General features: G+C 44.3%; 1 protein-coding gene across 1 annotated transcript; it reads right to left on the bottom strand.

The window, feature by feature from the left end:
- Positions 1-25,953: 25,953 nt before the first annotated feature.
- LOC146058418 (CD99 antigen-like protein 2) lies at positions 25,954-50,576 on the bottom strand. Its single transcript, XM_083170700.1, has 11 exons — positions 50,567-50,576; positions 50,179-50,190; positions 49,379-49,483; positions 47,329-47,361; positions 45,073-45,132; positions 37,991-38,011; positions 37,524-37,547; positions 37,087-37,125; positions 30,278-30,394; positions 29,120-29,176; positions 25,954-27,466 (listed from the first exon to the last, which is right to left on the bottom strand). The coding sequence occupies exons 1-11, from the start codon at positions 50,574-50,576 to the stop codon at positions 27,441-27,443; spliced, it is 504 nt and encodes a 167-aa protein (XP_083026826.1). The 3' UTR covers positions 25,954-27,440.
- Between the last annotated feature and the right edge of the window lie 21,513 nt (positions 50,577-72,089).

Raw genomic sequence — 72,089 nt, 5'->3', positions numbered from 1 at the left:
CCTCCACCAAAAATGGGCGTGGCCATGTGTCATGTGGGGGCGTGGTCACACAAAGCTAGAGGAGTGACTAAATGACAATAGTAGTATGGCATCAGGAGACAAGGAATGAGAAACAGGGAATGACTGGGGGTGGGTTGGCTCTTGCTTGGGGGAGAGCAGGACAGCTTGTGCTTACAAATGTGGAGCCTGCTCTTCATGCTGTCAGCACCGCTGATGCCTGTCAGTGTGACAGGCTAAATCAGCAGTAGCCTATAGCTGCATCTGTGGTACCCCAGTCCTGAGGTACCCCTGTTTGTGTGCTTAAACTGGGACTGTAGCCAAATGCTTCTTATGGAGCCCCTATGGACTGGGGCTGCAGGGGTTAATTGCCCTTCCTGGTGGTCTTGTAACAGGAGCAGCCAAAACAGAGAGCATCTGTAGAGCACTAGGACCCAGGGGAGTTGACAGAATCCCTGAAAGAGAGGGAAACAGAGCTGTGCTGCTATTGGGCAGAGGTCTGAGAGGTGAAAGTTGAGTTGAGACAGAGAGTGAGGAGAGCAGCAGCATGACATGGCTGCAGCAGAGTGAGAAGCAGTGTGGCAAGTGAGGACAGGACCACATGTGGAGAGGACACAGCTTGGCATGCTGTGGAGGACAGAGGCAGCAGCTGCAGACAGAGTGTGTGCCTATGGGAGAAGGAGCCACAAGTGAGAGAAGTGACTGGCAGGAGCCAGCAACTGCAGCAGTTAGTACAGGTACCCCAATTACACACAGCCCTTGCCAGCCCATCAAGCCCTTCAGAATCTGCCCTGAGAGACTGCCTATGTATCCACCTATTAGCACCCCACAGTACCCCTGAAGCCCAGACAGTGCATATCAGGCAGCACTGGCCCCTTTTTGTCCCTACATGTGAAGCAGCCACAGAAAGCTCAGCCCAGGCCACACAGTGCAAACTTACCAAGTTTAATTCCTCACATTGGGCCTTGAAAGAGACACTTAATCACCTCCCACTACAAAGGCCTGTGAGCACAGAAGGCTGCAGGAAGGGGACACCTTACTGCTAGCAGCACAGACAGAGACATAGACTGTTCATGGAGGTTTTGTATAGTCACAGCACCCTCCATTGGAAGACTATGCTGTGCTTTGCAAATAACCACTACAAGTTCCTATTCTTCTAATATACCTGTTTGGATTACAAATACCGTGCACCATTTTGCTTCAATTCACGGTTTCATCTGGAAGACATTAACTGACACATGGCTGAGGTAGCGTCACCTTGCGGACAATTCCGATATCGCCTTTTAGAGACAGTGTTACTTGCCTTAATATATTGAATTGTAATGTCTATATTTGAATGTTAACCATTATATGTGCTTTGTGCCAGTGTGTGTGATAGTAGGATTTATGTGCCTTTGCAGTTATTGTTATTGAGTCCAAAATAATAACCGTGCATTGTGTTGATGATTTTTGCATATTGCAAATAATTGACCTTAACAATATTTGGTTTGCAGAGGTGACTAGTGGTTTCCTGCATAATAAATATTGTTGTCACCGTCACTTTGTGTGTGATCTCTATGTGTGGGGTGTGCTGCTTGGGGTGTCCATCCTTTCTGCCACAGGCTCCCATAAGGAGAAGTCACTGATCCAACTCATCATCTTGAAGGTACAGGTACTTGTCTACACTTCAGAGTTGATAGCGGTGAAGAATACGGTGTCAAGACCCAAGGAACAAGGTACAGAAAGGGTTACTGGCATACTGTTCCCCCCCGTTTGTCACATCTAAATCGTGGCGTCAACGAACCGGATCGAAAGCATGTCGGAACCAAGCACTCCGCCACCATCCCCTCCAAGACGTCTCCCGACACCATCAGAAGACACAGAAATCCCAAGGGCAATGGCGGCGCCAATCACGATGCCCTACTTCTTCGGAGCCGCGTGGCTACTTACGTACTCCGGAGACATGCGGACCCAGGGTACAAGCACCTTTAAGGCATTTAAAGACCAAATGAACTCAACATTCAAAATATATCAATTGAATGAGGAACAGAAGAAAGAAATACTACTGGCGCAATTAAAAGGCCCCGCCCTGAGGGAAGTGAAAGCATGGGCAGAAAGCAACAAGACAACAGCGAACAAGATACTTTGGAAATTGGCACAAATATTCGACTCTAAGACAATACCCTTATTAAAAAGCAGATTATATGCTAGAAAACAGAGACACGGAGAATCACTGCGCGAGTTCGCGCTGGGCTTGCAGGAAGCCATGAAAGCTGTACAGGCCATGGACCCTCGAGAGCTGCAACAAGCAGATGAGATGTTGATAAACCTCTTTGTGGAAGGAGCACAAGAGGAAACCACCCGTGTCCAACTCCGTATGTGGAAACGGCAAGAAAAAGATTGCACATTCGCCGAATTCAAAGAATCAGCACTAGAAATATTGGGCCAGAACCAAAACACTGATTTTGAAGAAGATGCAATGGCTGAAGAAGATGATACAGAGGGCCACCACGAAGCTAAACAATATGGAGCAGTTGCGAAAAAAGGAACGGTTCTTCAAGAAACACAAACTCCTGCAGGACAAGACACTTTGAGCGCTATCAACAGCAAGTTGGCGGAACTAGCCCTAGACATTGCCCGAATGGGGCAACGATTAGAACAAAATGAAGCCAGATATAGAGAGTGGCGTCCACAACGAGAGAGAGGAGATCGACCCCGGTGGGCCATGCCTGAGAAATCTGAACGACACCCCAACATTCAACTCAATACTCAAAGTGGGCCTGCATGCAGTCAGACCTCAAGAAGACCCATAAGAGGAGGTACGCCCGAAGTCCTTCAAAACACCATGAGAATGTCTGGTGTAATAAATGCGGCAGACAAATCACGAACCAGGCCAAGTAGGATCTCAGGTCGTGTCCTGTGGTTCAGTATACCGCGTGGGTATGGATTCATCAAACACGCAGATACCAGACGAAGTGTATATGTACACTACACCGCCATTCAGAATACCAATCCCGAAAAGAGTTTCAGGAGTCTGAGAAGAGGCGAAGTTGTGGAGTTCGAGCTGGCGAATGGAAAGAAAGGCATCAAGGCCGTGAAAGTGACCGGCCTGAATGGAGCCCCGGTGCAAGGTAACAGACATGACACAGAGCAAGGCCAACATTGGCACTGTCCATGTTACAGAGAGCCTCCACCTTACTACCGGCAAGACTACCAGCACTGCAGAAACAAAGAAGAAACCAGGGAGGTGAACAGCAAGATTTATAATACTAATCCTCCTCGACCTGACCAGATGCCCCGACCACCAGAATCTGATGTCCCAATGCAATGCGAACTGCGGGAAGAGAGGGGGAAACTAGTTGTGCAGAGGGGGACAGTACAGCAAAGCCTGCAAGAAATAGCTAGGCCTCAGGTTTCCAGTGAACCAAAGCGAGATTACATCCCAAGAATTGAAGATACAGGTTACTGGGCAGCAAACCTCAGGCAGACAGATGCCAGTACAACCGACCAGGAAAGGTGCTCTGAAGTTGTAGCCCACATGGCCGTGACTGAGAAAGTGGAGCCATTAGAACCCAACCACCCAGAGCTAGCCATACCACTGCCTGAACCTAAGGCCACTATGGAAAACCCAAAGACAGTTGAGAAGGCCGAGAACCATTCCAATGAAGAGAAGCCTGGTATAGATCAGGAATATACAACGATTACGGGAGAAGAGTTTGAATTTCGGATACGACAGGCTATTCTGAGGTCCATAAGACATGACAAAGAGGTGAAACGTGTTCATTGCAGATCGCATGCCCGGATCTAAAGTGAAAGTCCATGCGAATCCCCAGAGAACCTTTGCCGCGGAGGGATGGGAGTCCTGTGGTGGACGGATGGATGCTCCAGTGAGCACACTCTAGCTACTGTATGTATGTGACAGTAAAAAAGAAATAGGTAGAAATGCATATACTTGTTCATGCTTAATTTTATTGCCGTTAAGTGTTTGAAGTCTGTTGAATCTATGTGATATTCCAAATACTTTTTCTTAGAACATGGAGTCGTTTTAGTATGCATGGGGACATGCATAATTCCAGCAGGGGCATTTGTGGTACCCCAGTCCTGAGGTACCCCTGTTTGTGTGCTTAAACTGGGACTGTAGCCAAATGCTTCTTATGGAGCCCCTATGGACTGGGGCTGCAGGGGTTAATTGCCCTTCCTGGTGGTCTTGTAACAGGAGCAGCCAAAACAGAGAGCATCTGTAGAGCACTAGGACCCAGGGGAGTTGACAGAATCCCTGAAAGAGAGGGAAACAGAGCTGTGCTGCTATTGGGCAGAGGTCTGAGAGGTGAAAGTTGAGTTGAGACAGAGAGTGAGGAGAGCAGCAGCATGACATGGCTGCAGCAGAGTGAGAAGCAGTGTGGCAAGTGAGGACAGGACCACATGTGGAGAGGACACAGCTTGGCATGCTGTGGAGGACAGAGGCAGCAGCTGCAGACAGAGTGTGTGCCTATGGGAGAAGGAGCCACAAGTGAGAGAAGTGACTGGCAGGAGCCAGCAACTGCAGCAGTTAGTACAGGTACCCCAATTACACACAGCCCTTGCCAGCCCATCAAGCCCTTCAGAATCTGCCCTGAGAGACTGCCTATGTATCCACCTATTAGCACCCCACAGTACCCCTGAAGCCCAGACAGTGCATATCAGGCAGCACTGGCCCCTTTTTGTCCCTACATGTGAAGCAGCCACAGAAAGCTCAGCCCAGGCCACACAGTGCAAACTTACCAAGTTTAATTCCTCACATTGGGCCTTGAAAGAGACACTTAATCACCTCCCACTACAAAGGCCTGTGAGCACAGAAGGCTGCAGGAAGGGGACACCTTACTGCTAGCAGCACAGACAGAGACATAGACTGTTCATGGAGGTTTTGTATAGTCACAGCACCCTCCATTGGAAGACTATGCTGTGCTTTGCAAATAACCACTACAAGTTCCTATTCTTCTAATATACCTGTTTGGATTACAAATACCGTGCACCATTTTGCTTCAATTCACGGTTTCATCTGGAAGACATTAACTGACACATGGCTGAGGTAGCGTCACCTTGCGGACAATTCCGATATCGCCTTTTAGAGACAGTGTTACTTGCCTTAATATATTGAATTGTAATGTCTATATTTGAATGTTAACCATTATATGTGCTTTGTGCCAGTGTGTGTGATAGTAGGATTTATGTGCCTTTGCAGTTATTGTTATTGAGTCCAAAATAATAACCGTGCATTGTGTTGATGATTTTTGCATATTGCAAATAATTGACCTTAACAATATTTGGTTTGCAGAGGTGACTAGTGGTTTCCTGCATAATAAATATTGTTGTCACCGTCACTTTGTGTGTGATCTCTATGTGTGGGGTGTGCTGCTTGGGGTGTCCATCCTTTCTGCCACAGGCTCCCATAAGGAGAAGTCACTGATCCAACTCATCATCTTGAAGGTACAGGTACTTGTCTACACTTCAGAGTTGATAGCGGTGAAGAATACGGTGTCGAGACCCAAGGAACAAGGTACAGAAAGGGTTACTGGCATACTGTTCCCCCCCGTTTGTCACACATCCATCACCAATCATAACGCTGGGTGGGCGGGCTGCGGATGCATTATATTTAGACTTAAAATAAAAATAGAATTGACAGTGGGTCAGGGGGTAAGTGGTACTGCGTACCTGCAACATATTTCTTACAGGTACTCCGTACCACGCCGTACCCCCTTACTTGCAGCACTGGACCTAATGACTGTAGACCTAAGTTCATTCTGATAGATGTACCGATTCCATTCACTCGTTGGAATGGGTGGATCACCCCTGACTTTGTTTGTCTGCACAGAGATATATTTCTGGTTGTTAGCTCAGTAACAGCGCGGTCAAATTTTATGGAGAGATATCCAGCTCTATTACCCGGGGAAAGGCATTGGAGCATATATCACAGACATAAACTATCTCTTGTAGTAGAGACTACAGAAAAATGTAACAATTCTGTTGGACTGTCTGTTCCATTAGAGTCTACAGCAGGATGTTGCTATTTTGTATTTTAGTATATTGCAACTAAATTTCTTGTCAGGGATTTACAGATCACCAAAGTTTCTATAACAAGAAATTCTCCCCATCAGGGGTTCATTAATCCTTTGTACTCGTTCTAAACTGTATTTGTCGACATCATGTCAACCGATGATATATCATTGAACCTGATACAAATTAGAAATGTGAATGTTTATAAATATAGTCATGTTATTGTGATTTAAAAGCTCTCTTATAAATCAAATTGTTTGTCTACTGTATATGTACTGCTCAAGGCTGGCTATATACAGTATGTATATATATATATATATATATATATATATATATATATATATATTTATATATACAAATACAGGGACTCAACACTCTCCATAATGAACTAACTCACCTTAGTATACAATTAATCAAATAAATAATGGGGTTTTAGTTCATGAATTGATCAATGCATTTAAGCTTGCAGCCCATCGCCAAGGGACCCCATTTCACTGCAAGTCCTACACTAGCAATTGTTTCTCAAGAGCCTGCCAACTGCTGACACATCATAGCTAAAGTGGACATGTGTTTTTTCTTGGTTTAAAGCTCACCTGCCAAGTGCCTTATGGCTTTTAAAGATGAGGCAGTCACCTAACACAACACCTGACTTAGAATTAAAGGGGCAGCTGTAACAGGTTACAGATAAATTAGCTCATCTGGGGTGAAAGAGAAAGCTATGATCACAGTAACAAAGGTTAATAAAAATTAACCCACATATATACACATACAGAGTACCACAACACTCGCCATCCCTGCGAATGGGGTGCAAGCAGCACTCGCCATTCCCAGGTTGGGGTGAAAGTGGCCTGTGACCACATGCTCTAATAAATACAAATACAGGGACTCAACACTCTCCATGATGAACTAACTCACCTTAGTATACAATTAATCAAATAAATAATGGGGTTTTAATTCATGAATTGATCAATGCATTTAAGCTTGCAGCCCATCGCCAAGGGACCCCATTTCACTGCAAGTCCTACACTAGCAATTGTTTCTCAAGAGCCTGCCAACTGCTGACACATCATAGCTAAAGTGGACATGTGTTTTTTTTGGCAGGCTCTTGAGAAACAATTGCTAGTGTAGGACTTGCAGTGAAATGGGGTCCCTTGGCGATGGGCTGCAAGCTTAAATGCATTGATCAATTCATGAACTAAAACCCCATTATTTATTTGATTAATTGTATACTAAGGTGAGTTAGTTCATTATGGAGAGTGTTCAGTCCCTGTATTTGTATTTATTAGAGCATGTGGTCGCAGGCCACTTTCACCCCAACCTGGGAATGGCGAGTGCTGCTTGCACCCCATTCGCAGGGATGGCGAGTGTTGTGGTACTCTGTATGTGTATATATGTGGGTTAATTTTTATTAACCTTTGTTACTGTGATCATAGCTTTCTCTTTCACCCCAGATGAGCTAATTTATCTGTAACCTGTTACAGCTGCCCCTTTAATTCTAAGTCAGGTGTTGTGTTAGGTGACTGCCTCATCTTTAAAAGCCATAAGGCACTTGGCAGGTGAGCTTTAAACCAAGAAAAAACACATGTCCACTTTAGCTATGATGTGTCAGCAGTTGGCAGGCTCTTGAGAAACAATTGCTAGTGTAGGACTTGCAGTGAAATGGGGTCCCTTGGCGATGGGCTGCAAGCTTAAATGCATTGATCAATTCATGAACTAAAACCCCATTATTTATTTGATTAATTGTATACTAAGGTGAGTTAGTTCATTATGGAGAGTGTTGAGTCCCTGTATTTGTATTTATTAGAGCATGTAGTCACAGGCCACTTTCACCCCAACCTGGGAATGGCGAGTGCTGCTTGCACCCCATTCGCAGGGATGGCGAGTGTTGTGGTACTCTGTATGTGTATATATATATTTATATATATATATATATATTGTGACAGATTGTCATTATGAGCTACTTTCACCAAGTTTATATTGCGGACTTTATATCGCTTTGAGGTCGATCAAGTCTACATCACAAAACGCTACAGATATTTGCTGTGTAGTGATAGGCTTAAGATATTCCTCTATAGCAGAGGTGGGCAACAGGCGGCCCGCGGGCCGGATGCGGCCCGCGAGATGCTTTGGACTGGCCCGCCGCACTTACATATATTAGTATGACAAGCGGCCCGACTACTGCCGCTTGTCATTGTGAGATGTGACCTCGAGTGCAATATCATTTAGTTTTTATAATTACTGTTTTAGTGGTGCCGCCGCCGTTAATGTCCGTCTGTGCATGCCGCGCACAGCATTACTGGGAGCGTGGGAGGGGACGCGATGACGCGGCAGCCGGCTCCTCGCCATTGGTTGGGCGCTGCAGCGTCACCGCGTCCCCTCCCACGCTCCCAGAAATCCAGGCACAGACGGAGACGGGCATTAAGGGCGACGGCAGCAATAACAGTGCCCCCGCATTCCTGCGTGCCCTCCCAGGCTAAAAGAAATTGTGTGCGCATCAGGCACAGACTGGCTGCTGGCATAAACTGTAGCAGCAGTAATCAAGTGTCTCCGCATTCCCTGCCAGGCTACTTTCTGTTCAGGGTGGCAGCAGTAGGGTTTTGGCGGGCTCTCCTGGCTTCCCCCTCTCAAAGAACACCACATCGCCCAGAGAATAAAGTAAGGAACAGGCAATTTTATGTGGATTAATGTTATATATATATATATATATATATATATATTATATATATATATATATATATATATATATTTCCATTATAGAGAGCACTCACCAGGCTGTTGTCATGTTCAATGAAGTTTTAATCACACATGATATCCAAGCCGACGTTTCGGTCCACGCAGGGACCTTCCTCAAGACCACCAAGTGAGATGTGAAGCTTCACATCTCACTTGGTGGTCTTGAGGAAGGTCCCTGCGTGGACCGAAACGTCGGCTTGGATATCATGTGTGATTAAAACTTCATTGAACATGACAACAGCCTGGTGAGTGCTCTCTATAATGGAAATATATTTGGAAGTGGTCTGAGTGACATATCTTTCTGAGACTGACACCCCAGCACAATACTGGACTTTAAATGTGCTGTGCCACTTATGCCTGGACTATGTATGGAGGTTGACGAATTGTCATTTCCTTAAGTGTGCACCCATCTCTACATTGCAAATTGGAGTTGAAATCAAGAACTTTGGTCTGTACCTCATACACTGAGGTTTTGAATGTATGATAGAAGATAAACCAAGGGGAGCTTGTTTCTTTAACTGGTTTTAAATGACCTATGCCTTATATGCCACCAATATATATTTTTTGGCCCAATACTATTTGGATAATTCTTTTTTCGTGATTTGTGATTACAGTGTCTTGTGTGAAAATCTTGCTTCTTTGTGACTAACATATTGTATAATGGCAACAGGTTTTTGCCTATTTGATGAAAAAGCTTTGGCTGATGCACATTCTATACAGGTTAGTCTGACAGACGAAGAGGTCGAGAGAGTGCTGTTTAATCAGGATGAATTTGAGCATTTACCATCTAAAACTCCAGCTGATTTATTCTACAAAATCAGCCGTTTAAAAAAGAGGGAAGTTGATCTAGTCCTACACGGACAGTTTTTATCGGAGTATTTTCGTAAAAAGCGGATTCCGCGAGGCTTTAGAGTAGCCAATACCCCCACCATCGGGCGCAGTAACCCTGCCTTCTGTGTCCGCTGGTGTGGGGTATTGAATAAGTGCTCACTGGACCTCATTGCTCTAGTCATTGAAGAAGTAAATAATGAATTGTTGAAGGTGAGGGCTGATTTACATAATTGTGAAGCTTCACATCTCACTTGGTGGTCTTGAGGAAGGTCCCTGCGTGGACCGAAACGTCGGCTTGGATATCATGTGTGATTAAAACTTCATTGAACATGACAACAGCCTGGTGAGTGCTCTCTATAATGGAAATATATTTGGAAGTGGTCTGAGTGACATATCTTTCTGAGACTGACACCCCAGCACAATACTGGACTTTAAATGTGCTGTGCCACTTATGCCTGGACTATATATATATATATATATATATATATATATATATATATATATATATATATATATACATACACACACACACAGTCACACATACCCACACAGTGTATAGGGGTGTGTGTGTGTGTGTGTGTGTATGTATATATATATATATATATTATATATACAAGATATTATGTGTGCGGCCCTCAAATATTTTCTGGTTTTGGTAAGTGGCCCCCCAGCCAAAATAGTTGCCCACCCCTGCTTTATAGTGATATCAGCACTGTGACTTTATAGGGAAAACCAGCTCTATTTCACATCAATATCACACTGTCGACATCTCAGTGTCAGCGGTATTAATAAGCTGTAGAGACTTGCTACAGTATATCGTGATAGACGTAAATTATCCCTCTATTATAATATCAGCACTATGGCTTTAAGGGAGAATCAAGTCTATCCTTGAGGCATGAGTCTCAATAGGCACACAAGGCATGAGTCTCAATAGGCACACAATATGTAGGCAGTATAAGATATGAAGACACCTAACATTTAGAGTGCTTTATGAGAATGCTGGCATGCTAATAGATAGTGGGTGGTGTGTCTCCCATTTAACAAATGAATGGAGGTGGCAACCTCATCCATTACCCCAATGTCAGACACAACCTGTAAGAAGAAAATACATAATCAAAATACAATCCTAACCAAGGTGCATTTCAGTAAGCAGCACCGCTAGCCGGCGCACGCTTCGCACAAGCTTTTTCAAGGCCACAACAAGGTGCACATAATTGATATTCTTTTTCTTCTTCTGTTTATTATGTGCCAATTTCTTGTCTAGTGGTAGCACACCTCCCACCATATAAACTGACAGTAAAATAAAATATCAAAGATTGACGGGGGGGGGGGGGATCCTTTTCTTTTCCTCAAATATGTTGAGGGTTCTGTGCAAGTAACCACTCTTTTGCCTCTGTATACTTTGCATGTTTATAAGTTCAAAAAAAGGTCTAGATACTCAAAGGGTCTCAGCCCATTTTAAAATGTACAAAATTTGGATCAGTTCAGTAAAACTCCTTCTGAGGGTTAAAAAGTATCCACCTATCTTTGCAGAGTAAAGATCAAGATGATGGGTTAGAAAAGCCAAGATGAGGTGGATTCACAAACCAAAGAATTTGGTACCTTGTGGACTTAATGGAGAGTATGAAAAAAAAAGGTTCCTTTATATCTCATTTATATAAGTGCTATATGTGCCTTTAACACATTTTTATTGTTATTATACAGGTTTTTTTTGTTTTGTTTTTTACGTGTGATGGATGTTCTATATGGATTCAAAGATATAGAGTAAGTGATGGATATAAAAATTGAGAGGCTGGAATGCATAATATAATAGGGGAATGCAGCCCGGGTATTGAAAACCTCCCGTTTGAAAAATGTAGGAATGCATGTGGTCAACTAATTCTAGTTGACTACTTGTGCGGAAAAGGTACTCAAATGGAGGGAAAGGGAAGCACCATCTGCAGGGAAGAACCAATTAAGCTATGGCTTTAAATATGTACTCAGGTGACAACCCCAAAAACCTTTTGGTTTTGTATTCTTGCAGGATCCTGTGTTCAGTATGTAGTGTGTGCAATCTCCAAGACCAATGTGCAGAGGACAGATATGTAGTTCTATAGTTGTTTTATGCCCCACAATTCAGAGTCTGGCACTGTTTTATTTTGCAAAGCATCTTTTTGATATATGTGTTAAATCAAAGATAATACGAACTCTGAGGCCGAGCCATAATCCATTGTCCTACCTCTATCATCTTTTATTGTAGGCATAAATAAACCAAGAAGTTGGTTAGAACTTATTTGGGTTATATTGGGGTACTAATTCCAAATACAAAAACAGTTTTACTCTATCAGCTATAGTTTTTGAGCATGCCCAGGCTGCGGCACATTGCTATGTGGCTGACCTTTAGTCTTAGTTAGGGATGGGACATCGAAACAAAACATCTGTTAAATTATGTTTTTTCAACATTGTAACAAAACATTGTTTAGACCTAAACATTGGTACTGTCAAACTGATGTTATCAAATGTTTCTATATTTTATTACTAAACTGGCTATTTAAGTATGAAAGACACTAATAAACTGCTGAAATGCTAAATCGTCCTTTTTATTAAGTTTATCTTGTTGGAGGCTTATAGTTTACACACGTACACATAAAGGGGGGTATTCAATGTGAGGGTCACGGCAGTCGAGCTTGCTCCACCGCCGTGACCCAGTCCCGTTCTCGGCCAGCTCGACCGAGAACATGCAGGAGGGATTCAAGATCCCGCCTGCCAGGGAGTGAGAAGGTGGCGTGGCCGGGAAGAGGCGAGCTACAGCCGGCAGCTCGTCACTTCCCGGCCGTTCTTGGCAGAACGAGCCTGACCGCTTGTGATGTCGGGCTCGTTCTGACAAGATACCCTGCACAATGTTGTCGGGGAAGACAGCATTGAATAGGGCCCAACAGGAGATACTTGCCGGTGATTGAATATCCCCCTTAATATACGATACATGTTTTGTTGTAAATCAAATTTGTTACTGAAGGAAAAAAAATGTGAATATGTAACTAGCAAAACTTTAGTGCAACAACTAACTGCCGCTCACACTTTGCTATTTTTAAATATTTGAAACTTGATTTATAACAGTAGCAACTGACAGGATTAATGGCTAAATCTCTTAACAATAAATACTATTTCCTCCTTTAATTTCTGAGCAACAAAACGTTAAACATTAAATGCTGCTAGAGCAAGAATGTTCGTATGATTTGTGAAATATAAGAGCCTGCGATTTGAAGGTTTTGGCATGTTTTGGGCTATGTAGTCACTAGATTTAAAGCAGCAATTACATTTAAGGGAAACTGTGGTTCATTTCTTTATGGCACTAACAGTTAACATTTTCAAATATCATTATGTGTTTTAGAGTATGGGATTGCTTTATTAAGGCCACCAATCACAAGTGCCTTTTCCCCTCATTAATGGCAGTGGTTGATCTTGATAAGTATGGTATTGGACTGCAAACAAGAAAATATGACAACAGTTTTGGAAATAAGACCAAGTGCTAAACTGAAAAAAAAAATTGTGTGGGTATACTCATTTCTTATTTTAGCAGTAATTTTATATGAATGCTTGCTTTCATAAGAGTACATTTTACCATTCCATATCTAATGCTGGATCACATTGTTGTCATGAACAAGAATGAAATAATTCCATAAATGGCTGTACAACATCAGGAGTTGCCAATTAAGTTATTTTTGCATTACGATATAAATACACCACGTGTTTTTCTAAATAGGTCCGATGGGAATTACATCAATATTTGCTGAAAAACAAAATCTGTTGGGATTATTGTAGTAAATGAGAATACTGTATAGCATTTCTACCAAGCATATTCTGTTTTAGATTTGAGATGAGCAGGTATTAGATTTACTCAGTTCTTCTCACCAAATTATCGCAAGTTCGGATTTTTGCAATTGACTATCGTCTGTCACGTGTTCTGCGTAGCCAATAAGATCCCGCTTTGAGATCCGAGTAAATCTGAGTAAATACAAACCTGCACATCCCTATTTCAGATATATAAATAATACATTTTCACATCTTTGGTCAGAATAATTAGTGTACAGCTCAAGAAAAGAACACTACAAAAAACAATTTCTAGAATATAGGCTTCTGAGGTAAACCTTTCCCACCGATTCACCTTTCAGTACTTACAGTATACCACTCCTAGGACAAGAGTATTTTACTCCGTACCTGAGCTATTTTATCTTTGTTTGACCAAACTACTTGGTAAAAATAAGTTATATGTATTAAAACAATAGATTAATATTTTCTGCACAAAGAAAACCAGCCCCGGAAATTTCTGGATGCAGCACTAGTACAGGCAAGGTTTCTCGAGGGGGTGACATACTCCTTCCCCATAGGACCTGCTTCTGATTTGGTTGCAGCCTTCCCTGCTGCGTTTGCTGCAGTCTCATCTATGAATTTATGCGGTACTTGTGTAGTTTCACGGCGCCGCCGCGCGCACAGTCTGTCTCTGAAACTTGGCAGCCTGCCAGAGGCTCGCGTGCCGCTCTAGCTATAATGTAATGTAATGTAACGTAGCGCTGTGCGTGCCACAGGACACAAACGGAGCTTCATTGTCCCCAATGTAGACGCTAACATTTTAGGCGCTTTTAGATGCTTTTAGCATCTGAATTCACACTCCCAGCACTTTGCACGCACAGTCTGCTGCTTAGCCCCGCGCGGACAGCGTAACGTAGTCAGTCAGAGCGCTACGCAGCTAGCGTAGTCAGTCAGTAGTAGCACTGTGTGAGAGACGGAGGTGCATAATGGCAGTGGCGAACCTGACTATGGCGATGGAGCGTCTGACGCTGTTCAGTCTGCCGCAGACGGAAGAGGAGGCGGTGGCTTTCCTGCAGGCCCGCCAGTTCCTGCCGCAGACCCAGACCTGCCCCAATGGCCAACCCATGAGGCTCAGCGTGAAAGAGCGCATGTGGCGCTGCCACATTCGCAGCTGCCGCAAGAAGGTGAGCGTGAGGTCCGCGCAGTGGTTTCAGGGGTCTCACCTCAGCTTCGTGACCCTGATCCGCTTCCTGTATTGCTGGGCAGAAGAGCTGACCAGCATTAAGTTCTGTGATCGGCAGCTGAATATCTCCCAGAAAACTGCTGTGCAGTATAATAATCTGATGAGGGAGGCCTGCACGGTGGACCTGCTGGCGCAGCCTCAGCGGCGGATCGGAGGCCCGGGTCACATCATCACATCGTCGAGGGCCTCTATGTCAAGAGGAAGAACAATGTGGGACGGCTCCTGCCCCAGCAGTGGGTGTTCGGGGGCATCTCCAGGGAGACCGGGCAGTGCTTCATGACTGCGGTGGAGCGGTGGGATGCGGCCACTCTGATGGCTGCCATTGAGGCCCATGTTGAGCCGGGCACCACCGTCTACACAGACTGTTGGAGGGCCTACAACACCCAGCAGCTCGAGCAGGCCGGTTACCTGCATGGCAAGGTCAATCATTAGTACAATTTTGTTGACCCGGACACTGGGGTGCACACCCAAACCATAGAGCGCCTGTGGGGCAGCTGCAAGTGGCGCAATAAGCGCCAAAGGGGGACCGCGCGCCATCACCTGGACTCCTACCTCCAGGAGTTTATGTGGAGGCAGAGTTTAGGCGCCCAGGACCCCTTCTAACGCATCCTGCATGCTCTGACCCTGCTCCCCCTGATCGAGAAGGACGATGAGAGCGCCGAGCCGGCCGACTCCTCTGCAAGTGCTGGCGGTGACAACGCACAAGCTCCTTCCTGTTCTACCAAACAATCATGACTTTTTAATTAATATTGGACTGTTCTTTACGCTGATTTCCTACATGTTCTTTGAATCATTTATATCCTCAAGTTCTCATCAAGTTAAATTTCAACTAAAAAAAGTTAACAGTTGCCAAAAATGTCATCATTACTGTCTCCGGTGTGTGAGTGTGCAGGTGTGAATGTGTTCCTGAAACAGCACCACTATTCACACCAACCCGAAGCGTGGCAAGCGCAGCGAGCCCCGCGTGGGGCGCCGGTACGCGTCCTACGCCACACTTTCTATTATCAACTCCACGCCGACGTGGATAGTGGGGGTATGAAAAGGTTGCTCCACGCTTCGGGTTGGCGTGGATAGTGGGATTTACAAGGTCGACAGCTGTTGCATCGACTAGTGCCACTGTGGACAGGTTTAAATAGTGTACCCCTAGACCCAACTAAATTTAGATGCTTTTGCGTCTAAATTTAGATGTACCCCTATTCCCAACTAAATTCAGAGGCTTTAGCGTCTAAGTCCAGAAACCCCCCGGCTTGTTAGCGGCTAGCAGGTAGTCCGGTTTTAAGATGCTAAAGCGTCTAAGTTTTAGCGTCTGCATGGGGGACACGACCCCCTAGCAGGTAGTCGGGTTTCAGACGCTTTATCGTCTGAATCCTGACTCCCCCTTCTTAGCGGCTTGCAGGTAGTCCGGTTTTCAGACGCTTTTGCGTCTAAATTTAGCGTCTGCATGGGGGACTCCCCCTTTGGTAGCAGTGTGCCAAGGGGTGCCCGGGGTGTCCACTTTTACATGCCCCCGTTGTCAGAGGTGCGCAGGGCTGCCTATTTCACTGTGGAACTAAAAGTCCCACAGTGACCTGGCAGCGCGCTGCTGCTGCCCGGCCGCTACGCTGTTAACGTCAATAAGCTGTCAATACGTAGCTTACAGCTAGAGCGGCACAAGCACAGTCAGGCAGAGCTACAGCGGCACGCGCACAGTTAAACAGAGCCTCTGGCAGGCTGCCAAGTTTCAGATACAGACTGTGCGCGCGGCGGCGGCGCCGTGAAACTACACAAGTACCATTTATGCTAATAACACTACAAAGCCCTTCCCCAGTAAACATCTGTGCTACCGAATGTGTAAGGACTGAAACAAACTTTTAGGGTGACATTTAATAGGATGTGAAAATGTGATTTTTGCGATTTTTTTCGCTTAAAACGTCAGAAATCGCACTTTTCCCCAAATTCGCATATTTTTTTGTCGCGCCGGAACACGCATCCAGATGTTTTCCCATTGAAAATATACAATTTGCATATTTAATGAGATGCGAAATCAGGAAAATGTGTCTAAAAGTCGCCACATATGTAGACCCGGTTCTGACAGGCGAAATGGCCAAAATCCTGCACAGATCATTGCGATCTGTGCATGGTCCTGTGTAAAAAAAAATTGTGTTTTTTTTTTTTAATGGCGTGGGGTCACCCCTCCTGAGCATAACCAGCTCCGGAGAACTTGGAGAACCACAATTCCCAGCATATGGGGGAGGGCTGCTGGCACTTATGTAGTTCTCCTGCATAAAGCAATGTTAGGAATGTGTGCATTAACCCTATCAGGCTGGCGTCCACTGGCCACGGACACCGGTGACAGCCACAGTCGTCAGCCCTGAACAGGTGAAGCCTGGGGGAACCCCTTTATTGGGGGGTCCTCACTCCTCCAGGTACCCCATCCAAGGCTGACCAGCCACGGTGCTCATGTTTTGGCCGGGGGACCTTATAAAAAAAAGTGTCCCCCGGCTGTGGCATGACGAGCTGTTGGAGCCCGGTGCTGGTTTCAAAATACGGGGGACCCCCAGATTTTTTGTCCCCCATATTTTTGGAACCAGGTCCGGCTCAATGAGCCCGGAGCTGGTTATGCTCAGGAGTGGGGACCTCAAGCCATTTTTTTTAAAAACACAAATTCGCACATTACCTCAAATTCGCACATTTTCATGGCCGCATCTATGTTCTTTTTTCACTCATAAAAACATTCAGCGGAGCATAATAGATATAAAAAAAAGTAATAACCAAAAACACGGGATGTATCAATCATTGCATTTACCATGCAATGCATCCTGCTGCTCACCACCTGCATATCAGCATGTATTAATGAATGCATGCATGCATGAGAAAAATCACTAAGAGCAGCTGTTGCTGATTTATGTTGGAGGGCGAGATGGATTGATTAATGATTGATCTCCAGCACAAAGACATAATCCAGGGCCATACTGGGAGGGAAAACAGTCTGGGAAATTTGCAGTTGGATTTTGTGGACTTCAAAACACCAAGCTATGAAACCAGGGGTTTCTGGGGATCAGCTGGGTAGAATTGGGCCTGTGTTCCTGTGGTGGCCCAATCCATCCATTACATCCCTACAATTGGAGTGGTACAAGTGGCAGGCTGGCAGGGCTATTGCATCGGAAGGTGCAGCCTAGGGGCACAGCCACGGTCAGATTATTGCCAGCCAACAGTTTAAAATTGCAGTTTGCAAACAGCTGCAGGGCACTAGGACCCAGCAGCACTCGATAGAGGTACAACCCTCAGCCTGCACCTACTGCTCATGCACAGCCCACTACCACATATACTGTATATTCAACAGGTTGGTATCAGCTTAATACCACTGGTCTATCACCATGGGTTGCTAGCAGAGGACTTGAGCTTGGAGACACTGGGCTCAATCCAGAACATTTGGAAAATGGAATAGATTGTAAGCGTGCGAGCAGGGCCTACCTACCGCTATGTCAGTTTATTAATACTCAGTTTGTATTATCATGGTTTCCAATTGTAAGGCACAAAGGAATATGCCGTGCTATATAAGAAACTGTAAAAAAAGAATAATAGAGTTTTGCACTATCCTGATTGTCACAGGACACAGCAGATGGGTTGTCTTAAAGGCAAGATGTTAACTGCTAAATGTCTTAAAAGATACGCTTCCCCATAAAGAAGGTGCTTATTGGAACCACAACATAGAATTCCTGTCCATCTTGATGTCATGGAGGATGCACATACTCTGGGCTTGTTGGTCTCTGTTTTAAAGGGTGTGGTATATTTTACCGACAGTCATTACTCAGACGTCGGAATCCCGATTGCACAGCGGGGGGAGCACAATGAAGCCCCTTGCGGGCTCGGTCACAGTGCGGGCACGCACGCCACGGGCACGGTGGCAGGCTGAGCTTGCCACCTATTTTATTCTACCTCTATGGGGGCCATGGACCCCCACGAGGGAGCAGTCGGGATTCCGACGTCGGAGTAATGACTGTCAGAAGGGGCATTACACAACAGGCTACAGTCTTGCCCCGATTGTTCACAAAATACAAATACATACATCAAAGGAGCAAACATCCTCAATCCTTTTATGCAAATACCTCCCAAACCAGTTTATCTTAAACGTATTCTGATTTACATAGTGTCATATAGGAATTTTAGTGACACAGCTTTTTTACTTGTGTTTTTGTTTCAAAACCGTAATAAGGGCTTAGCTGCTCTCAAGCCAGCCTCTGCACCTGGGAATTTAGTGCAGGACTTGCAAAATTAAGAACCCTTGACACTAGAATAAATGGGTACTTGTGTAGTTTCATGGCGCCGTGCTACTTCCGGGTTCTACGCTCGCCACAAACTATGTTAAAAAAAAGTAACTTATGCCAACATAAATAGTTCATACCCCCACTATCCATGTTGGCATGGAGTTAATTTTAAATAGCGTGGCGAGCGAGCCCGCAGCAGGGCGAGCGAAGCGAGCCCCGCAATGGGACTCAGACGCACGGCGCCATACTGGCGCCGTGAAACTACATAAGTACCAATAAATGTCATCCTTAACTTCTTTGTAAATCTACACCCAGGGCCAGATGTATGAAGCTTCAAAAAGTGATACAATGGAGAGTGATAAACAGCCAGCCAATCAGCTCTTACCTGCCATGTTACAGGCTGTGTTTGAAAAATAACAGGTATGAGCTGATTGGCTGGTTGTTTATCACTCTCCACTTTATCACTTTTTGAATCTTGATACATCTGGCCATTAGGGAGATGCCTGGAAAGGATACACTACAAGTCAATTCAGGGGACGTGGCTGAATGGTCTCCTGCCCCAACATCAGGAAACACTCATGATTCGTGGCCCACTGTGAGGGTACTGAGGTAAATAATGCAAGCCAATCATTTAGCTCCACCCCTTAACTGTGGTTTATGCGGTTGCCAGTGAAGGGCAGATTTATTAAGCTCAGTGAAGTGATAAAGTGTCTGGTTTTTATCATCGGCGAATCAGATCCTAACTGTGAAGTTACAGGGTTGGTTTGAAAAATGACAGGTAGGAGCTGTTTGGCCGGTGATAAAAACCAGACAATTTATCACTTCACCGAGCTTAATAAATCTACCCCTTAGTAACATACAGTACAATCCTGCAGCAACACAAGGAAGTGAAGGTGCAGTCTACTCATCCAGGGCTGTGGGGGACTATTTTAGGTGAATAAAAGAAACAAAAACAACTAATTAAACTATAAATACTTTCATTGTTCAAGATTTTACATATTGAAAGAAAAAAAAAAGACCATATTAAGTTCATTTTCTTATATGCATCATTGTTCTCACCAAAAAGACATTTAATATGAGGACATTCAGCTTTTCTATACAATGTAGTGTACAATTCTATGATATTGTCGTTCTTTACGTATTTTTTTTCTACGTTCTGCAGGGTGGCAGTCTTACCGTTCTACACTGATCTGAGATTCTGATATTCCATGTGCATGAGGAATGTTTGTGGGAGGTTTTCATGCCTAGTGCGACATTCATCACATTCCCTGACCTCCTATGTAATGAATTACTAGGTGCAGGCTGTACAGCACTTAGCCATTCTTCTTTCCACAGAACTGGAAATCCTGACGTTCATAACACACCCAGGGACCATACAAAATGAATCCTTATGTATGCTGCATGCAACTTATTTTAGTTCCAGGTTTTGTTATATGCATTGGGTTGACATCTGAAAATCAACAGGGATTAAGCCGACACATGAAATAGGTTGATGTGGCTAGGGTCAACAGGAATAGGTCGACACAAGAAGGTAGACAAAGGAAAGGTCAACAGTCGAAACTGCCTCTTAGTTACAGGCAGACGTCTGGCTGTGACTAGGGCAGATTTATTAAGCTTGGAGAAGAGATAAACTGGAGATAAAGCGGAGAAAAGGTAAAAGGAGATAAAGCACCAGCCAATCAGCTGTGTTTGAAAGACAGTTGGGAGCTGATTGGCTGGTGCTTTATCTCCTTTTACCTTTTCTCCGCTTTATCTCCAATTTATCTCTTCTCCAAGCTTAATAAATCTGCCCCCAATACCCCATACACACTGGGCGACTGCACCACCGTGCTGAGAGATAGCGTGTGGTACAGATCGCTCAGCCACAGCTCTGTCGTGGCCAGTGCTCTCTGGTGAGAAACCACTGCTCATTACTTGATTTATATTGCAGGCTTGAAGGATAGAGCTTGGCGATAGCAATGCGCAGGCCATCGCTATGGGGCATACACACTGAGCAAAAACAAACCCAAGTCTCCCTGTGTTTATGCTCCATAAGTATTAGTATGCTGTCCAGATCACACAGCAGCTCTTACCACGCACATGGATGCCAGCCGAGCATCAAGTGGCACGCTGTGTAACGCCTCCCCATGGTGACAGAGGACAAACAGGGTCTGGAAAATGAGGGCTAAGCATTTCATGGAATTAGCTGCTTAGTGTGCTGCTCCTTCTGCTCTAGTACTCGATTTCCTTATGACCCGGAGGTTGGAGTTCGCCTGCCCCTAGAATTGGCCCTATACTGTATATCTGCCATTGATTTTGGTTGGGATATTTGTATATTGGGGTCAGGTTAAGAGCTGAAAGCAAAGCAATAGAAGAACTTTGCACCGTGACTAAACATTGCTGCCCTGCAGGAGGTGCAGATGACAGCATATTAAAATGTAGAACATTAAATGCTATCACAATATCGTACTATGCTGTAACGACATCTGACAGGAATACTTGAAGGAAAACATGGTAAGAAACATGATCATATAACAGATTCCATCCCAAGTCTCAGAATCTGCAGCTGTACTGCTCAGCTGCAGAACAGGACTGGCGAAAACCCAGAATATGGGCTTTATCCAGGCCCAACAGTAGGACTGCAGGTGGGGCAAGTGTAACATGTGCAGAGAGATTTGGGTGGGGTGTGTTCAAACTAAAATCTAAACTACAGTGTAAAAATAAAGCAGCCAGTATTTACCCTGCACAGAAACAAAATAACTCACCCAAATCTAACTTTCTGGGTTACATCTGCCCCACCTGCAGTGCAACATGGTTTGTCTATTGTGGGAACATATTTGTCCTGCAATCAGATCTGAAATAGGCCCTATGAGGCTGATTCAGACCTGTTCATACAGGTCTGAATTCAGCCCCATCTCCTATGGTGGGGGGACTGTGCATGCCCATAAGCAATACTGCACATGTGCAAACCCCTCAGCAAGCACCTTCGGCAAAATTTTCATTCACCGGTGAGGCCGAATAACAAGCAGGGGGCATTCAGGGGTGGACATACGGCGTTTCAGGAACATGCCTACAAAAACGGTGGGCGCTCCCATAGAAACAGTGGGTGGAACATAGCGAAGACCGGCGTGCATCTGCCTGCTCGGGGCAGATGGATGAAGTCACATGACATCGGCACTCACCCCCAATTTGCAAAACACCATCCAGAGTGTGGGTAAGAGACGCAGATCTTGGAAGGAGCGTAGAGGTTGGATTGGAAGATATTTTGAGATAAGAGAAAATATGTATGTTGGTATAGATTGGTTTATGGCTTTGTGTGTAAGTAAAATAATTTTGTATTTCTACCGAATACAGTAGAATACAGGTAACCACTGAAGTGACAGAGTAGCTTTGCAGACGATGAACGTCTGGCTAGGGAGATTAGCCTCGCAGCTGCATTCATGATTGACTGTAGTGGTGAGAGTCTGTAGTGGGGAAGGCCATCCGTGGGCAGTACGGATGGTGTAATTGTTAGCATTACTGTCTCACAGCCCTGAGGTCATGGGTTCAATTCCCACCATGGCTCTAACTGCGCAGAATTTGTATATTATCCCTGTACTTGCGTGGGTTTCCTCCCACAACCCAAAAATATACTGGTAGGTTAATTGGGTCCAAACATATACACACACACAGACATTCTAGGGTTAATTTTATGTGGTAGGTAATATAGATTGTAAGCTCCACTGGGGGCAGGGACTGATGTGAATGTTCAAATATTATCTGTACAGCGCTGCAGTATATGTATGCGCTATATAAGAAACGGTTAATAAGTAAATAAGGAGACTATTGCAATAATCAATGCGCGAGATGATGAGAGCATGGATTAGAGTTATGCCAGTGTTTTGTGTAAGGTAAGGGCAAATTTTGAATATGTTTTTTAGGTGCATGTGGCATGATTTTGAGACAGATTGAATGTGGGGTACAAAGGAAAGTTCAGAGTCAAGGATAAAACCTAGGCAGTGAGCTTTAGCGGTAGGAGTGATTGTCATATTCTCAACAGCAATAGAGATATTTGGTTGGTAATTACGATTTATTGGTGGAAATATAATTCTATTTTTTAATTATTCAGTTTGAGGTGGCGAGATGACATCCAGGATGATACAGCAGAAAGGCATTCAGAGACACGGCTCAATACAGATGAGGACAAGTCCGGGGAGGATAGGTAGAGCTGAGTATCATCTGCATACAGATGATACTTAAATCCAAAAGAGCTGATTAGTTTGCCAAGAGACTAGGTATAGATTGAGAAAAGCAGAGGACCTAAAATTGAACCCTGAGGTACTCCAACTGAAAGAGGTAACGAAGAGGAGGTAGAATCAGAGAAACAAACACTAAAGGAGCGGTTAGATAGGTAGGATGAGAGCCAAGGCTGTGTCTTTAAGACCTAGGGATTGTCGTGTGTGTATGAGTGGTCAACAGTGTCAAAAGCAGCAGAGAGATCTAGAAGTATTAGTAGTGGATAGTGGCCTTTAGACTTAGCAGTGACCAGATCATTCACAGAGTGTTGGGAACGAAAGCCTGAAGGGCGGAAGGGACCCCAACAATTCTCTTTATACACTTTACTTTTTTTTCCTCCTCTACCCCAGGGAATCTCTGCACCCACTGACGCCAGTAGCAGAGGTAGATAATGAGCATGCCAAGTGGTGAGCAGCAGCAAACTGCCAGTGGACAGGGGACTCAGACTCCTTTCATTCCTCCAGATATACAATCATTCCTCCAGATATACAATCATCCTGAGTGTGAGGCTGAACACCCTGTACTGGCATCAACCAACAGGGGTCCCTGACACATTTCGCCTCAGGACAGCAGTATTATCCTCCCGCTCACCCTCATACGGAGACCCACGGACCAGCTCACTGGCAGCTAACTTCCCCGAATTCTGACACATAAGCAGTGGTCCTGGAATCAGAGAGGGTACCCTTCTCACCATTTGGCCACCTCTTTTTCTTGCTCCCTTACATACGGGTATTACCTTAACAAAACCAATGAACAATTGTCCTTGTCATATTAGCTAGGTATATTTTACTGTAAGAATTAAAGGTATAGCTGCAGAACGGTAATTATGCCATCATAATACATAAACACACAAAAGAACAGTATTTTTATTCTTTATAATAATAAATGTTAAACAGATATTTTTAAAGAGCAATTATCCTAATGGACGAACAAGTAACCTAGTGTTTTCTACATCTATTATTAAGAGTAACCAGTTAATCTCTTGTGTGCCTAAGAATTGTGCTTACAAAGCAATTTGTATATTATTTTGCTGACTGCTCGTAAACAATGTAACAAAGTTGCAGTTCATTGTGTTACAATTCACAGATGATATTAGCCTATGATTAGAATAGTGTTTGATCAGAAGCAACATGGTTATACTGAATGATCACCGTAATTAATCGGTCGTTAGATTTATATTTATTGCTTGCTTATTTTTGATTAATTGTGGTTAACAGAAAAAATTATTTTAGCATATATTGCTATTGAAAGAAATAACTATTAACACCCATTAAAAAAGGTATAAAATACAAGTCACCAAAAACAGATCAGTGTTGTGTGCACCTTTACAATGTTATATCAATAATTGTGCAATAATCAAAACTCTAAAACTGGATGAGTGTGTAGTACAATTTTTCAGTGCTACACATAATTTGTGTTTCGTGTGTTATAGTATGTCCATTTTGTTCTTGCTACCAATTAATATTAAAAGTTTTAAAAATACTTTTCAAGCAGTGCCCCCAGAAAAAGTGTACTTTTCCTTCCATTTGTTCAAGTACTGTTTTTACTCTCAGGTGAGCACCTCCACCAGCTATCATACAGCTATAAAATCACCCTATTGTTATTATGGATTCTCATTTTCATATATTGTCGTCTTTAGTACCCCCCCAATCCCCCTTTCCTTTCTAAATAAGTCTTTCAAGTAGTTTGGAGGTGCATGGACGTTGAGAGATGGGACGGTAGTTTTAGAGAGCTTGGTTCTGAGTAATAACTGCATGTTTGAACAATGAAGGAAAGGCACCAGTGGAGAAAAAGAGGTTGAAGATTTTAGTTAAGATTGGGATGAGCACAGGAGACAGATTTACTTATTTTTGAGGGTATGGGGTCAAGAGGAGAGATAGAGTGGGAGGAAGAGAAAAGTGCAGATACTTCATCTTTATTCGTGGGAAGTAAATGAGTCAGAGGGCTCAGGTATGGAATTGAGCAGATCACCAACTGAGTTGGAGGATACCAATTCATTTCTGATCTTGTCAATCGTATCCCTTAAGTAGGAAGCAAGATCTTGTGCATGGATAGTGGCTGGTGTCTTGGGTGAGGGAGGGTTGAGAAGGGATTTAAATGTATTAAAAAGACGTTTTGGATTATAAGCTTGAGCTGAAATGAAAGTTTGGAAATATTCTTATATGTAATGTCCTGGAAACTACCAAACATATCGACCAGTCCTATAGTTAAGAAATCCATTGGACTGAGATTTACACTCAACTTGCGTGAGAGGTTTTGTGTCTTGTTAATTTAGAGCGCTAGAGCGCCACGGTTAGAGTCTTAGCCTACGTGGAGTGTTGAGGGTAACTGGAGCCACTTCGTCCAGGGCGGTTTAGTTGTGATACCGCCATCTCAGGAGTAGTGAATGCAGAAATAGGAGCACGCTGTTGTTGCAGAGAGGAGGAGAGTACTTGAAAATTAATATTAATATTTCTGCAGGCTTGAGGTGGATTAAGGAATTTCAGTGTTTTTGAGTTTGAAAAAGAGAGAACGCTGGAGATAAGATTGTGATCTGAGAGAGGGAAAGCAATATTAATGAATTCAGACACTGAGCACAATTTCGTGAATACAAGATCAAGGCAGTGGCCCTCCTGATGAGTAGGAGTCAGTCCATTGAGAGAGGCCGAGAGGAGGTTAGAGAAGTTTGCTATTGATAGCCCAAAATCAGCTGCTCATACCTACAATGTACTTTAGTACATCCAACCCCCTATGACACAATATAGCATATGTATGGTAAATAAAACAGAGGGTAACTGGATAGTTTCAGAAACTTGCAAACACTATCAGTACTACCATCACTACTGAACAAAACAGGACAAAAGCAAATATAAAAAAAAGGTTTATTTACTAGAGTACATTGTAACAGTCAATTGGCAAGCTGTAACAGCAAGAAAAAAAGCACAAGGAGGCGACCCCTATATATAGCCAGGACATACATTTTGATCCTTCTTTCTTCCATGTTCCAAATGACACCTCTCATCGGTTGCATTCCCAGGGTCTAATTCGGAGATGTACACAAACCTGATTGTTTGTGGGTGGGGCGCCTCTGCATGACCCATTTTGTACATGTTTAGAACTGGTCCATTGCCATCACATGCTGTGCCCCCTAAACTGCAACCTGATTGGCATGGTGAGGACACTTGGGGTCGGGGAAAGGACGGTTAGCGTTATGGAGCAATTTGGGGAGTGGCATTTCTAGCTTTGGCTATAGAGCTGCAAGGGCCAATCTGAGTAACCTCAGGGTCAAGCAGATGGCTGACTCTCACAGAATCAATAGGCACTTGGCCCTGCAATGCTGGCAGGAAGTGCCTTGCCATCACACGCTTCCTGCTGCATATTTAAACATCGCTGCTTTGTCCAAAGACGCAGCCACAATGTGAACTGCGTTCTTCCGTGAAGCAAGCCCAGAGCGAATTAGGTGTAGATTGGGGGCAGGGACACACACCCAGGACGGGTCATTACAACTACCATGGTTCCTTTATGGCAAATCACAATTCAAAACACCTAATGGGGTAAAATCCGTAACCCCTATGACACTAGAAACAGTATCTACCCTTTAACGCTCTAATCTTGCTAAACCTAACCTGTAATGGTCCATTAGCTAAGCTTTTTATAAAGACAGGGCTGGTATAACAGAATGATATTTATGAAGTGGTGCTCAACCCCAAAATAGGTATTTCCCAAAAGAATAAAATATATTGCATATCTAAAAATATGGATCCATCCATGGCATTTCCCAGGCCTCATTTATAGAGAACGGAATGGGACAGGTATATTTCTAGTGATCCAACATTAAAATGTACTCTTACAGCTGAACCGCCACTTAAGTGGCAAACCGCTGCAGTGCATAATTTAAAATGAACACAATTGGGGTGAGCAAGAGGATTAACCATCAGCTGCCAAATCCTAATTCAGCTTCTGATTGTTTCTGCTATCAGGGTGTAAAAAGTTGTCATACCCCCCATAAAGGAACCAAGCAGCCCATAGACTGATTCCCTAGGAAGGGTAATTTTTAAAAGGATATAGGTTTATGCAATTAAAAAAAAAAAAAGGACACTTAAAATTCATAGACAACTTCCGCTTTCACTAATCAAATCTACATCAATCAGGAGCGCAGAGAACCATCTTAGAGAAGTCCACATAAAAAATTGTAGTTGTGCTTTTTGTTGTCCACTGAATGGGTGGCATTTCAGAGTTACTTTGTAAAGCATCAATAGAAATACCATAAGAAAAAAAAAAAAAAAACTTTCTCCAGGAATTATTTTTCGGCTGGCAGCCTTGTGGGGCAGGTTAACAATCCTTCATTCCAGCATTTATTTTTGAAGTAGAGTACTTTGTACTGAAAACACAAAAACACATTGTAAAAATACTGTATACGAAGCATATTTGTAAATCGCCCCACGAACCCCTTACATGGACTTGCCCAGAACATATCCCATTCAGGATGATTAACTCAACCGTAACTGGCCTTCCCACCACCCTCTTGTAAATACGGGATTGTGTGCACAAAAACATTATAAATAACAGATTTCTCTGAAGCTTCCCTACAGTAAATTATGCTATATATCCAAATAATAATTCAATGTGTATTTGCAAGGTAGTGGCTCATCAAATGACTGAATTGATATAATGGCTCAATATTTGAAAGTAGTTAAATCTACAGTCACACTTTTTCTGGGGTCATAATTAACTTTAGAACCTGACTAAAACCAGGATTGTGTAAAATTGCACAGGGCTTGTCTACAGAGACCAATTTAAAGCATCATAATTCAGATTTCAAATTCTGCACTACCCCTTCTACCGATATATTGCTAAAGTGCTGTATCCCAATCCCCTTAGGGCAGTGATGGCTAACCTTGACATTCAATGTCCAGTTAGCAAAATTTTACCTAGATTTAAACCCTATTCTGATGGATACTATAAAGTGGTGATGGCTAACCCTGACACTCCATTTGTTTTTGAACTACACATCCCAGCATGCCCTGTATCAGTTTTAGCATGGCCAAATAGTAAAACTGTAGCCGGGCATGCTGGGATGTGTAGTTCAACAACAGCTGGAGTGTCAAAGTTAGCCATCACTGCACTAGGGTACTAATGCTCTTTTACGTTCTTAAATCACTTTAATTTTATTACATAACTATAATCATACATGTAAATATAATGACATTTCCTTGATCTCCGTTTACTTATTCAAACACAAAAAAAACTTCAATTTAATAATTTTTTGGTATACAAACTTCATTAGACAACAATGGTGAAAGATGGGAAGCTTTGTTGCAGGGTCAATATTAATATTATAAACTGAATTATCCTTTTTTTACCTTAAAACAGTGTACAATACATGCCTCTTTCCTGATAAGTAAGCCTAGGGATACGATAGTTATTCTTGAACTTCAGGAAGGAATTCAGCTCTGTGAATGGTCTAATGGGGCCTACACAGGGATTTCCGGGCATTTTGCAAGCGATCTCACTAGATTGCATAGAAAATGCCCCTACATCGCTCTGTGTGTAGGGGCATAGCAATAGGTATGTGCGGCCCAGTGCAACGCTATTGGCCAGCAATTCATATCCAGCATGCTGGATTAATATATAAAATTGCAGGTGTAGTGTTCTCATGGAGAACACTGGCCCTGACAAATCGCTCAGCGCACACACACACACACATTACTGTGCAGCGCTGTGTGCTGAGCGATCTAGCACTGCCCAGAACGCTCAGCAGCACATCTACCTGTGTGAAGGCCCCATAAGACCAACAGGAAGCTTGAATGAGTCAGAAATGAATTATTCACTATTCAGTAAGACTTAATTATACCCTCTCACTATGGTTCAGCTGTGACCACATCTTCCAAAACAGGGAACCTCTCCCCCTGGAAAGTTATAAAGTTAACCTTCTGCGACAGTTTTGTTACTTTACACATAAAAAGAAAACAAACCCTCCATAAAAATCAGCAGACAGTACACAAATACTTGTGATCAGACATTATAATCTCACCTTGTGGTTCTGCCTGATCTCCTTTGTGAGCATCTGGATTCACATTTTCTGGATCATCTAAAAATCAAAACATAGGAGGAACGGTTACTGCGGTGCCAAGGTTCAATGGGGTGGTATCCATATTAGCAGAGGCAAAATACAGCTGCTAATGAGCATGCCTAGGCTATTCTACTAGCCCTGACAGACAGCACTTTCCGGCATTTTACCAGCTCTTAAGGTCCAATATCACTGTAATTGAGCGAATTCTAGGTTACTTCGGAATTTCACCTAAAAAATGTATAGATCTAAAGTTACCGGTTTTCCTCCTCAATAGATATAATACTTCAAAATGTGGTTGATACGATTTAATGCTACAGATGTGGTTACATGTACCGGGAATGGAAGCAGCATTTTATTTTCCTATTGATCAGTTATTTATATAGCGCACACATATTCCCTAGCGCTTTACAGTCAATGCCTTAGTGGAATTTACTATCTAGATTCCCTACCACATACACACATTCATTCTAGGGTTGAGTTATTTGGCTCCCAAGAAATTACCAGTATATTTTTGTATTGAGGGAGGAAACAGGAGTACCCGGAGGAAACCCACGCAAGCACAGGGAGAATATACAAACTCCACACAGTTAGGGCCATGGTGGGAATTGAACCCATGACCTCAGTGCTATGAGGCAGTAATGCTAACTATTACACCATCTGGTCATCCTGGTGCAACAGAATACAGCTAGCACATTGCCCGAAATAGGAACAGGGGCTACTATAACCTAAAACAATCATTCCTTAAAGCATTACACAAACATACAAAAACCATATTAAAGCGTCATACAAAGAAAACCATTCTACACTTGCCTATAACTTAAATATTTTGGTGCCTCACCAGAGGGGCAAATTTGGTGCCAGTTGCAAGAGCGCTAGGTTGGAACAGTCACTTCAGGCCAGTGATATTAGAATTCCCAGCATCACTCACTGTGCTAGGATGTGAAAGATCGGGCTGACAAACTTGATGTGCTTTGGGAGCCGCAAACAATGAAGAGCAAGGGTGTTCCATAGGGCCCCCCCCCCCCCTCTCGGTGCTACATACTCTTTTGGACATAAAAAAAGGTATGCAACATTTTCTACAGTACAACCAGTTATACACAAGCAATATATGAGACTTACCAGCTCCTGCTCCTTTGAAACACAGCTTTTTCTTCTGGTAAGCAATGAAACTGCCCACAGCACCAACAGCAGCCACAGCCACTGAACTCAGAATACCGGCTAGAATACCCTGTTTTTCTACAAGGAAGGAACAGAAGATTTTGGTCACTAGAAATTTAAAGATGCTAATAAACAGGTTAAATGTGGTTCAGTCTATAACAGTGCATAGGACAGATAAAGCTCACTTTACTTAGACAAAGCAAAATATGGGGTAAGTGTACAAATGGTCATTATGAGGGAAACTGAATCAGCATTATTACCTGTGTATGTATAAAGGAGAAGCGCGCAAGGTGACAGAGGCACCGATAGCAGGGGGGCAATGTATGGACAGTCAGTAGCGCTTACCTTTCCAACACCTGCAGTTATCAACATGGACAGCTGCAGGTGTCGCTGCCCATACACTGCAGCAGAGACTGTCCCTGGCTGTAGCATCTGCCAGCTCTAGGCTACACTTGAGATTTTGCGAGACCCGCCAGATCTCACACATGCCCAGTGAGCCAGCTGGGGGTGAGACACCGCGCATCGGTAGTAGGCTGTGGGGTGCCTCACAGCAATCACAGGATGGGGGAGGTTTCACTCCCTTCCTTCAGCATCAGATACATGAAAACATCTGGGCTTTGCATTGTCTGGCTTCGCCTCAGTAAAAAGGCAAAGCATATTGGCCCTTATTCTGATCGGTGCGTACTTTCCCGAGTTCTTACGTAGCGGTCCGCACGCCACGCTGTGCGGACAACGTCCGTAGAAACGCCCCCCGAGCCGCCGGACGGACTCACACTAAGAAGAGGGCGTGTGTACGGACGACATACAAACCTTGCGTGTGCGGTGGACACGAACAGATTCTGCACGGTCTTACAGCGTAAGCACGGTCTTACCGCGTCAGAACGTACGGGAACCTGGCCGTACGCACCGATGCGGTGTAATTACGCTCAAATCACCACTATTCTCATAAGACCCAAATCTGTACCATGACCCGCTTATGCAATTAGGCAACCTCATTAAAAAGGGATTGTTTTTAATGGTCATCTATTATTTATCTAATTGATAATTAAACACTTGACTACCACTTTAGATTAACCCTTTCATCATGCTAAGTGCACAACGTTTTTTCTTGCCCCTTTACGCCCATGTGTTATCTATGCATATGTATATACCTTTTGCACCTTACATAACTAAACACCATTATTTAAAGTTATATACTTATAGTTATATTTATACTGTAAAATAAAACACACAGACCACTTCGAACTTTCAACACAAATATTTATTATGACATAACAAAATCGTAAAAATTAAAAAAAATTTACAGCAGGTCACATACAGCCTCCACCTCTGCGGCCATGACAAGAAGGTGCTGCCGCAGCCTGAGTAGGGCCCCTCTTAAGCCCTCGCCTTCTTGCCTCTGGGGATCTGTGGGCACAACATTAATTATGCTATTCAGGTTGACCTTGTACAGTCAATCCTAAGTACCTACAGCATGATAAATCATACATACAAACAATTACATAGCCAATACTGTTTGTAATGGTAAAAATAAAAATGGGCACACACACACACACACACACACACACACACACACACACACACACACTGGCTTACACTACTGAATATGTGACTGATAAAAATCTGCCTTAACACTCACCAATCTACTAGAAAGCTACATCCAATACAACATGCCACATTTTGCCATACATATATACCTGCATGTCACTGCTTAATAGCTAAACTGCATGATAGATAGATACATGGATGGATAGATGGATACCACATTTAAAGGCTAGCCTAGTCCCTCTACCCCTTACTTCCTGAATCATTGTCACATTGCCAGATAGGTGAAACTGCTGCACTAATCCGCTTCCTTACACCAAACAATTTCTAAAGTCAATCCATCCTACAAAATAGCTTTGCAAAATACTTGGCAACAACACTGGCCAACTGGCTAGAGGGGGGCCCAGGGGAACTGCCGCCCTTTCCGCTGGTAGGGGCGTGGCCTATGCGCCGCACGGAACGCTGCCGTACGGAACGCAGGGTGTCGCTGATGTACGCCAATTACAGAAATAGGATACAAAGGTGTGCTAGAAAACTGCAATGTTGTTGCAAACATGGCTGGCTCACAATCTGACCAGGAGTGCCAGGATCTTTTGGAACGCATGGACTCCATCACCTCCTATGTGCCCCTCAGCACAGACCAGCCAGGAGCAGATGAGCAGGCTGCTGGGCCATCCACATCAGCCCAAGCAGCAGCTGGGCCATCTTCTGCCTCAGCAGAATCATTGGGAACACAACAGGTGGCTTCCCAACAGAGTAGCCTGGCCAGCACTTCAAGTACAGCGACAGGTGGCCGTGGGCGTGGCCAAAATAGGCCAACGGAGGAACCAAGCAACATGGCATTCGAAGCGCAGGAGCTTGACATCCTGGTACCCCGCGCACGGGATTGGATCGAGTGTCCACAGGACAGGTTGACACACACAAGGAGATGGAAGATTTGGGAGGACATAACTGCGGAGATAAATGCGGTGGCTCCACAAGTTCGTGAGGCGGAGCACGTTAAGAAGAGGCAAGTTCATGTGTAGAAGACCAGTAATGTTTAAAATAGATGTTAGATGGAGTTGGGAAATGGCCGGTCACGTTGCTTGGAGCCACAGACATGTTTGCCATGTCATGTAATCGATAGTTATTGTAGGGTGAGTGTGAATGTATCCTCTAAGGGTGGTTTTTATATTTTCAATGATTGTAAGTTGTGTGTGATGAAGCACATGTTGTAATCTGTTGCAGATTGCAATGGTTGCTACAGCAAACATAAGGAGTGACATGTAGTAATATGTAAACTTTGATTGCAGGTGGCACGACTTCAAAACCAACCTCAAGAAGAAATTGACCAAGCGGTGGGAACACAGCCACACCTCTGGGGCTGGCCCCATGCCAGGAAAACTGAAGCTCACCCCCCTGGAGTAGATGGCAGAGTGCTGCATTGCAGTAGAGGAGGTCCAGGGGGTAAGCACCATGGATAGCGAGTCCCCAGCGGAAGTCTTTGCTTCTTTTGTTGAAGGTAATTATTTGCCATGGCATAAGTAGTTGGTCCTAATTTGCTTGGAATGTGTTGTAATTGTAATTTTCTCTTTCACCAGCATCCCCACCGCTTGGTCAAGAACCTCTTGAGGAGGTGGAGGAGTCTGTGCCACCTGCCACCAGTGCCAGGCACGTGCAGCAGCAGCAGCCACCGGCCAACCCCGAATACGACAGGTGGGGGCAGGTGCTTGGCCACATTCACCAGCAGGGAGACTTGGCATCAGAGCGGATGCGTAGGACCGAGGAGGTCATGCAGGACTTGGTCAGCACCCAGCAGACAATAGCTGGGAGCCTGCAGGCTATGGCTGAGGCCCATCAGGCCATGGCTGCAAGTGCTGGCAGATCAAGCCCTGCGGCAAAATGACCTCCTCCTCCACCATAATGAGCTTATGGTGGAGCTAGTTTCCAGCAATAGGGTCCTAATGTCATCCGTTTCTGGTGCATTCCTGCTGGCAGAGGAGGAACACCATCCCCCCCCCCCACCAGCTCCACCTGGGCCACCATCCGAACGTGGCCATGGCCGAAGAGCTGCTGCACGTGGCAAGGAGCCTACCAGGGCCAAACGTGCCCGCAAATGAACTTGTGTCCGCATTAATCTCCACCCTTATGTCTTCCCAAATCTTTCATTGAGCTGTGTGTGTCAGCTTCCTGTGTCCAATCCCGTGCAGAGGGTACCCACATTTGCCCTCGTTTCGAATGCTGTCTTAGGTTCCCCCGTTGGCCTCTTTCGGCTACCATTACTGTCTGCTGTACTTGAAGTGTTGGTGCTATACTTTTGTTGTGAAGCCACCTGATGTTTTCCTAATGATTCTGCTGTGGTTCTGTATGTCACAATCATTTATTTATTATATATTATTTTTGTACATTCCTGGCATGGTACCTTTTATTTTGTAACGGTTTCCATTTTATTTTTGAATTTATTGTAATAAATGTATATTTGTATCCCCAAATGTGTGGTTTAATTGTTACATGTAGAAGTGACAAGTCTATTAATATTATTGATAGTAAGTTCTGTCCATTGTTTGCAGTGTAATTGTGTGTGAAAACTGCAGCATATATGTGTGTGTTTAGTAATGGTCCATTTAAGCTGCAATGGTTCCAATTGAATCAATGAGAAGCGTGTAATTAATGAGTAATGAGTAAAGGAGTGGATTGTATTGTGTTCAGCTGACATTGGTTGTACTGATTAGGCGTTCCGATTGCCTAGCGCATGAACGAGTGGTGTCCGCAAAGCAATACTTGCTTATGGACACCGCATATTTCTTGCCTTTTTGTTCGCGTGCATTCGGTGTGCTGTCCGAATGCACGCCTACCAAAATAAGTGCACTCCCTCGTGTCCGCCCAGTTTAGCCCACTTTGAAAGTACGCCCCCGTGTATTTCCGAATGACGCCCATAATACGCCCATATTTCCCGAGTGATTGCGGTGCACATTTTTGTACGGGATTATTGAGAACAAGTACGTAGACCATGCGTGGCACATGCGCATAGCGTTCCCCACGCATGCGCAGACGGCTAAAAAACGCCATCCGAAAGTATTCAGAAATATACGCACCAACCAGAATAAGGCCCATTGTGCTGGTATGGATATTATGCTACGGATACAAAGGTTATTAGATTGTAACATCTCCTAGGGGCATTACCAGGAACACCAAAGTTCATGTAGTTCAGCAATTTTTGGCAACTGCACAATTTTCAAAAAACTATGGTGCAGACATTACATAGTGTACACTAAGGTGCTCTTGTGATTGGGACAGGGGGTATCACAAATGTTGTTGCTAGAAATGAATGTAAAAATTGCAGTTTATGAGAATGGGTGTGTTGGACGCAAGCTGTCTGAACACAGATAAACCGCCACAGAAGATCATGTGCAGAAACATCACTTGCCATTGGACTGGTGAAAATTACGATAGTGCAAGTATAAAAACACAGACAACTGTATTACAGAGTACATGTAGGCTAAAGGTGGACATCTGAGTCCTTGCTCAATTGGCCGCACAATTGTACACAATGTATGGAGTTTAAAAAGAAATATTTATACTGAACCACCTAAGTGGAGGAGTATAATTCAGGCGCTTATGGGTGAGGTGTTCTAGCTTAGCTGCTCACACCGTGGGGAGGTCAACCCCCAAATAAATGGAAAAAAACACAAAGAAAGGGGGTGGTGGAGCGCTGTGTAGTACAATTAGACAGGTTATGACCATTTAGGGTAATAAAATAGTTTAGTTTATTCTATACGATAAAAGGTAAATAATTAAAAGCAATTGCACATCTGATAGTATCAATATCAACGGTGTACAGCCTGATTGGGTCTCGTAATAAACAGACCATAAATTTTCTTATATATACACACACAATTTCTCACTTGTTCCTATGGAAACTCTCACGGGTGGGTATTCCACAGTCTCCCAGATGTTATTGGGGAATACTGGAATGGCGGGTGTCCATAAACCTGACCGGATAACCTGGACCTGATCCTGAGGCAGGAATAGATGGTTTGAGTCCTTGGTATTGGAGTCCGGTGAGTAGCAGGTGGTGGTATCCCTGTGATTGTCCAGTTGTGAGTTTTCCCAGATGAATAAACTTGGGGAGTAGAGAGTTGGTTCAAGTTGAGGTAGTATAGTTTTTGTAGTCCACTTGAATGGATGTCTGGTAGAGTCCCAATTGCAGACTGAAACACCTTGCCTGACGCGTTTCGTTGTCCACAGACAACTTTTTCAAAGGTAAAGTTGTCTGTGGACAACGAAACGCGTCAGGCAAGGTGTTTCAGTCTGCAATTGGGACTCTACCAGACATCCATTCAAGTGGACTACAAAAACTATACTACCTCAACTTGAACCAACTCTCTACTCCCCAAGTTTATTCATCTGGGAAAACTCACAACTGGACAATCACAGGGATACCACCACCTGCTACTCACCGGACTCCAATACCAAGGACTCAAACCATCTATTCCTGCCTCAGGATCAGGTCCAGGTTATCCGGTCAGGTTTATGGACACCCGCCATTCCAGTATTCCCCAATAACATCTGGGAGACTGTGGAATACCCACCCGTGAGAGTTTCCATAGGAACAAGTGAGAAATTGTGTGTGTATATATAAGAAAATTTATTGTCTGTTTATTACGAGACCCAATCAGGCTGTACACCGTTGATATTGATACTATCAGATGTGCAATTGCTTTTAATTATTTACCTTTTATCGTATAGAATAAACTAAACTATTTTATTACCCTAAATGGTCATAACCTGTCTAATTGTACTACACAGCGCTCCACCACCCCCTTTCTTAATGTATGGAGTTTGTTGCAGTATTGGCGTAAATTCAGACAGGTGATGGTGCTGTGCAGGCTTCTGCTTGTGACTCAAGCCCCTAACGGTTTTTCGTACATAAGTGCTCAGCTACAGTTTCAATTACACACTCAAAAAACATGGATCAGTTGGGCCGGATTGCTTTTTCTTTTTTTTCCAACAAACCTGAATCAAAGAACTTTGTGTCTGGATCAAACCCGGTAGCCACAAATACAAATAAATACATTTATATTTTTCTGTGCAGGGTAAATACTGGCTGCTTTTACATGTAGCCAACAATTGTTCAAATGTATTTTTAAACCACAAATGAGAAATGACTACATGACTGAGGACACTTCTATATACTAGTGTACATCTCTCACTTCACAACTCAGTAAATACACCTTAGGATTTACCTTGAGGTGGCTCTTCTCCTCCGCCTCCTCCACCATCTGCTAAAAAAAAGGAAAAGATTTGTTTAATAACTAACATACCGCCCTAGCTCTGTTTAATACATAAAAGAAAACCAAATTGCAGATGTACAAAAAAAAAAAAAAAAAAAAAGAAGGACATGCATATTACATGCAAGAATGGCCAGGAAACATGCAGCATTTTAGGAGCCAGAGGTCATTTAGTAGAGTTAACTGGATTGGATAGCCATGATGGGTTTACAGGTTTGGTTACCACACTAATGTATATTCCTAACAAAAGGGGTGAACGGGAAGGGGGAGGAGAGAGCGAGACACACCTCAGATTGTGTTTTATAGAGAAGACTGGAGAAAAACTTGCAGCGAAATAAAAAAAAAAAAAAACCCCGAAACAGTCAAATAGGCTGGGAAGGCATGGAACATACCCGCTGATGGCTGCTCCGCACGACCTATCAGTTACATGTGAAAATACATGAATGAGTACAGAAACCAAGAGGATTAAAAGGGAAAAAATATATATAATTCTCCTCTTCTGTTTAATATTCTAATTGTTCAAACATCCTGTGCCCATTTGAAAGACCTATTGACAGTAAAGTTTGACTAAATGTGCACCAATAAACCTTATGAGGGAGGCTCGTTTGTATTGTTTACATACAAAAACAAAATTTAGGAATGACCTCTTAGTAATTAATAGTTAGTTAAGTGCATGTGTATGCAAAGCAAAAAGCATTTTAGGGTGCAACTTTAGTGTTAATTAAGGATATCGGTAATCATTACAAATATTAGCTGTATATAAAGGGTAAACATTACAAATATTAGCTGTATATAAAGGGTAAACATTACAAATATTAGCTGTATATAAATGAAAAACCAAAACAGAGCAACAACTTACCACCTGGATTATTATCGGGTCCTGAAACAATAAAAAAAAGAATTAAAAAAATTACAAGAGAGATATATATAGCTAACAATACAAAATAAATATGGATACGATAAAAGCCTTAACCCTTTGAATGCCAAGTGAATTTGTCCAAATTGGTGTGAAAATTTCCAAGAAAACAATTGTATTTATCATAAGGACCGGTAAGGTTTACCTTATATAGGAAATAACGATTTTTTTACACATTTACACAACAAATGTGAGCGACGCTGGCATATTTTTAGCTGAAAACAGATAGGATAGTGAAGCGCGTGGAAGTAAGAACGAATAGATGGACTTTCCCATGTGCTATATTGGATTAATGGTAGGATCCACATATTGTTATATTAATAGTGAGGCGCTTCACTATCCTATCTGTATATTGTGTACCTTGTTGTACCAGGCTGGTAATACCCGGTTTTAGTGTCAAGCTGACCCTTTGTTTGCACTGGAACGGTATATACCATGTATGTTTAGCTGATACACACCTCACAGATGTTGGCATTTTTAGCAGATATTTTGCACTCAAAGGGTTAAAATCATCTACATTTTTGGTCTACAGCTAATTTGAAATAATTTTTTGTTAACAATTTTTGGGTACAAATTAGTGTCCACGTACATTATATCTAGCTTCCTTGTGCATTGGACAGCTCTTCCAGTACCGCCATGGGTTTTTGCATGCAACATTTTCCATTACAGTGCGTCTTGTTCACAAAATGTGGTGTTACACCATGGCTGTATCTGCATACAAAATGCTACATTACATTGTTTTCCAGTAAAACACTGTAACATACTGTTTCATATGCAGATAAAGCCACAGTCACATACAGAATATAGGAAAGCCATATAACATTTTAATGAGTAGAAGCTGCCCCCTATTCCCTCCCTGGGGGGCAACAGTGTCACGCAGAGACCAGGAGTTGTGTAACGCAACTTCTAGCGCACAAAGGATAGAAGCTTGGCCACATCTGTACTAATGTTGTCCAGATGACAGAATGTTTTTCACATGCCACTAGATAAATGTACCTTTATGTCCATAGATTCAAACCAATGGAACAAACTGCTATTCAGGCTAAGAGCCAGCTGTACCAAATTTCAAAAGGTGATCAAGTAGAGTGATATACAACCAGCTCATGGGTGTCATTTTTCAGCCTGTAACATGCCAGTTAGGAGCTACAGATCCAGCCAGCCAGATGTTGGTTAAGTGAAGAATGATAGTGTTTGTGTGTGGTATGTGTCTGAGCTGTGCTAGTACTGCAGGCGCTATGTGCATAAGCATTGCTACTCCACTGAGCTATATGTGCGTATGAAGCGCTATGTCCGCACGTGTGGTCACTCACAGGCACTATGTACATGAGTGTTACCACTTCGTTGGATGCCATGTCCGTAAGACGTTACTCCCGAAGGCATTTTTTGCATAAACAATACTACTTTAGTTGTACATTGTGTGCGTAAGCAGCACTACTCCTGAGTGCATTATGAACACAAGCTGTGCCACTACTCGTGCGGGCATTTTGCCCACAAACCACGCTAATCCTGTGGGAATAGTACTAGTACTACTGTGGAAGCTATGTGCAGACATTGGCCCTTATTCAGATCTGAGCTCAGTACAAATTTGTTCTCAAAATGGGCAAAACCATGTGCACTGCAGGTGGGGCAGATGTAACATGTGCAGAGTTAGATTTGTGCAAGTTATTTTGTTTCTGTGCAGGGTAAATACTTGCTGCAATATTTTTACACTGCAAATAAGATTTCAGTTTCAACGCACCCCACAAAATGTTACATCTGCCCCACCTGCAGTGCGCATGGTTTTGCCCATTTTGAAAACAAATTTGTATTGCGATCAGATCAGAATAAGGGCCATTAGGTGTGTAAGTAGCGCTACCGCTGTGAGTATAATCTGTACAAATAGAGATAATATGGTGGGCATTATGTTTATATGTGGTGAGAGATTAGAATCTCTCATATGGATATACTGTAGATATATAAAAAAGACCAGAAATAAAACCCAATGTTTTCAGATGCCCCATTAAGGCTACTTCGAAAAGATCTGAAATTTCACTAAACTACTGAACTTCTAACACTCAAAAAAAAAAAATAATAAAATATATATATATATATATATATATATATATATATATATATATATATATATATATATATATATATATATATATATATATATATATATATATATATATATATATATACATACACACACACACTCGAATACACCGATTTACTACCTTTAGGGGGAAAAAAATTGTTAGAGTTAAATATGAGCATGATTTTATTAAAGCCCTTTTAGCTATGAGTCATGTAGTCTACGAGAAGGGGAATATTATACATATTAAACTGGCAGACCTCTACTTATGACTAACTTGCCAAGAAAGCTATATTGGGTAAATGACCAATCTTAGGGAAGCCAGGATAGATCAAGTCAAAACAGAAATGTGGAAATGATTTTCGGACAAGACGGGTTATTTACATACAAAAATATATATATACACTTGCTCTCAATTCTCTTCTGCCTATCAGGAGAATAGTTCTTTCTTAAGGGGTATTTGTGTTGTTTATAATGTATGTGATTTGTTATGTACAATAGGGGGGGGGTTGAAATAAAACTACTGTAAATTAAAAAGGAGTAAATGAATTTAATAGAAACCTTCTAAACTTAGATCATGTAAATTATTTAACAGGACTGGCTGGTAAAAAGTGAATCAGCTTACTGTAACAGGATACTGTAGCTAAGCAAAGTGTAAACAGGAAGTAAATAAAAGACAACTAAAAACAAACATGTACGTAAAGAATCGTATGTATCTACAGCAAGTCTATTCACTAGTCTGAGTATATGGGAGATGTCAGGAAACCCTAAATTCACAAGTATGTGACAAGAGGCAGGAGTGTTATATAAAGCAACAGTTATCCAGTATCTGCACAGCAATTCTGTTGCATCGAAGCACAACAGTAAATAAGCCTGGGCAACAGAATTTGGAAGATGCAGTGCTCTTGTAGCTCAGCGTCAGAGGTAAATTTTTCACAGAACAATTTCTCAAGAGATTTTCACAAGTAAATATTTTGTTTACAGAAAAGTATAAACCAATAGTCGCTATTCCAAAATAGTTAGTGATAAGCAGATACACAAACACTACAAACTCAGGAAACTGGATTGCACAATGCAAGAGTGGGTCATTCATTAAATGAGACTGGAGTTTATGGGTTGGAGTGAGCTTATTTACTGGTAAGGTGGGTACTATTTTTGGTGCCGCCTAATGAACTTTGGAAGTTGATGGGACTATTAATTTACTTTCATGTTCAGCTTAAGGCCCCCATACACGATTTCATCAGATTTTGATGTTTCAGGCCGATATATATTGTCTGAAAAGTGCCACATCGTTTGTGTCCGATGTGAGGTCCCGTGAGTCTTGGATAGGAGCCACATGTATCGCAGGAGGTCCAGTCCCACTTGCCCTCTAACCCAGCCCATCAGATGTATCTTGGTACAATTGTATACCATAAGATATATCTCATGAGATTTAACTTGGCGTGATCAATTGCATGAGATATCTTATGCAAAAAATTAAGGCCCCCATACACTACGCGATTTGGGCACGATTTCACCCGATTCTGGAGGATCGGGTGGAGAAATCGGGTGAAATTGCCCAGATCGCGTAGGGTATTTCATCCGATCTGAGATGATGCAGTCCCGGCAGCGGGAAGATAGAGAAAAAAATCCTATTCAAAAGACTGGGCGGCTGCTGATTGCCTGAGCTCTCAACCAATCAGCGGCCACGCAGTCTTTTGAATAGGATGTTTTCTATTCTCCAGCTCGCCGCGGGGAACTGACCGGGGTAGCGGCGAGCGGGAGAATAGAAAACATCCTATTCAAAAGACTGGGTGCTGAGAGCTCAGGCAATCAGCGGCCACACGGTCTTTTGAAGAGGATTTTATTTTCTATTCGCCCGCCTCGGGGAGCGGCCTATGCTCTGCGGTCCCCGCACCCTGCCTGCCACTACCTCTCAAGCCACTAGCCCACTACCCCTCCTGCAGCTCCTCCGGACCAGATCCTGCCCCCACTACCCCGCCTGCAGCTCCCCCGGGTTTACAAGTGATAAATCAATCAGATTTATCACATGTAAAAAAGGACACGTTAATTGCCAAATCTTATCAGTAACTGCCGGGGGAGCTCAGGGGAAATCGGGGCCGACATTAGGCCGACTTGTCCTGAGGACAAGTCAGCCTAATGTATGGGGGCCTTTAAACCAAAGTACCAAATAGTCTGGAATCACTCCCAAAAGGTCCAGGGGGGAGTTCAAGGGAAATTGCATCCAATTTCAGCATCAGATATATCGTTGTAGTGTATGGGGGCCTTTAGTTTGAGGGCTACCAATTTATTGTTAAGACTAGATAGAGCAGACAAAACCATTTATAATAGGGAACAGCTATAACATTTTTTAGCTGGCTGGGATCTGTTCAATACAAATGCTATTCATTTAATCGGCAAGGTGGGTAAATCGGTTTAGTTGGGAAGAATGGCGGCTTATTCATTAGAACAGGGTTATTTGATTTAGGAGCCAATTCAATTATTTCCGAGATCGGTTAATGCGAGCTACTGCACGTCAACCTGTATTAGACACATTTTTTGCTATTGAAAGCTTAATGAGAGTTACACAGATTAGTTTGCCGACTGTCAGTAGGTAAAAAGATAGGAAAAATCTTGGTACTTGTGTATTTTGACGGCGCCCACGAAATCGGCCGAAAATCGGCCGCAAATCGCATGGAAAAATCGGATGCGATTTTGCGGCCGATTTTTCACTTTTTTTCGGCCAATTTGCATGCTGTTCCATTATTGCACACCTTGCACACCCCCGAATACCATGGTAGTGCATCGCATGCAATGTAGTGGCATGTGATGCATGCCATGCGATGCATGTAAAGCGATTCGATTTCTAATTGTACAATCACCCTGATGGGTGCTTACAATGTTAAATGCACCGCCATCCCCACTATCAACGCCAACCCGAAGCGTGGCGAGCGTAGCGAGCCCGCGAGGGGCGGCGGTACGCGTCCTCCGACCTTTTCATACCCCCACTATCCACGTCGGCGTGGAGTCGATTTTAGATAGTGTGGCGAGCGCAGCGAGCCCCGCGAGGGGACGCGGAATACATGTAAAGTAATCCGCGGGGCTCGCTGCGCTCGCTACGCTTCGGGCTCGGTGGCTCGCTGCGCTCGCCACACTATCTAAAATCAACTCCACGCCGACGTGGATAGTGGGGGTATGAAAAGGTCGGAGGACGCGTACCGCCGCCCCTCGCGGGCTCGCCACGCTTCGGGTTGGCGTTGATAGTGGGGGTGGCGTTAACAATGGGGGTGCATTTAACATTGCGAATCACATCGCATCGCATGCCACTTGCTGGCATGCGTTGCTATGCGATATTTAATTGTACAATCAGGGGCATTTTCCCGAAAATCACATCGCATACCATCGCATAGTACCTGGGGGTGTGCAAGGATGGAATAACATGCAAATCATCAGGAAATGGCCAAAAATCGGCAAAAAATCGGCCGAAAATCGGGCGCAAATCGGCCGCAAAATCGCATCGCAGATCAAATCGGCCCAAAATCGGCAGAAAAGCGGCCGCAAATCGGCCGATAAATCGGATGCGATATCGGATGCGATTTGGATGAAATCGGGCGCCGTTATAATACACAAGTACCAAAATCTTTATTGCAAAGGTAACGCGGGAACACAGTAGACAACATTTTAAAGAATTAAACTATAACAAAGTTTTGTTATGACAAATTCTTAAAAGTGTAGTGTGTTATCAGTGGGTCACTAGCGACATCCTTAATTTGAACATGCAACTCAATCTGAGGACATCAACAACAGCGTACTACTGAATGTGGCACGGATCATATCTTTTCCAAGGTTCCACAGTGTGTAAGCACTACACGGTTGTCCAGAAGTTCCATGGGGTTAAAGGAAAATTGTGAGTGACATCATTATTTGCATGACGTCTACTGTGTACTTGTCAATAAGATGTCACTCAGAACTTTGATCCACTAGTCCTTTTTTTTAGTCAGTTTTAACCCTCCTTCAATTAAAATAGGGTTATGATATTACCACTTAACATACATAACATACATCCGCACCCCAGCTCCGCCCCTTTCGCATTCATAATTATTGCATATGCACTAGCATTTGCGATAATTATGGCAAGGACATCTCTTGTGTTAAGAGCTGTCCTTTGCGGTGAGAATCAGCGGGTACCATGCGGACCCGGTGGCTCTCCCTTCCCCGGCGATGCCCCCTGCCACCATAACCCGGCGGGGGATGCTTACAGCATCCCAAAATGCTGTAAAACCCTGATAACTGGGTTTTTTACTGCCATTTTAGTTTAGAGAATCTCGCCCATTAGTAAATTATATGAATCCAGCGGGATACAGTCGTATTGTTGACCCGACTTAGGTCGACAATCATTAGGTCGACAGGCAACAAAGTCGACAGTTCTAGGTCGACAGTTGTCTAGATCAACAAATGGGATTTTTCACTTTTTTGGAGCAGACAGGCGGTATTTCATGCCCTACCATCCACTAGGGCGTGATGGGAGAATAAAATAGTGCATAGCGAGAGATGCGAGGGGCTGCGGTTGACTTCCAACTGTGTCAGTTTGACAATACGATCCACACCCGAATCCAGCATGGTCTAAAAGTGATGCCCTTTACCAAAATAGCCACAACAAATAATAATGGTGTGGTGCAATCCATATTTGCTGAGTGGAGGTTCATACATTGCCAAACCTCTTCCCAATTTGGCCCCATCCTTAACATGAAGCCACTTCGAAGTTTTCAGGACTACGACTTCCCAAAATGTTACTGCAAGTACTGTATATTATTTAGCTGCAATGTGCATGCATGCTTCCATTAAATGCAAACTGATGTCATGTAATTGGATGGAAAATAGATACTATATCAAGTTATTACCAGCCTCAAAAATTGTTACATTTTAAAAAATAGAATTTTCTCCTCATGTGACAGCTACCATTAATTCTTACCCTTAGGATCTTCCTTGGGCAGGCCACCAACAGCATCATTGAGATCATCATTCCCAAAGCCTAAATATTAAACAAAACAAAAACAGTGAAAATTAATAAAGCACTAAAATGATCTATTTAAATAAGTTGAGAATAATGTGCAGCTGCTTTTAATGTATTCAAATAACTACGATTTGAGAGGTAGCACAGAGGCCAACAGCAAAGCTCAAAGTTACCTTATGCACTACAAATGTCATGTGACAAAACCACTCATATAGGGGTAGCAGCAAAGTAGTTCCATTGTGATATTAAATGCATGAAATCCTATTTGCCATTACTATCCATAGTGATCAATAACTACCACAGCTATTGTTTGTGTTTATAGCATGAACCCTCATTCCATACATTTTATGTCACTAGAGTTTAAATTAGAACAAGTGTAGTGGCCTTACGCTAGGCACACACTAGGGGCGGGATGCACTAACATCCGTAGCCCCCTACCGCCCCCCTCTGCAGGCTCCTGCAGTGATGCTAACCACATACAGATGAAGCGCTCTCTTCCAGCAGGGGTCTGGCTGTCGGAGCGTCAGCCGCTGGAATGGGGATGTGCTCATGTGTCCCCTTTCGATTGAGGTCCCCACCGCCTCCTCACAACCCCCCTAACCCTGCCAGTCTTCCTGAAGCAGAGACCGGCAGGGTTACGTCCCCCGCCACCCATAAACTGGGACGTGCATGCGTGAGATACGCTTGTGCGTCCCAGTCAGATGGAGCACCATCTCGCCAGCGGAAGTATTCTGGTGAACCCCAGTGCTGGATGAGAGGCACTCCATCTGTATATTCTAACATATGCGATTAGTATAGCAAAGGGCAGCCGGCAGGGGGTGAGCGGGTTCCCTGCCGGCTCTCCCTCCTCCTCCTCCTTGGCTGCTGCTACAGGGTTCTGCTTCCTCCTCCAAGCACCCAGAAGGGGATGTATGGGGCTAGGGAGGAGGTGGTCACTGGTCTGGGCAGCACAACAGGAGGCCCTCCCTTACCCCATGATTAGACTTTAATTTAGGAGTACCCCCTCGCAATTTAAAATATTCACAGTACTTATAAGTGGAGTGGAAGTGAGAGGTATGCATGTATTTATGGGTGTCCTTATATTAAGGAGTAACAGAGGAGTAGTGTGTGGACAGGAATCGGATCTGTGTGTCTGGCCACTGGCTGAGCATGGTCTCTGGGGTTCCCACTAACTACTGTAGGATTAATGCTGCTGCTTCTTCCACCCATGTTAGTTTGGGGCAGATGCACGCCGATGTCGGAAGGCAATGCGGGTAGCTCCCATTGGATTGCTGGTCAGGCAAAAAGTAGGAGGAGACGCTGCAGACAGAATTGGAAGTGATACAGTGCTAGATGCACTAAGCTTCAAAAGTGGTAAAATGATGTGATAAACAGCCAGCCAATCAGCTCCTTCCTGCCTCCTCACAGAGACGGTTTGAAAAAGGTCAAACAGGAGCCGATTGGCTGGCTGTTTATCGCTCTCTATTTTATCACTTTTGAAGTTTAGTGCATTTGGCCCACGATGTGGTTCATCTCCATGGCAATGGGAGACTTCTTCCATCATTGGGAGACTACTTTTTCTGCCATTGCCAATATTATTTTCAAGTACTCCCAACTGCTCTGCAGCATACCTCCTGGGGTACAAATACCACAGTTTGGGAGCCACTGCACTAGGATGTATGATATCAGCACTGTTTTTGATACTGGAATGACAAATAGTGCGTCTAGTGTGTATACCAGGTTGTGAGCTCCCGCGGGTTACATGAGATCTACTAGTTGGCCGTGCTGCATGGTTGATCAGAATATATATGTGACCCTGTACAGTGTAATAAAGGATACAACTATGTATTGTTCCATTGTTCATTACATAGTATAGTGTATACCAGCAATCTCTGCTGGCCCAGAGAAAAGGGAAAGGTGTACCAGAAACCTGGAACACAGATGTAACAAATCCTGTGTGGCGTGTTCTTGCTAAATACAAGTAGTTACTCAGAGCTCTTAAAGCACCTCAATGCGTTTTTACTGTAACCAGTGCAAGTTTTGCCTCTGCCAGTGGCAGTTTAGTCATCACACTACATAACGCTTCGGCGCCATGTGACTAGCTGCCAAGTGGTGACAAGCGGTGGTCTTTAGTGGGTTGGGAGATGTGCTATGGCATTGCTATGTGCTTTTAGCAGTCTGATAAATGCAACAGTCACTAAAACATGGAGATTATAATGCAATTAAAGAACTTACCTCCACCATCTCCTCCTCCTGGTTTAGGTCTCACTTAACAAAAAACAAATAAAAAAAATAAATAAAGTTTTGACAAGTCATAAAAAAGTCTACTAACACACACACACACACACACACACACACACACACACACACACGGGATAACAAATATCAAAGCAAACCGTTCATAACATTAGTCTGTAGCGTGCTTCACCAGATGCAGCATAATGATAAGCAGAAATATGCAGAGTCATATCTGAAGCAGTGTTCTTACAAGGCAACTAGCTGGGTCATTATATGGCAGTTGTAGAAACACAAACCAAGCCATACCCATCACCCGCAGGAGAGAGCACCAGTAAAGGAATGTAATAGTCGTTCGGTCTTCAATTAAAAGGTCAACATGCATTGGGTTGACCACTGAAGGTCAACATGCATCAAGGACGACACACCTGAAGGTCGACAGGCATGAGCCCACAGGCGGTATTTCAAGCACAACGATCCACTAAGGCGTGGTGGGAGAATAAAATAGTGTGCCGAGTGCAGCGAGCCATGCGAGGGGACGCAGTGCACTTTTTGGTGGCCATGTCAACATTTGGGATAAAAAAAAAAAAAAAGGAAGGTGGGGGGGGGGGGAGAGAAACCACACGTCGACCTTTTCACAGTCGACTTAGCCAATGACAACATAATGCATGTGTCAACCTATTGACTGTCAACCATCAGTGGTCAACTCAATGCATGTCGACCCAATGACCCATAACCAGATTATACACCAGTGGTGTGAGTATATATAAAATATAAATATATTTTTATTTAGTTTCTTATATAGCGCAGCAAATTCTGTTGCGCTGTACAAAAGGAAACAGTGATGAAACAAACTGGATATACACACACACACACACACACACACTAAACATCGGCACCCACCATCCCTACTTCAGGGGTGCCCTATGGCTTGTAACTACATAGTTTGCAATTTCTATTTAAACAAATAAACCGTGGAGATTTAGTTCATGTCCTGATCCATGCATTTAAGCCTGCAGCCCCCTCCACGGGACCTCCCTATTCTGCAGGTCCCAACACGATTGCTAAAAATTATTAGCATTAACATAGCTATCACATTGATGTTTGATGTCAGGTATGCAATCTGGTCTAATGCTCACATCAGATATGCTTTTAAAGGTGATCTAAAACACTTGTTGCAATGCATCTAGGGAAATAGTTGGCATACAGTAAGCTGTTAAAAAACAGGGTGCATGAGAGAATGTGGCCACAAAGAATTAAAAAAATAATCTAACAAACAATTGTGTGAGCTTTAAGGGTGCGTACACACGGGGCGATATATCGCTTAACGTCTCCTTTTCATCAGCGACCAGAGATTGCCTCACTTTCTGCACAGGTTACATCTACCCCCCCCCCCCCCCCCCCGCAGTGCACAATGTTTTGTCCATTTGAGAAGGAACTTGCCTATGCAAGTGAACCAGAATAAGGGCCTTTGTTTCCACCTACAAAAGGTAGCAACTAGCAGAATTCTTAACAGCGCTGCAAAATGTTAAATTGGATTCTGTAGTCTCATTTAAAAAAAAGATGACTAGTTGCACAGGGCTATTGGGTGGCGCTGCTGAGGCCAAGGGCAGCATTACTACAGCTGGAGGCAAAAAAGATGGTGTGAAGCAAGAACAGAATAGAGGACCCGTAAGATTCCATCTACAGGAGCGTGCCAAAACATTTGAGTCATGAGAAGGCGTAAGTACTGTACAACACACTCTGCAAACCAGGTACTACCATAATAAAATGAAGAGGCAATGTTAAAGCAACCAATCACATTTGATCTATCATTTCTCTATTGCCTCCTAGAAAAGTATAAATATTATCTGAATGGTTGCTATGGGAAACATCACATGTTTATTTTTTAGAAGTTTTAGTACATTTACGCTTTACAATCCCTCAAACACCCATCCCAAACTCTTCCTTAATACTTCTATCTCTTACCTGGGAAATGCACAGCACTACCTAAATTCTCCAATACCGATCATTACACACGTCATGCACAATATACTCATACACAACTCACCGGGATTCTGTGTAGGGGCAACGTCTGGTTTTCTAGAAGTTTCTACTGGAAATGGAAACAAACGATTAAAATTTACAATACAAAAATGGTGTAGTAATGCATATGCTATTTTAATACCTCAAACCATTCTGATTCAGTGTATAGTGCAGCTTCTAGGGGGGGTCTATACAGACTGGCAGAAACATTTTGAACCATTTCCACAGAAGGTGGTAAGCTGCTGTTGATTGACAGTCATGGACAGTTTATGGGCAGTAAAGAGGCAGTGTGTCACGACTGTTAAGGGCGTGTCTCAGTCCTGTAAGCACAAAACATGGTTCCAGTATTTTAATTCCCATCGCAGTTCTGTGCGACCATAGGGTTAATCAGGGGTCATTCATCAAAGGCTCTGTGACCACCATTGTGTATTTGACGGTACGCTGACGTGGATAGTGGGGGTATGAAAAGGTTGGAGGATGCGTACCGCCGCCCCTGGCGGGCTCGCTGCGCTTGCCATGCTTCGGGTTGGCGTTGATAGTGGGGGGGGGGGGGGGGCGTTGACAATGGGGGTGCATTTAACATTGTAAGCACCCATCAGGGTGCTTGTAAAATTAAAAATCGCATCACATGCCATTTGCTGGCATGCAATGCTATGCGATGCGATATTTCATTGTACAAGCACTCCTGTTAATTTAACGGGAATATCGCATCGCACAGCACTAACTACGGTATGCAATGGGCGCCATGCTAGGAAACAAGTACCAAACCGAATTTCTTAAGAGTCATCATTTGCAAGTGGAAATATTTTGTTAGGTTCAACTTACCTGTAGGATCACCTATAAAAGAGAACAGAAAAATACCATGGTTAGCTTAGAATACATTTACTTACATAAAACACAGCACAGATATAACTTAAGCTGTGTACAGACAGGGCAATATTGCTGACAATATGGTCGCTGAGCGCGACCATATTCCCAGTGATTTGTTTGTGCTTCAGCGATAAATCGACGGGTGCACGCTCCCGTATTCAGCCTCCTAATGGTCGCATGAGCTTGCTCCTGCGAACAGCTGTTTCCCTCTGCAGCTCCCCCGGCAGAGGTTCCATTTCAATCAGCGACGGATGAAAAGGAGCCACTGAGCAATATATTGCACCATGTGAACACAGCTTTAGAGGACTTCTGTTGGTGGCAAATCTTCATAGAAGATTCTCACATGGGCACATTTGAGGATTTACCTAAAGAATCCGTAAAGGCATGCCATCAACTGGCCGTGTGGGAAAATTGATCTGATTAACTGAGGACAATCCATCAGGCTGCAACACTGTTCATAATCTCCATTACAAAAACAGATACAAGGAACCCATGAAGAAGTCTTTTCAAGATGAAACACGTAAGGCAGGCATGTCCAAACTGTGGCCATTCAGCTGTTGTGAAACTAAAAGTCCCAGCATGCCTTGCCATAGTTTTAACATTCACTAATATCAAAACTGTGGCAAGGCATGATGGGACTTAGTTTCACAACAGCTGAATGGCCACAGTTTGGACATGCCTGAAGTAAGGTATCAAATCAAGCATCTACAGGGTGGATCACCTATTGTAGCAAAAAAACATACATACATCTCTACTTACCAAGCGCATCACCCAGATCAAAATCATCTTGACCTTTAGAAGGAAAAAGAAAAAGGAATAATCAAAATATATTATGAACTGATGGCTGTATGGCTTTTTGCAGAGGACCCAGTGCATGGTTTTGCTCTGCTGATGCTCAGAAATAAAGTGTACAAAAGTATTGGTTACATCTTCATTTGCAACTGAAGGGCATGAAAGGGTAAAGGTCAGAATGGACATGCCAACAGAGCTGCAGGCTATAGAGTTAATGTGTTCTTAGAAGAAACATTGTACCTACTACAGGGCTGGTTCAAGGGCACATTGAGGACTAGTATCAATTAAATCAATAAAGGGAGAACGCTCACAAGGATGTTAGCAGCTCATATACAGTACTTTTTTTCATGCAAGTAAAGCGGGAGCAGGGTTGAATTAACAAGCAGTTACAAAAAAGCAAAAAGCAACTAGTCAACTTCTATTTATCAAATTATAAATGCTACCTCAAAGCTGATTGGTTGCTTTTGTGAACTTAACTGCTCCACTTGATCTATAAACCTCCAATGTATGTTTAAAAATATACACAAATCACATAATGCATTTTAAATACAATGTGGCCCCATAAGGTACACATGTACACCTGCTCACTAATGAACCTATAGGCTTCTATTGCAATGCCCCTTCTGAGAGGGATCCAAACAGATCCCTCCCAGCACCCTCTGCAACACTTATGCAGATGGTACTGGAACTTGTGCATGGTACTTTATCACCGGTCAATCAGCTCCTGACTGTTAAGTTACAGGCTGCGTTTAAAAAGGGACAGGCTGCGTTTAAAAAGGGACAATTAGGAGCTGATTGGCTGGCGATAAGATACCAGGCAGCTTATCACTTCTCCCTTATCACTGCTTCATGCATCTACCCCTCAATACTGCATTTGAAAAGTAATTGTTAAGCTGGCCATACATCAGAAAGATATTGTACCCAATCATACAATCTCAATTGATTGTAAGATGGATTGTATGCAGATTGTGTGCACATCTTGTGTACAAAATCATGCAGCAGATGGATTGTATGACTGATTGTATGATGGATTGTGGGTAGATTGTGTGTCCAAAAACCACCAAGGACTGCCGGGGATTTCAAGGGAAATTGTACACAATCATGAGTGCAATCGATCTTAAGATCGATCTTTCTGATGTATGGCCAGCTTTAGAGTAGGAAGAGGAGAATGACCAGTCTGGTTGGAGCCTAGAGGGCAATAGTAATTTAAATAACCATGTACCCTCCTGACTCACACCCACCTCACTAAGGGCCAGATGCACCAAGTGGAGAGTGATAAACTACCAGACAATCAGCTCCTGTCATGTTACAGGCTAGGGGCAGGATGTATTAAAATACATTGCCACCCTTCACCGCCTGCCCGCCGCGATGCCAGCGCATATGTACTAACATATGCGGCTGGCATTGTGGTGCGGTGGCGGATACCTCCCGCGATGCCTGTACTGTGGTGTGCGGGTGGGTGTCTTAGTCACCTCCCAGCTGCCTACTTCTCTCCTGCAGCCGGGACAGCTCAGCGTGGCTGTCCCCGCGCCTCCTCCCCCCTCTGCAGCCGGAAGGACATCCGGCTGTGTTGCTAGGGGGAGAAGGGGTTTACCTTCCAGGGTCCAGGAGGACTTTTCAGGGTCCAGGAGGACCTTTCAGGAAGGTAAGCCCAAGGGAGGGGGAGAGGGGGGTCGGCGAGGCAGCAAAATGTCAGCGTTTGCCCTGCTTGCAATACCAATGCATAGCCCTGTGAGATCCTTATCTTAAGCAAAAATAGACTGCAGGCATGGCAATTTTGACTAGGTCGCTTAGAATGTATTTTGCCATAAAAATCTGCTACATCCTCTTTAAGGGGAAAATCGCATAGTCAATCATCCATAGCCAGAACTGCACCGTGTGTAAGCACCTATAGATACAGAGGGAGGACGCTGCTAAACAGCGGCCACATGCTTGTGATTTTCATAATAATACAGTAATGGAGTACTTCTTTTGGTATAAAACATTTAGTATTTTTGGTAAGGAAAATACACTTGGATTTTCACCATTTATGAAAGGGCTTAAATAGAATAGGATTGTGAGAAGTGCACCAGTGGGAATCCGCAGCAGCACAAACAAGACGCTGAAGTGACACCACATGCAGCAATGTATTCATGACTCATTTTAGGTGGGGCATCAGGACATTCGCTCATCCCTTCCGTAGTAGCTGCTTTAGGGAGTAGAGCAATCTGAGTTTCTGTGAAAGTACATCAGATAGGATTCACATTTATTTCATGTTGGCAGATTTAATTATAATCAAAGTTTTGTTTTCAAGCTAAAATACATGGCAGCGAAGGCCTTATTCTGAAAACAATACAGTATTAATGGGAGCTCTCATCAGAGCACACAATTCTCCTGGAGGATAACCTGCATGCAGCCGGTAGTCATATAGGTACATAGCACGGCACCATGCTGGCGCCGTGAAACTACACAAGTACCGTCATATAGACATCAGGTCTGTATTCATGCCCCTTCCAATCAGAGGGATGTTCAGACCCACTCACTGAGGGACGAATTCGGTCCACTGGCCAATGTTTGAGGTTTACGCATGTGCGAATATGCACATGTGCAAGTCCCCAGAGCAAATGCCTTCAGCGGGTTTCACACTTGTTGAGGAGTTTGCTCCAGGATAGGCTGGTAGGAGGCTAGCAAGGGGCGAAAGCAGGGGAAAAAAAAACATTAGATGGTGAGAAATCATCGAATGGTGCCCTCTCCCACATGCGAGCGGATGTATATACAAACGCATCCACTCGCATGATAGAGGTGGATTCGGCCGCCAGACATTGGGCGTTTACCTGTTCATTAGGCTGCGAATATATTCAGCCTATCAAACAGGTCTGAATCAGGCCCTCAGTACAAAAACAAGCAGCTGGGTGCTCTGCCCACCTAATCTTACTCCTCCAGCATCCAGAACAGCTAGGTCCAGCAAGGACACACGCTGGGATACGGTCACTAGGTCGACAAGCATTAGGTCAATAAACATTAGGTCAACATGCATGGAGGTTGACATGACTGAAAGTCGACAGGGACATTAGGGCAACAGTCAAAAAGGTCAACATGGGGATTTTTACTCTTTTTGAGCCGACAGGCAGTATTTCATGCCCTTGGCTAATTAACACCCCCCCATGTCCACCTTTTGAATGTCGACCCAACCCATTTCAACCTTCAGTCATGTCGACCTAATGTCTGTCTATACAATGATCCATTCCCAATACGCTACCAATAATGTTTAGAACTATTTCTGCACAGTGGAAAGCGGTTTCACTTTTCACCATAAACAGGGAAGGCTCAGATTTGCAGTGTGGGAGATCAGATGTACAGTACAAGGAAGGCCTGCTTATGTATACATATTAGCATGTATGAATAGACCAGGGATATTTGTTTGTTCGTTATACAGTGTTCCCTGAGGACACAGCAACCTTGGAGACTGAACCATAACCACATGGGAACAGAGCAGGTGCTGGTGCTATGACAGCAGACAGCCAAGAGACAGTTTGAAATAAAACAATGCAACAGATGTATGAGGTAATACGCATCAGTTACACTCTTCCCTCTTCCAATTCATATCAACTAATTCACTTTTTCTAATTATTTTTCAAAAATTTAGATTTATGAAGCAAAGGAGACATCCTTATATACAGTACTATCCATTGGCACTAGTTCCTGCAGGCCTCGACAAAACCCGGGGGCCCGGTAGCCATGGCACCCAGATTCCTGGTGACCAGATGTGCCAGGAAGCAGATCACGCCAGGCAGATTGTTGGCTTGTGTTAACGCAACAGCCGGGCAGAGCAATGGGCAACCCACACAGCTATGGCTGTATTAGAGCAGGTCCACGGTGCAGCTATTTCAAAACTGAAACGGCTTGTGAGCTAATCAGAGATCGAGGTGCAGCAGCCAAAAAGGAGTTTTGAAATAGTCACTCCGCGTACCTGATTTGAAACTGCAGGGTGAGCGCTCCACCACAGTTGCCGTTACTGTGCATGGTAACAGTGGGGAGGGAGAGAGAGGGGTAATTGCCACCGACACAAACATGCAACCTTTGGCATTGAGCATGTAGGTAAGTGACACTTGTAGCATAACATTTAATGGGCATTACGGCATGTGGCATAATTATATAATGGGTTTGTGACATGTGTAATAGGCATTCCAGTGTTAATTTTCTAAACAAACCTTCAACGCACACACGGCCCATATTTTTGGATTCTCTGGCTCCTACACTTTCATCCTGGCTCATTGATTTAAAAAACAAATTTGTTGAGCCCCGAGTTATGGTACCCTCAATGATAACTACGAAAATATATTTGCACCATGCAGACGCAAAATGCCATTTTCTTGGGGGTCCATTAAATTACAAAGTGGCTTACCCATCTAGTACAATAGACTAAGGGGTAAATGTATAAAGCTTGGAAAAGTGGTATCTATCCCCATAAGTTACATTATATTCAAAGTGATAATGCTCCAGCTCCTAACTGTCAATTTACATATTGGATCAGATTGGCTGGAGCATTAACACCTTGCACATAACATTCTCTATAGGTATAGATACCACTTCTCCAACCTCCATACATTTACCCCTAAATGACTTGTGTTGTTCCAAACTTGAGAATTTTTGTTTACAGCCCTATGTGGATGTTTAAAAATAAATCAATTATAAATAGCCCAGTCTGGGGCAAGACTGGGACACGAGTTATAGTGTGTACACACGGTTCGATATGGCTTCCGATGTTGACGATATCGTCAACATCGGAAGCCATATCGCATACATATCGCATACTGATTGTATGCATTGTAAGGGCTTCCTAGCCCGATGCGCGCTCCCGTTTAAGGAGAGATCGGAGGGGAGATAGAGTGGGCAGCACACTCTATCTAGCACAAATCGCAAGCATATCGCATGCATCGTATGTGCCTTGCGATATGCTTAAGATGCGATGTGCTATACGATTTCCAGGGCCCTGTCAGTCATCCTGTTGTTAAGTCAAAATCGCTTAGTCAAAATCTTAAGCAAATCTTAAGGCACATAGGAAATCGCATAGTAAATCAAATAGGAAATCGCATAGCAAATTGTATGGTAAAAAGTCAAAATCTTAAGCATATCTTAAGGCATATCTTAAGGCAGGGGTGGGGAACCTCCGGCCCGCGGGCCGGATACGGCCCCCGCACCCAGTTTGTCCGGCCCGCCCGCCTGCCTATATTACAGCCGCCCGCCAATACTACAGAAGTATCATCCGCCCGCCGGCTGCCTACATTTCATACCAGCCGCCGGGGATGGCTGCTGCTGCTGCCGCCGAGGAGATGTGCAGAAGACGCGCCCGCCAATCACTGCCAGCGCATCCTCTCCACAGCCACTGTGATTGGAGGGCGCGTCTTCTACACATCTCCCCAGCGGCAGCAGCAGCAGCCATCCCCGGCGCCTGGTATGTAATATAGGAGGGCGGGCGGCTGTTAATATAGGCGGGCGGGCGGCTGATACAGCGGGCGGGCGGCTGGTATGAAATGTAGGCAGCCGGCGGGCGGATGATACTTCTGTAGTATTGGCGGGCGGGCGGCTGTAATATAGGGCGATAATCACCCTCCCTTCCCAGGCAGTGACTGACACATCCAGGGGTTGTCATTTACCCCTGGATTCACCCCCAAACAGGTTAATGTGATTATGTCTGATTCTTATAATCAGACATAATCACATTAACCTGTTTGGGGGTGACAGCCCCCCTTCCTCCACACTGTCACTTTTTATGTCGCTGCCCGTGTGTATAATGCCCACATGTATATGCCGCTGCCCTTGTGTATTATGCCCACATGTATATGCCGGTGCCCTGTGTATAATGCCCACATGTATATGCCGCTGCCAGTGTGTATAATGCCCACATGTATATGCCGCTGCCAGTGTGTATAATGCCCACATGTATATGCCGGTGCCCTGTGTATAATGCCCACATGTATATTCCGCTGCCAGTGTGTATAATGCCCACATGTATATGCCGCTGCCCTTGTGTATTATGCCCACATGTATATGCCGCTGCCAGTGTGTATAATGCCCACATGTATATGCCGCTGCCAGTGTGTATAATGCCCACATGTATATGCCGGTGCCCTGTGTATAATGCCCACATGTATATTCCGCTGCCAGTGTGTATAATGCCCACATGTATATGCCGCTGCCCTTGTGTATTATGCCCACATGTATATGCCGGTGCCCTGTGTATAATGCCCACATGTATATGCCGGTGCCCTTGTGTATTATGCCCACATGTATATGCCGGTGCCCTGTGTATAATGCCCACATGTATATGCCGCTGCCAGTGTGTATAATGCCCACATGTATATGCCGCTGCCCGTGTGTATAATGCCCACATGTATATGCCGCTGCCCGTGTGTATTATGCCCACATGTATATGCCGGTGCCCTGTGTATAATGCCTATATGTATATGCCGCTGCCAGTGTGTATAATGCCCACATGTATATGCCGCTGCCAGTGTGTATAATGCCCACATGTATATGCCGGTGCCCTGTGTATAATGCCCACATGTATATTCCGCTGCCAGTGTGTATAATGCCCACATGTATATGCCGCTGCCCTTGTGTATTATGCCCACATGTATATGCCGCTGCCCTTGTGTATTATGCCCACATGTATATGCCGGTGCCCTGTGTATAATGCCCACATGTATATGCCGCTGCCAGTGTGTATAATGCCCACATGTATATGCCGCTGCCAGTGTGTATAATGCCCACATGTATATGCCGCTGCCAGTGTGTATAATGCCCACATGTATATGCCGCTGCCAGTGTTTATAATGCCCACATGTATATGTCGCTGCCCTGTGTATAATGCCCACATGTATATGCCGCTGCCCTGTGTATAATGCCCACATGTATATGCCGCTGCCCTGTGTATAATGCCCACGCGTATATGCCGATAATTGATAATTTTGATATGGCCCCCGAAGGGTTTTAAAATTTTCCAAATGGCCCTCGGTAGAAAAAAGGTTCCCCACCCCTGTCTTAAGGAGTAGAGAAAAAAAAAAAGGGAAAAGTAAAAATCGGACAAAACATCGAATCGTACATCGGATCGCACAGAACATCGAACCGTGTGTACACACTCTTAGAGTTCAGCTACAGTTACAGTGGTGACCACTTAGCATGAATGTAGTAGTGCTTATATCTGCATACATATATTATGAGATACATACGAATGACCAGTAGTGGAGATGCCAGTGGTCAGAATAGAGATGATGCAGAGAATCTTGACAGGGGTCAGGTAAGTATACTTACCTTCCCCCTGCTTTCCCCTTACCCTCCCCACTGCAGCCTTACCTTAACCCACCATTCTAAGTGCCTAACCCCAAAACCCCCACACCCTAACTCTAAGTACCCCCCAGTGCCTAAACCTAACCCCCTAATGCTAACCCACCTTGAATACCTCCGATCAATATGTCGGTAGTCGGGGATGCCATCGTCAGCATCCTCAAAGAAGTCGAATTGAGTGTACACACTGAAGAATATTGGTAAACAATATCATTCAGTGACATCACCAGAGCCTGCGAGTCATTGGCTATACAGTATAGTCAAAATCAACCAACATGTTCAGTAGACAGGAGAAGTCATTAATGATGTGCAGGAGCACACATTGTTAATGATATTGAGAGTACAAACTGCAATCTCTTTAAAAATATAGAAAGAGAAGCCCCTTTTCTAGGCAAAATCTTTTAAAATACCCTCTAGTGCAGGCATGTCCAACGTTGGCCCTCCAGATGTTGTGAAACTACACATCCCAGCATGCTTTGCAATAGTTTGCTTTCTTTAATAGCAAAACTGTGGCAAAGCATGCTGGGATGTGTAGTTTCACAACATCTGGAGGACAAACATTGGACATACCTGCTCTAGTGCAGTGATGGCTAACCTTGACACTCCAGCTGAACTACACATCCCAGCATGCCCTGCTTACTATTTGGCCATGCTAAGACTGATGCAGGGCATGCTGGGATGTGTAGTTCAACAGTTGGAGCGTCAAGGTTAGCCGTCACTGCTCTATTGTGTATGGGGATTAAAAGTATTGCTTCTGGAAATGAGGGTTAGCCATAGTTTAGATGAATTTTCAGACAATTACATTTTACCACACTTACAGGAATTTTTCATAGTAATTGTCTGTACCAAAACTGTCACAACACATCAGTGTTAAACAAATTAATTTACTTTCATATTTACAGGACTGTGACAATCTGTTCTGTGTACTTTGTCTTGTATGTTTGGTATAAAGATTTAATTGGACCAACTTGCATTTTGCAGCCATCCAATTATCGGTGTTAACGAAGTGTAAATATATATTGCTGGAAAAGCTTTAAATATATATTTGTGCCCATTAAAATGGTTAGGCTCGCCGCGAACTCGCTGCATTTGCTGCGAACCTCACCGTCTAAGGGAATCCTCACTGATTTTGCCGGAACATTGAATACGACGAGCGGCCGGCGAGGGGGTTTGACGGCGAGGATGGCTTGTTTCCGGTGATCCTTGACGAAAACAAGCCATCCTTTCCGTACAGATCCCCTCGCCGCCTGCATAGAATACATCTCATAATGTGGCATTTCAGCTGCTGTGGAACTACACATCCCAGCATGCCCATACAATTTTAGCATGCCCTAACAGCAAAACTGTGGCAGACTAGGACCATGAAAAACATCTATAGCAAAGGAAATTAAATTGTAATACTGTACAAGTGTATTTTAAACTATTTAAAAGATATAACTTAACACATTCTGGACATGGTGCACTCAAGATATCAAATGTCAAGTGATGTAATAAGTGGATCATGGGTAGGCAGCCTGTGTGACTCCAACTGCTGTGGAACTACACATACCAGCACACTACGCCACGTGAGCATTCCTTAACAGCAAAACTGACAGAGCAAGCTGGTACGTGTAAGAAAATTAGACAGCGTTAGCTGTGCATACCATACAGAGATCATCTCAGAGCCACTCAATTACCAATGTTTTAAGGATTTGTGATGTGGCCCCGGGTGACTACTGAAGTGGGAAGTATATATAGTAATTTGTTTGCAGACAAAGTAGAAAGCATATGTATGCTATGTATTGTCCTGTACCATCATGGTCGTTAAAACTTTCAGTGCCAATTGAATGTCAAAATGGTGTGAAAATTGGCAAGCAAACATTTTTAGCTGTAATGTTTGACTTATATAGGAAATTTTTTTATTTTTTTTTTAATTTATATAAACAAATGTGAGCAACGCAAAACATTCCCTTTCACCGGGCACAGTGGCATCTAGCAGCAACACTGGCAGAATGCTATACTGGTTGTACTAACAAAGGGTGTAGCATGGAACTGATCAAAACAACTCAGATCCGTTTTTTTGCTAGACCAAGCCCAGTGCAGTCTCTGCTGTGCACCCACTGACAAACCATGTGATCTCACATCTGGTCCTTTTAAAAAAATATGCTAAATGCACAAGTTTCCAAAAGCCGCAAACCCGGTATGATTCATATTTTCCGACTGCTATTAGAACATTTAGCCATGTTTTAAAAGGATAGGAGTCTAACATACTTTATAAGCTACAAACAAGGTAACCATGTTAGGGCAATACTGGTCCGATAAAGAACATTAATAGTACATTCGTATACACAAGGAAAAATGAAGATGTATTGCAATAGTGACTTCAAGTCTCTGGCAATAGTATTACGAATGAAGTCTAAATCACGCAAGCAAGCACAAGAGAACATATATCTTATACAGGGGAGTGATTTTCACCCCATGACCTGTTTTTTGTTTTTTTAACTGCTGTCCTAGGCCAGATGTTAGAAACATTGAAAAGTAATAGGGCGGGATGTACTAAGGGGAAAATGCGTTAAAACCCCTGTTTTACCACATTTTCCTATGTATTAAAACGCCGCCGCCACGTTACCGCATTGTAGGGTATCACCACCTTTGGGTGGCGATGCCCTATAGATGTCTATGGGCTTCTTTTCGCCACCCGAGGCCTCCGCCGAAAACCCGCCGACCCCCCTGTTCCCCTCCCTCTAGCTTACCTTAGTACAGGTCCTCCTGGACCCGGGAGGTAAGCCCAGTGGCGTAGCTACTTATTATGCGCCCCCCCGCCGCTAAAAAAAATTCGCCCCCACTCCCCCTCCCCTCAGCAGCCCCCCCCCCCCAATGCCCATACCTGCCCACCCGCTGCTGTCTGCAGTACCTGCCTGCCGTGCAGTCACGGTCCCGTAGTGCTGGCTCCTGATGCTAATAATGAAACGTGACTCTTAGAAAATGGCTGCCCCCATACTGCAGACAGAAAACTGTCTGCAGTATGGGGGCAGCCATTTTCTAAGTGTCCGTTTTCATTATAGAAGCAGGAGCCAGCGCTAGGAGAGACGGGACTGTGACGGCAGTCACGGCACGGCAGGCACCGCAGACAGCAGCGGGTAACTATAGCCCCGCAGACCCCCGGCGCCCAAACTTGCTCTGCGCCTCCTCGCCACCGCGGGGGCTGCGGAGCTATAGTTACGCCACTGGGTAAGCCCTTTCTCCCTCTAGTAACACAGCCGGACATCCTTCCGGCTGCAGGGGGGAGAAAGCGCCGGGGACAGCCTGCTTAGCTGTCCCTGGTGTAAGGGAAGAACCAGACAGCAGGGAGATGACAGACACCACACCGCGATGCCAGCCACATATGTTAGTATATATGTGCTGGCATCGCGGCGGGCGGTGATGATTATTATTATTAATACATCCCGCCCATAAAGTGGAGAGTGATAAAGTAGCAGCCAATGAGATTCTACTTATTTATCTAGCACAGTCTAATTCTTTAAACCTGCCCTTTCGTAAATATACCCCTTAGGGCAATATACTATTGGCCCAAAAGCAGTTTTCATAAAAATGGCGATTGACAAATGTCATTATCATGGACTCCAATTAGCGGCAGTTTTTATCTGCTGAAAACAGACCCTTGATCAGACAAAAAACCCACACATGATCGGGAACACTGCAGGGCACTTAAGGGAACGGGGCTAAATGGTCATGTTATTTACTAAATAAGGTGTGGTCAAACATGGGTACTGGTTTTCCAGCACGGCACCCACGATTTTCAATCGTATGGCATCTTATGCATTGTATCGCATGAGATTCTGGCCCCCCTATACAATTTTTAATTGTATAAGCACCCTAATGGGTGCTTACAATGTTAAACGCACCACCACGCCACCCTCAGTATCAACGACAATCCGAAGCGTGGCGAGCGCAGCGAGCCCGCGAGGGGCGGCGGTAGGCGTCCTCCGGCCTTTTCATACCCCCACTATCCACGTTGGCGTGGAGCGGATTGTAGATAGTGCAGCGAGCATAGCGAGCCACCGAGCCCGAAGCGTGGCAAGCCCCACGAGGGAACGCATATTACTTTACATGTATTCCGCGTCCGCTCACCATGCTTCGGGCTTGGTGGCTCGCCACACTATCTAAAGTCAACTCCACACCGACATGGATAGTGGGGTATGAAAAGGTCGTGGGACGCATACCGCCGCCCCTCAGGTTGGCGTTGATACTGGGGATGGCGTGGGGGTGATTTTAACATTGTAAGCACCCATTACGGTGCTTATACAATTATTAATTTTATAGGGGCCCATTTAACATTAAAAACACCCATTAGGGTGCTTATACAATTTAAAATCGTATACCATTGTATATGGCATACAATGCGATGGTATACGCTTTGAAATTGTATAACATCGGATGCCATCGCGCAACATCGCATACCATTGTAAGGCTTATGGTATACAATGCGATGGGTGCCGTGCTAGGAAACAAGTACCCAAACAGGTCCTCAATATCAACCAACAGTTCATGTTTTCAGGTAACCTGTGGATCTATAGTAGGACAGAATGCAGCATTATTAAAAATGTGAGTGTAATGACCAAAGATGTTTACCAGCTAGGTGATTTGGAAACGAGGACCGTTGGTGGATCTCTAGGGCTGGTTTGTCCATCCCTTGGCCAATTGAGGAGATCCAGTCATTTAGCCCTGTCTCATTCCACCGGCTCACAGAATTAGCAACGAGTAACCTACAACGCTGCATGTTTCACTAGGAAATGGGCAGGAGAGCCACGTACTCTTCCAGGTTTGAAGGGGACTACCTCAAAAATCAGATGCCTCCTGCAACATCCAGGAGTTAGGAGCTGGCTGGCATGTTATCTCTCTCCAAGCTTTGATATATCTCCCCCACGGTGCTTGACATGCTTTGGTTTTGAAAGCTGCTGGAAGTCATTGTATCACATGATGTTCTTGTGACTGTGCATCAGAGGACAATACCACAAGCTGGAACATCTCCAGCACTAAATTTCAAGTCGATGCTAAACATTTTGTATCTATCCTGTGGCAAAAGAACACAAAGACTAAAACAGGCTTTAGAATGGGGATAGCTACGCATTTCCCTAAATGTATGCACAGCGCCTCAGTATCCACTGTACACCGCAGAGGCCAATTCAGACCTAATTGGGGCCTTAGGCAACATACCGGTTTAGGCCACACCTCCCTCCATAATTCATAGCACTATATTTTTGCTGTTGATTGCGGACGGCATCGATATATATTACCTTGTCGCGTGCACAGTCTACCAATGAATGCTCAGCTGCATCAACATTAGTGTTGCATACAAATCTGGACCAGGCTCTTGGCCTATTAGAAGTATGCCCAATAACGATGTCATATTTAAAGTAAAGTGACTGCCCACATAAAGTGCATGAAACCATTTTGTGTGTCCAAACATTAATATCCTATTAATGAACATCAAAAGAGACTTTGGGAGTGTGGGCAGGTTTATGTGGAAAGACTCTGCGGCATCAGGCAAATATGCAGTGAAACAGCTTATTTCAAATCACTGCAATAATTAATACCACCAGCGACCAATATAACGGCTATGTAACAAAGATCTTCAGAGGAGCTGGCGATTACACAAATAGAGCACTATGGGGAAGATTCTCTAAGAATCTCCGCCGCCCATCGCATATTTAATTATCGCATATGCAATAATTAAGGCAAAGGACAGCTCTTGCGTTAAGAGCTGTCCTTTGCGGTGAGAGTCGCCGGGTTCCAGCAGGTCCCGGCGGCTCTCCCCTCCCTCCCACACCCGGCGCTGCTGCTGCGCCGGGCTCTCCTCCTCCCTGCACCCGGAAGAGGATCAGTTCAGGGAGAAGGTCACAGGTCCGGGCAGAACTGCGCTGTGCTGCCCGGACACAGGTGAGGGGGGAGGGGGCGACAGGGGGGGGGGGGGGGGGGTGTGTCGGCAGAGGGTTGCGATAGAAGCCCATTGGCTTCTATAGGGCATCGCCAGATTTTTCTGGCGATGCCCCCGCCGCGATAACCCGGCAGGGGATACTTACAGCATCCCAAAATGCGGTAAAAACCCGATAACGGTGTTGTTTTTACCGCATTTTTAGCTTAGAGAATCTCCCCCTATGTCACTGCCTATAAATACACAGTGTACCTCAGTTACTACCTCTGTGCTTTCCAGCATTTAATGAACTAAAATTACCTGTGTACCAATCCTAGAAGAGATTGTAGTAAAAAGCTAATAAAAAAACAGCTGAGGAAATTAAAATGTTATTGTCTATTCCAAGTGACAGGAATCCGGTGCTGAGTGAGAAGGAGGAGTCCTGCAATCTGGAAAGCCAGGTATCCTGTATGACATGCCAACGCGCACCATCCAACAGCAGCTCAATAAATCACAAAAATATCCTCTGTTTCCTCAGCCCTGCTAAAATTTAATATAAAATACAGGGCTTGTTGGGGTATGAAGCAGTGCCATTGCACGAAGAGCAGGGCCTGTGGGCAGCAGCAACTCTGTCCCACAGCCCTTGTTTTTGGGTAGTAGCGTGCCTAGACCTGCACCCAGTATAGTACACGTTACAGCCAATCGGAACATCCTCAGGACACTGCGGACAGACTACACTTCCTGATGCTGGCAGCCCCTAATCCTTGTGTGTGACATCATGCATTCAGGAACGGGGCCACCACAGAATGCACTACAACCATTTTACAGGGTGCCGGATTCCGACAGTCATTACACCGACATTGAAATCCTGACTGCGAAAAGCCCGACAAACGAGAAGCGGCTAGTCTCCCTCGTGGGGGTCCACGACTCCCATAGAGGGAGAATAGAATAGGTGGAGAGCGTAGCGAACCACTGTGCCCGCAGCGTGGCAAGGGGCTTCGTTGTGCTCCCCCACTGACTGAGTCCCCGCAGTCGGGTTTCCGACGTCGGGCTAATGACTGTTGGTATGTTTTACCACACCACGTTTATGCCACTGATTAAATTTACTATGGGCCAGCAAGCCCATTTAAAGTTTGATGCTATAAACTATAGAAATTGTGTTTTATACATACATTTATCATTTTCTGCTGGATAGAATAACCTCAACATTAGCCATTAAGACCCAAGCTGTGGCGATTTGACAGATAGGCAACCTTATATAGGGCCTGATTCAGAGTTGATCGCAAATGCAGAGGTTATAGATAAGTACATCTAGAACCATGTACTATGTAACTTTTGCAGTGAGCTGCGCAGCTGCTGCTACTGTTGTTGTCACAGGAAAGAAGAGCCTATGGGGGCAGGACGCGACCCAGGAGCTGGATTAAAGCAGGCGCTGCTAACACTGCTACAGCAGCCGGGTGAGTGCTCTGCATTGAAGAAACAGAAAGTAATCTACAGTTCCTAGCAGCCCTTGAAGCCAGAAGCTCAGGGCTGCTGGGAGCTTTAGTTTACTTTTAGAGGGTTATTCTGGTTGATCCGTAAGACTGAATTCGCAGCCTTGCAAGTCCACCAAACCCCGACTTGCAAATGGTGGTCTGGGCGCCACCCATTAGCAAAGGCGATTCTCTCGCATGGCCTGCAGATGGATGCTACACAGCAACATCCATTCGCAGCCTAGTGGGATCTGCCCACATCATGATGACCATCAAATGATGGCGAAGGTGCACACATATAAAAGTGACTCAAGTCCCTTACATATGCGTGGATGCATCCGGTGATGTCAGCTGGCCACCCCCGGCACCATTGGGGCAGTTTGCATGAGAACGCCCATGAAACGCTGGGCATTACCATATGCAAATGACCCGGCCCGCCACCCACACACTTGGGTGCGAGTGCCCTGCAAACAACATGTTCGCCAAGGCTGCATGCACCCAGCATCTGCACATGTGCAGATGCACACCATCAGACCCCTAACGAATGAAGGGGTCCGAATGAACGGATCTGAATAAGGCCCTTAGCTTCTTCAATATAATGCAGTCAGTGTGCCCAGAAAGCAGATCAAGAGGGAGAACGTAAGCTCAGATTAGCCCCCTCACTAACACTAGAAAGTGTTTTCATGAGCCAGCCGAGCAGGCTTCGGAGGAGCCGTCAAAAAAAGGGGCAGGGATACAAGGCACTGTAGCCAGGCCCTCCAGCAGCATGGCGAGTGTGTGCACTGTGTATATTTATCTGTGTAACTATTATACTGTATGAATGTGTGCATATGTAGGTTTGCATGCATTAGTGATTTTATGCATGTATATTGTGCACACATGCAGATAGGCTGACTGGGACTGGAGGACGGTGTGTGGTGGTGGGGGACAGAAATCCTAGTTTCAGCTACTATCTGTAGTGCTTACCTCCCAACTGTTTTTGCGAAACAGTCCCGTTTTTTGGGATGTTCCTGCATCTCACCCAGGGCCAGTGTGAATAGTTCTGGACTTGCCCCTCAGTTTCAAAAAACGGAGTGTGGCCTTATAAGAGTTATGCCATTTGTAGGCCACGCCCCTGGTGGGGGGGGGGGCAGGTTCTATGTATGTATGTATGTATGTATGTATGTATGCATGTATGCATGTATGCATCTGACAAGGTATTGATGAATCTCTCGGCGCTAATACGGTTTATGGGTCGCCTATTTGGAGCAAAAGGGATATTTCCCCTATATCCCCAGTACAAGATACAGAAAAAAGGGTTTGTTTTACTCAAAACTTGGCACCCCTTTCACGGACAATAGAATAGGGTAATAAATGAAATATTTCAGAAATTGAGTTATACTCTCCTTTGTGCGCTATCCCCTCTGTTCCACTTTTCACAGGCTTTCACTTTTTTTTTAAATGGTCCTCGAAGTTTATGTGGAAATAAAAGACATACCAAATCCAATGTGTAAAGGACGTTTTTTGTTCAATTATTGTAATTATTCAAATTATATCACGTGGGCGTACATCAACTCACTAGTAGTAAGCTGAGACACACACATCTGGGTTTCTTTCAAATGGGATATCGTACCCCTACTCACAATCAAACGTAGATTTCCAAGCACATAAAGGTATCTTTCAGATGTTTTCTCATAAAAATTTATTTATTCCAATATACACTCAAATTAAAATCCAAACATACACTTTTAAACAGACTTCAGGATAAAGGCAGTGGTGTAGTGCAGTCTACACACAAATTTCCCATAGATCCGGACCTGAAAAACGTATGGACAGTCACTCACCCACTTACCTCCTTGCCTTATGGTCTGATGTGCAGTAAAACAGGTACTTGTATACTATCACGCATGCCATATGTAATGGCATGCGATGCGATTTTAACGGGTTTTTAATGCATTTGTGAAAAAAAAATGTGTTCAAATCATGTAAAATGCACCCCAAATGTCATTTTACACTGTATCACCCCCACTATCAACGCCAACCCGAAGCGTGCCCACGGTACGCGTCCTACGACCTTTTCATACCCCCACTATCCACGTCGGGGTGGAGTTGAGAATAGAAAGTGTGGCGAGCGCAGCGAGCCCCGCGTGGGGATGCGGATACCTTCACAGCTACCCGTGTCCCCTCGCGGGCTTCACAAGTATCCGCTCGCCACGCTTCAGGCTCGGTGGCTCGCCACTTTCTATTCTCAACTCCACGCCGACGTGGATAGTGGGGGTATGAAAAGGTCGTAAGACGCGTACCGCCACGCTTCGGGTTGGCGTTGATAGTGGGGGTGATAATGTGAAAAATGACATTTGGGGTGCATTTTACATGATTTGAACACATGTCCATGATTTCTGTGAAAAATGACATTGCATGCGATTTTTCCCTGTGCGATGCCCATCGTGGGAGCCGTGATAGTATACAAGTACCACAGCTGATAAGCACTAGTCCAGGCACAACATGTTTCGAGACTAAAACCTCTTCCTCAGGTCCCTGGATAGTGCTGGAGACAGGATCCATTCATATACCTTTCGGTAAATCAACTTCCGTTTTCGTACTTCCGGTATCGGAAGCATCTTAACCCTATTATTGGCTCTAAAAAAATACACTGCGTGCATCAATAAACAACATAAGGACAGCTTCTCCTAGTGTCCTATGTTGTTGATAATCGTATGTGGTCAGTTCAAAAGTCCCCATAGGAAGTTTGTGTGTAGACTGCACTACACCACTGCCTTCATCCTGAAGTCTGTTTAAAAGTGTATGTTTGGATTTTAATTTGAGTGTATATTGGAAAAAAAAAATCGATTTTTATGAGAAAACATCTGAAAGATACCTTTATGTGCTTGGAAATCTACGTTTGATCGTGAGTAGGGGTACGATATCCCATTTGAAAGAAACCCAGATGTGTGTGTCTCAGCTTACTACTAGTGAGTTGATGTACGCCCACGTGATATAATTTGAATAATTACAATAATTGAACAAAAAACGTCCTTTACACATTGGATTTGGTATGTCTTTTATTTCCACATAAACTTCGAGGACCATTTAAAAAAAAAAGTGAAAGCCTGTGAAAAGTGGAACAGAGGGGATAGCGCACAAAGGAGAGTATAACTCAATTTCTGAAATATTTCATTTATTACCCTATTCTATTGTCCGAGAAAGGGGTGCCATGTATGTATGTATGTATGTATGTATGTATGTATGTATGTATGGGCACTACCATCTATGTTGCCTCTGGGCACCTGGTGTGAACTAACGCCCTGGTTCCAGGGCCACCTGGAGCTTATCCCTGAGCTACTACGACAGTATCTTTTACAAAACTATGCCCACATTAGTCACAGCAATCACAGGACAAACCAGGGTTATAATAGCTGTTCGCACCAGTGAAGTGACAAGCAATGCAATAACATCCAACAAATACAGAAAACTACCATGTGGATAATGTATTAGTGGAGACTAACCCATTATCCACATGGAAAACCCAGGAGACCAATTCACCAGTTCTCGAAACACAAAGCTAAAACTATAACAGAAGCAGAGACAAAGGTTGAAATGTCCATATTCAGAGCCTGCACAGATTAAAAGCAGGAAAAAAGGCTGCACGCCAAGAGCTGGAAATGCAAACCAGTGCAAACACATCCAGCTTAGCTTGCACTAGGCTTGTTCCTAAGCAATGCGGCCTTGGCAGCTGTGCTTAACACACTTTTGTTGCAGCAGGTGGGGAGATAAATGGTCTCTATATAAAAACAAAAGGGTGGAGGGGGGTTAACCACAAAAACTGCTGCAATGGGGCATACACACGTAGCGATCCAGGCCTAGTTTCTAAGCGATCTAACTAGATCGCTTAAAAATTAAGAGCACATCACTGTGTGTATGGCCGATAACGATGTGCGGCCCCACGTGTTGCCATCGCCGGGAGATGTACAACATGTATGCAAAATAAAATTTTGTCAGATCGCTTTACAACATGGGTCTTCAACCTGTGGCCAACCTGTGGCCCTCCAGATGTTGTGAAACTACATGTTCCAACATGCATTGCCACATTTTTTCCTATAAGAGCATGCCAAAACTGTCAGGGCATGCTGGGACATGTAGTTCTACAACATCTGGAGGGCCACAGGTTGAAGACATGTGCTTCACAAGATACTGCACATCACCCGTGTTGTGTGAAACATATGATAAGTCACCAGAACACTCCCTGCCTCTTTCCCCCCTTGCTTAACTTGAACTCGCCTATGCATAATCCCTTCGCTGGGGCACAGCGCTGACACTGAGCGATGTTGATTCCGGAAGGCTCAAGGAGAAATCGCCTACGCTAAATTATGTGTAGGCCCTATAAGCTTGAGCGAGGAAACGTAAAAGCTGCTTACTAGTCCGGTGATTTTCATTCAGTTCAGATACAAATGAATATCCATTCTATACAAGTGAGTCAAGAAGTGTCTGCCATACTTTAATACACAAACGTTCACGTGTGTGTTAAACTAGGAGTCCTGTGTGGTACATGAGCAACACAACCGTGTTACCATTTGCAATAATTGGCGCATTTACACATTGAATAACTGTCTCATATCATTCTGACAGTTTTATTGTTAGTTCCCCCAACGAGTTGCCCTGGAGCCCCCCAAACCTTAATCCAGCTTGGTGTACAATGCTTTATGCAGCACTAAAATAGGATTTTGGGTACCTACCGGTAAATCCTTTTCTCGTAGTCCATATGGGATACTGGGCTTCACTACTATGGGGATTGAGACCTCCGCAGGAGAGACAGGCACATAAAAGAACTTTCAGTGTGGGTGCACTGGCTCCTCCCCTCAATCTCCCTCCACTAGTCAGTTAATGCAAAAACTGTGCCGAAGGAGAGCATGTGAGGAGTATGTGATAATATATTGTGGTGAGATTCATCCAGCACACCCAAACGAACAAAAAACATAAAAGAGGTGAATCCTAACAACTTAAGAGGACACCTGTAACTAGAACCAAACTATAGTCATATTTATCCTATAGAAAACAAGGCAATAAGCCTAACAATGAAGTAGGATCTGACAGCAGAAAAGCCGCACTGAGGCGGGCTCCCAGTATCCCATATGGACTACGAGAAAAGGATTTACCGGTAGGTACCCAAAATCCTATTTTCTCTACCGTCCAATGGGATACTGGGCTTCACTACTATGGGGAGGTCCCAAAGCTACCAGAACGGGTGGAACGTGCGGAATCTGCTGTAGAACCGCATTCCCGAACTGGGAATCCTCCCTGGCCAGGGTGTCAAACTTGTAGAACTTCACAAATGTGTGTTGCCCTGACCAAGTTGCGGCCCTGCAGAGCTGCATTGCCGACACCCCTCGAGCAGCCGCCCAAGAGGTACCTACAGACCTGGTTGAATGAGCCTTTACTGAAAAAGGAAGCGACAAACCAGCTGATGCATAAGCCTGTTGGATAGTACATCTTATCCACCTGGCAATGGTACGCGTTGAAGCAGGTAAACCCTTCTTCTGCGCATCATAAAGCACAAACAGGCTGTCCGTCTTACGGATCCTAGCTGTGCGCTTGACATACCTCTTAAGGGTGAGGACCACATCCAAGGTATCTGGTATATCTGGGTGTGTCGCGCTAGAAGGAACCACAATAGGTTGGTTTAGGTGGAACCCTGACACCACCTTTGGAAGGAATTGTGGTCTAGTCCTGAGTTCCGCCCTATCGTTGTGGAACACAAGGTAAGGGCTCCGACAAGATAAGGCCCCGAGCTCGGACACCCTCCTGGCCGAAGCTAGAGCCAGCAGAACAACAGTCTTCCAAGTGAGGTGTCGCAGCTCAGACTCCTCCAGTGGAACAAACCGGGCTGATTTTAAGAAAGTAAGGACTACTTCCAAATCCCATGGTGCAGTGGGAGGCACAAAGGGGGGCTGAATCCTCAGCACCCCCTGTAAAAAGGTTTGCACTTCCGGCAAGGCCGCAATCTTTTTCTGGAAAAACACAGATAGTGCGGAGATTTGGACCTTTAAGGAACCCAATCTGAGTCCCTTATCCAAGCCAGCCTGAAGGAAACGTAGCAGACTGTTTAATCGAAAACTGGCCGGAGGCAAGTCATTCTTCTCACACCAGGCAATATATCTGCGCCATATTACATGATAATGAGACGCCGTCACCGGCTTCCTGGCTTTTATCATTGTAGTGACGACAGAGGGATGGAGACCCTTTTGGACTAAGATCTGCCGCTCAACCTCCAGGCCGTTAAACGTAGCCGCTGTAAGTCCTGGAAGACGAACGGGCCCTGGAGGAGCAGGTCTTCTCTTAGGGGCAGACGCCACGGGTCTTCCACTAGCATGGCCTGAATGTCCCCGTACCAGGCCCTTCTTGGCCAG

This window comes from Crinia signifera, chromosome 2 (assembly GCF_055691185.1).
Source record: "Crinia signifera chromosome 2, ASM5569118v1, whole genome shotgun sequence".
Lineage (NCBI taxonomy): Eukaryota > Metazoa > Chordata > Amphibia > Anura > Myobatrachidae > Crinia > Crinia signifera.
The sequence above is the reverse complement of the archived record's forward strand: the minus strand, read 5'-3'. Positions and strand labels throughout refer to the sequence as shown.

Coding starts and splice junctions, on each gene's coding strand:
- LOC146058418 (XM_083170700.1), bottom strand. Junction 29,177..30,277: donor TTTCAAAGGAGCAGGAGCTG/GTAAGTCTCATA, acceptor TTTGATTTTTAG/ATGATCCAGAAAATGTGAAT. Junction 27,467..29,119: donor AGATCAGGCAGAACCACAAG/GTGAGATTATAA, acceptor TTGTGTTTTCAG/TACAAAGTACTCTACTTCAA.